The following is a 72,089-nucleotide window of genomic DNA, read 5'->3' on the forward strand; positions in this document are numbered from 1 at the left end:
CTTAAACCCTCCTCCTCTCTGCCGGACTGACATTCTGCCGTCAGACCTTTACGCTAGCTGTGAAGTTTGCCTCGGCCCCGTCCACAAAGGGCTAGCACCATAGACAGTATATAAACTGGACCAACAGATCCCGTTGCTCTGGACGGAGACCAGTGAAGGATATTAGAAGCACTTTTCCGGTGATGGCTGAGCGTTACTGCGCAGCCTCCAACTGAGAGAGACGACAGAAATGTGACGTGAGCAACCTGTCTGAAAGTTGGAAGTCTTCTGGTAGCTGTGCCAAGAGAAATCTCAATCATTCCCAATCTTGCAGAGATGGAGAGCGTAGGTATATGTAAGGAGATAACATAGGCGCAGGCTAATTACTGCTAACTAAAATGCTAGTTAACATTAGTAATTAAACTTAAAATAGCTAATGGAAGTCGAAACTGTCTGCGAGCTTCTCCTGTACTGTACGGTAATTTCTCTACTATGCGACAGTAAGCCACGTGGTTATGACATAATCGTTAGCCTATTTTTACAAAAACGTCTGCTACGGAGCCATAACGTGAGGTACAAGGTAATGGAGCCTTTTATACATTGTCGTGTTTCTTTAGAAATAAACAATGGACAAATAGAGGCTTTAAACGCTTCAGATGTAAAGTTATTCGCTGTCAAAGTGGCGCCAAAATGAATGGCAGTCAATGGAATGCTAACGGGAGGTGATGGCTTGGTAGCATCAAAGTGGCGCCATAGGAGATACGCGTTCCGGGGAGAGGCTTATCCACTTGGCTAGCACCAACTCTGCAGGCCGCCTGCCAGTTCTGTGCCAGGCTATCGACAGGGGAACTGTAGCGGCGGACAGACACCTTCTTGGGTCGAAGATGACTGCGATGGCAGCTGGGCAGACCGCTGAAGTACCCTCTTCCTAGTGGAACTTTATGCCGCGAAATATCACAAATAAAAGCTTCTAAACCAAATACTACACATCTGAGAAATTAACATCAGCCAAAAAGATTCAACGTGTCGCTCCATGTGACAGTGTATGCTATGTAATGTAAACACTGCACTGCACACCTTTTCCCACTTTTGTGGAGTCAAGACTATCTGGCTGTGCTGAGAAATAAAATGTGTGGTAAATAAGGTACAGGTGCCTTTAAAGGAATCATACAAATAACATCTTGACATTGTTTTTAATGGTGGGAGTTGAGCATTACAAAGCAAGAGCAGACATCATTCAGTCATTCACAGATAAAATCCCTGATGAAACAACAATGCATATTATGGCTTCTTACAGCATGCTTCGTGAGCACAGATGATTTAAAAAAAAAAAAAAATGTTTTCCATCATTTGTTTGGGGCAATTTTCTCTTGGGGTTATAGTAAAAGTAAGTCAATTCTTTATTGCTGCAAACGGAATAAAATACAGGGAACTATATTCTGTTGCAACCACAGGAACAGGACAAGTAAACAAAAAAAGTGTTTCAAATGCCATTATAAATATATATATATATATATATATATATATATATATATATAGAAACACTGTTTGCAATTGTGTTCCCAGCACTGCAGTGGTGGTATTTTTTCTGATAACTTCAATTTCTCCAGTGAACATGCAGGTTCAGTGTGCGTCAATCCCTTTAATTTTAAGAAACATTCCAAGTGAAAATGCTATAATACAACAGCTTTTCCACAGTAATAAGCTTTACGTAAATCGGTGTTGAACATGATTTTGTGACAAATGTGTTGAGTTCAAGGAACTCAAATGACAGGCTGTCAACCAATGATTGGGTCAGTTTGACAGATCTTCTCTGAGACCCTCCCACTCAATATGGTCATCAAAAGCTGAAAATACACATACAGATAACCAGTGCTGTATGCACATACTGTAATCCTGAAATGCTTGGGCTATCTGTGCCCATATGTAGTCACTGGCTTACTACTATATGTGGTCATATTGGGAAATCTGTCATAATAATGCACTTAGTGTAAGGGACATTGTTGTCTAAGAGCTTTCTGACTGTCCACAAAGCTCAGGCAGAGGTGTGCAGGTTTTTTCATGATCTTGAAAAGCTTGCAGATTGCTTGAAACTTAAAATACTTAAAATTCTCGTAAAATGATGTACCATAAATATCTACTGGAAAGTGTCACCAAGTCTCCTATAGAATGGTGTGTCTTGTTCTCAATGGACATGTTAGCACTAAATAGAAAAATAAATAAATGTATGGACAAAAAAAAGTTGGAAGGTTGACAGCCACATCACCATGCACTGGAGGGTTCAGTGTTTCAACTGCTGGGGGAGAAAGAGAGTGCTGACAAATAAATGAAAGAACTGCTGGCAAATGTAATACATTTCCATAAATCATACTAAATGTCTGTACAAAATGACTGTATCTCATCCAAACACAAAGTTGTTTCATAAAGTCACATAATACGCATACATCAGCATTCTGCTACTAGATTTATAAAATGGCTAACACAGCTTCAGGCTTGATTTGTGGGATTTGATTCGTGGTATTGGATAAAATCATTTCTCACTCTAGTTTTTGGTTTTGTAAACAGTAACATTCAAAGAAGCCCTCGCCGACAGCCTGGAGAATGTAAAGATATATAAGCATCAGTAAACTGCAGTGCTTCTTATCTTAACATGGTCAGTCATACAAAAGGCCTGTGTAGGAATGGAATCAAATACTGATTCACCGTGTATTTGAGTTTGTGTGCTTGTGTATGTGTGTAAAAGGCCCACTACTCCTCTATCTAAAGATATGCCTGTAAACATTTCCAAATATCTTCCTTCCTTGTCTTTACATTCCTTGTTTGCTCACTGTAGTCACCCATTAATTAAATAAATGAATAAATAAAGAAACACAATAGATAACTTAACATACATTCAAGTACATCAGTTCCTCAATACTGGAACGCAAGCAGGTTCTGCTTTTGCTGCTTGCACCACTCTACAGTCTGGCTGTGGGCTGATGGTTTGGTTTATGGGCTACAGTACGTACAGTACATGCACCTCGACCATCTCAATCATCATCGGATGTTGAGAGGTTTTGAGATAATTTGAGCTGTTATAGAGCTCAGTGACACCACTGTGTTTCTGAGGTAACTTCAACACCTCACACTGCCCATCCTAAAACATGACTGTCCCGGGTCACACTCTGCCCACCCCCCCGCAGCAGCTGTGGGCTCACTGGAGACCTCATGTGTTTGAGGTTACACACCACAGGTTGCTTGAAGGTTATTTCAAAACACTGTGTAAATGGTGGTGCACTCATAGTGCAGTGAGGGTGCGGAACAGCTGAGTCAGGCAGAAGACGGAGGCGGTGAGTGCGGTGCACTGTTTGGCTAGCAGCTTGGTGCTCAGGTCCTGGCAGCTGCGCTTGCTGTTGGCTCGCTCTGCTGCCAGACAGAAGTCCCTGAATGAGCGAGCCACGTCTGCCAGGCCCGCGACGGCCTCTGCGTTCCTCCGGTCACACCGTTCGCAACCAGAGAACCAGAGGCATATACCTGCCAACTCCACCAGGGTCCGGAAACTGTCAGCCAGGGAGTGAAGCATTGCCTCTGGGCTCTGTTCAATCCCCACCACCTTCTGGCAGCCTGACATCAGCCGCCGTGCCTCTATCTGGAGCACCCTCTTGTTCTCAGTAAAGTGGGCAGGGCAGGTGTCCCTGGGGTGGCGACCTCCATGGCCTGTCAAGGATCGGTCAGCGCCGCTACTTTCCAGAATGGAAAGGAGCTGGTCCACGTCTACGCGGAGTACTTGGAAACCGGTTGGGGGTTCTGGGAAGTGCTGCTGGCCCAGCCGACTGATGGTGTCCTTGTGCGTTTGAGACAGGAAACGGTCCGAGGCGTCAGACAATGGTGAGAGGAGAGGGCTGAGCTCAGAGGTAGAAGAGGAGAAAAGGATGGAGCGTGGGAAGGAGGGGGAGTCGGTGGAGAGAAAGGAGGGACCGGGTGGAGAGGTCACGAGAGGAAGACTTGTTCCAGAAGTCGGAGTCACACCGCTGCTCTCTGTGCGGCAGGAGAACTCGTAGACCGTCAGCTCCTCGTCAAAGCTGTCCCCGCTGCCGAAGCAGTTGGTGTAGACCGGTGGGCAACCACAAGCATCCAGCGGCACCTGCACCCCTTCCACAACTGACTCACATCCAGACGCTAGCACAGAAGTGCAGCCAAACTCAGACTTTAAGGGTGGAGTCGTCCCCACCTCGGCTGGGCCCTTTGTCTGGGATGGATCCTCACAGATGGTAAACACCCTGCAGTCTGAGGAAAGTGTTTTTGTTGAGTCTGAAGTCTGCCCTGTAGGGCTACAAAGACCCATCAAAGGTCTGTCGCTACTGGTCCTACTTACTGTCTGTGACTGACCATGAAAAGGGAGTCCTGGCCCATTTAGATTCTGCGTGGTCACCACTATCGGAGGGGGGATAGAACGTGACTGATTGTTCGTTTTATAACCTGGAATGTCTTCACCTGGACTTCTGACCCTCATCTTTGATTCTGGAGCATCTTTTATAGGCCCAGGAGTGTCCATCTTTAGGCCTGAAGTGTCTCTTTGGAGGCTGTTCGCTATGGAGGCCGGAGGCTCCGTTATTGGTCCTGGTGTGTTCTTGACAGGCCCAGTGTATAGAAGCTGATTTTGGTGTTGGGGTTTGGGCTCAGTTTGGACAGGCAATGGTGAGCTTGCTTCCTTCACCTCTAACCCAGAACGAAAACTCTTTGCTGAGTTTTTGTCAACAAAGAACTCCCCATCCCTCTCGGATCCTATGACCGTTGTATCCGAATCGTCTGACTCCACTGATTCTGCAGTTGTGTCCATTTCAAAGTCTATTGTTTGTGTGACGTTATCAACGCCTGTGACTTTAATGATGATTTCTCTGTCGTCCCTACTGTTGTCCTCAGCAGGACTCTGAGGTACATTCCCCTCCACAGCTTGGTTGAGGGTTTCCTGGGAGCGTGATAAATAAAGTGGCAAATTTTGAATCTTCCCCCTGAGTGTGGAGGCAGATAAGCTACCCATAAAGCTAGGGGAACATGTCTGGAAGAGGAAGCGAGTTGGAGAAGGAGGCGCTTTGGAGAGATTGTGGACTGTGGGTGTTTTAGCTTTCACTAAGCTAGAACTAGCTAAACTAGCTTTGGCTTCATCGCTTCGGAACTTGTCGACATTTTGATTCAAACATGAAGCGCTATCACGTGTAACCTTACTTTGCAATCTGGTACCTGAATTAAATGTAGGAGATGTGGCTTTAGTTGCAGCTCCAAGCTTTGCAGTGATAGAGTTTATAGCTCGAGTGTAATCAGAATTTACCAAATTAATCCTTGTATGAGCCTCAGTGTCGGTAAGTGACTTAACAGTCATTTGAGACTCGCCTTTACTTGATGTAGCCGAATTTGCACTGATGCTATGCTTTGTAGCTATAGCACAGCCGTCTTTCTTGTCATTGGAACTAGAATTTAAGGAATTACTCACCTCATCGTCTTCAAAAACACTGTCCGAATTGCTGCTGTGAGTAACTTCATCACTAGTAGTCATAGCAGAGCTAAAAACATGAATGGCGTCCTCATTAACACTGGTGGTGATGTCTAAATGTAATTGTGCTTTTTTAGTGTGACTTTGCTTTCCTATGGGCCTTTCCTCAGAATGAGATAAAGACATTTTGGTGGAGGTTCCCGTGTTTTCGCTGCCCCCTTCTTCCATCAAAAAACAGTCGCTTTGGGATTTGGGAAGTACTGGTATTGGAGGTAGAGGGGATGAGGGTGGAGGTGGGGGTGGTGAGTATGATGGAGGGTTTGACTTTTCACACACACCTTCAAGCTTAAGTTCCTCTACGTATGAGTTTTGCTCTAGGGCAATCAGATGTGCTCCCAAAAGGCCATTACTACTCTTTTTATTCACATCTATCAAACATGTAGGCAGTGTGTTGGCCTCCGGCTGCCTCTCGGCACCTATGAGGGGTCTGCTTGTACTGGGTGAGTACTCTCTCACAACCTCTTTCTTCTCTTTTCCCCCCTTACCTTCCTCCACACTGGTTTCTGGCAAAAACATATGATTAGTGAACGGCCCATTCCCCGACACACTGGCTGCCTCCTCCTCCTCTCCCTCCTCTTTTGCCTCACCCATCTCCCTCTGTTCCTCCCCTTCCTCCTTTCCGTCACCCCTCCGGTCAGCACTCTCCTTCCCATCTGGATCCACCCGGCAGCGGATAACGGTGATGGTAGGAGACGCTGCCTTCACCACATCTGTGACCGATTTGGATTCCATTGCATCGGGTTCCATCTCCATTTCTTGTTTCCTGGTCCTGGAGGGGGCCTGTGGGTCTCTAGTCTGCTCTTGAGACCCCAAACCACGGGGAGAGCCAGATCCATGTGAGCGGGGTTTGGACAGGATTGGCTTTGACTCGAGCTGAGCCGGCTCCCCTTCAGAGTGAGTCAAAGAGGAGACAGTAGGACTGGGATTCTGGGTTTGCTCTGAAGGTTCAGGATCTGAACTCAGCATCTGTGCATCATTGGCTTCTGCTAAAAAGTTCTTATGAAGCCTGCTTGAGACCACGTCCTGCTTGTCTGGATCTGGCTCTGGGTATGACACCCTAGAGGTGTAATCCGTTTCCATGAAGGAACGGCGCTTACGGGATCTTTTCCTGAGCTGGAACAATGTTTCTCTGCCTCCTCCTTCCTCGTCTCCTCCTTTTCTGTCTTCTTCCACTTTTCCATCTCGGTCTGTGTCTGTCACCGAGACTCTGATGTCACTGAGGCTGAGTGTGCTGAGGAAGTCCAGTTTCATCTCTGTGCGAATATCTGCAAGACAGAACAATCTCAATTAACTCAACACATTAACCTCCTGTAACACTTTGTTTTTCCTTGAAGATTTATGTCTGATTGTGATTTCATTCACTCATTTATTTATATAATAGGGAATGGACGTCACTATCTTTGGGTACTGGTGTGGTTTTTCACTGGGGATGGGGGAGACATTCTAGTCTTATTTTTGTCTCCCTCACTTTTACAGCTTCAGTTTGATTAGTCTATATCCTTCGCATTCCACTTACGGGATTGCAATCCGCCGGATGCATGTATTTTCCGTTTCCTTCCGCTTTCTTTTGTGTTGGAATTTTAAATTCGGTGGATTAATGAGGACTATTTTTGACTGCTCCTCAGCTCTCTGCAGGGTAAATCCAGACAGCTAGCTAGACTATCTGTCCAATCGGAGTTTTCTCTTGCACGACTATTTTGCAGTGGCTCTGTGAGGAGTTTAGCACCGCCCATGACGATTGTGATTGGTTTAAAGAAATGCCATTAAACCAGAGCACGTTTTCCTCCCATCCCCGAATGCTGTGTGGAGTAGCCAGACCCTCCTTCAGGGCGCTTTGGAGGAGGGTCTGGCAAAGCGAGACTACAGTTTGATTTACTCAACTATTACTAATGCAATCTCTCATAAAACTGTCAAAGTGCCAAAATCCATATAAGAGAGGAGATTATAAAAATCCTTCAATTATTATAACACTCTAGCAATTAAGCTTTACAAGCAGCAGCGACAGATTTAGAGACTTCCCCCCCCCGGGTTTCACCTGTCAAGCCACATAAGCTGGTGATCTTATTTGTGGGGGTTGTTGGGGCTGTATGCACAGTCTGCAGGCACCACTCGGTCAAAGAACAGTACTTATACAGTACTTACTACCTCTGCTTTTCCTTCGGGTTCATTTTTTTTTAAAGTATGTTTTTATTTACAGTTAATATCCTACAAAGGTGCTATGATTAAACACCAAGAATCAGCAGGAAATGACAATGTAGTGCACTTTGAAGTAATATTGGAAATACAATTGTCATGTCATTTGTCATGAAGTATCAGGTCTCTATCGAGGAAATTAAACATGGTTTTTAAGTAGGTTTGGTGCATTATTAATTCAGCAATTCAGCATAGACTTTTCTTTTCATGATTTCCATGGAAAGAACATTAACCAATTTCATCATAGTGTTGTTTGGTTTTGGTTAAAGAACTTTATTGTGTCCCCATTCACTTTTAAAAACCAAACATGTTTGATGGGTATAACTGTCTACTATTCTCGGGTTATGGATTGTTTGATCACCGTGGAGGCAAATAAATGTAGCACAATATACAGTATACCTTAGTGGAGTAGAAGTATAAAGTAGCACAAATTAGAAATACAAAAGTTAAAGTACTTTAAAACTGTACTTGAGCACAGTGCTTGAGTAAGTGTCCTTAATTACTTTCCACCACGTCCACTGGACTAATAATTATCTTTGGAGAGTTAAGTGTAACGGATGAAATTATGACTTTTCTGGTGGGAAAGCATGGTTGCACTGAGCTCTAAAGGCTCTATAGTCTGAATCTATATAATTAGTGGACCACATCCAGGTCTCTGGTACAGTAGGTGTGGTCAGAAGTGTGATTTACTACTTTCCTGGTAATTGTATTATGTTGCTGGATAATGCAAATGTTATGTCCCTTTTGTGGAGTAAAACCTTCAACCACTAGATGGCAGCAAATGTGTTTTCATCACTCCACAGGGCTTAAAAATGATAGAAGATAATTGCGATTAGCATCCCAATAAAAACCACATCACCTCTTGGCATGGCCCCCGAGCTTGGGTCTTCAGGTGAGGTGAAACGATCTCTGGCGTCAAAGAACTCTTCATCAGAGCTGCTGTCTCCGAAGCCAGGCGGTGGCTGAAGGATGGGGATAGGCTCCAGGTCAACCGCCTTACCCCGATCCTCCTCCATCTCCTCCCCATCTTCTCCCTCATTACGATGAAGGGTGTGGGGAAGGCTGCGAGCGCTGTCGGGGGTGATGTTGGAGCAGAGTTTGTAGTAGCAGCGAGCGTCGCTTTGGTCAAAGTTAAACACAAACTCCAAGTGGGAGGAGGAGGACGGGGAAGGGGATAGCAGATGTTCTCCATGACTTCCCTCCGCGCTTACGCTTCCTCTTTCATCTGCTCTGCTCAGCGACTCGCCCGTCTCTTTCAACATCTTCCGCCTCCTCCACCTCCGCCTCCTCAACTCCTCTTCTTCATCTTCATCATCCTCGCTGGCCTCCGGAGGGCTCGGCAGGAAGTCCACAAGGCGGGAGAGCTCAGCGAAACACAGGGAGCTGTCGTCGGAGCAGGGGTTAGCTGAACCCTTTTGGACGTGGCGAAGGCTCGGAGAGGAGGGGACTGGTGCGAAGAGTTGGGGGTCGGCGCCGTCGCCTGACCTCCTGCAGCCGCCGCCTCCGCTGTCGCGAGTTGTGAGGTGGATGAGGGGATGGGTGTGGGCTGGTGGAGGGGCGAGGAACTGGGGCTGATCGTGCCTGTGAGAGTAGTGTGGATGAAGCTGTAGGGGAGGGTGGCCATGGGCATGAGCGTGTGAGGGAGCGTTGGGGTGGAAGGAGGAAGAAGAACATGAAATCAAGTCATCTTCCTCCAAAGCATCGAGGGAGTCACTGGAGGGGCTGGTGACGACACGAGAGTCAGTATTACAAGAATCTGATGCTTCTGACAGTGACACAGATGGCTGCTCCTCTGCTGCTCGCACCTCTTCTCCACTTTCACCTCCACCTTCTTGTCCCACGTTTTCCCGCTGTTCCCCAGGATCGCTGTCCGTTACCTGGGTCTGCGTTTGCCGACCATCCTGCGCTCTCTCCGTCTCCTCCTCGTGCTCTGGATCTTCGTTCTTATTCTCTCGGTTTTTATCTAGGGGAGACTTCTCCTTTTCGTTGTCGGCATCCTTTTCTTCCTTCTGCTTCTTATCCTCCCACGGTTTATCTCCCTTTTCTCTGCCATCTTTGCTTCTCCTTCTGCTCCTGTCTTTTCTTTTTCTTCCGTCTGGGTCCGACGAGGACCTGACGCGAGGGCACGGCCTCTCGTCATGAGACACCTGGGTGACCAGCGCCTGCATGTCGAAGTCGGAGGAGGTGTCTGAGTCGCTGCCACAACGTGACACGTAACCTGTGAACACACACCAACATGGAAACAAGACAAGTTATTTATTATTTGGAACATCCTGGTGTGTGACTTTATGGACGTATGCATCGTTTTTTATGGCTGTACATTACTGGAAATGTGTACCCTCCTCAGCCGACACTCTGTGCTTCTTGGAGTCGTGTATCCAGGGAAAGACGTTGAGGCTGGGGTCAACAAACACTCGACAGTACCCTGCTATTAGGCAGGACATATCTTTGGCGGCGGCTGACTCCAATAGCAATGTGATGGGCTTTGTATGAGAAAGGAAAACAAGGAAAGAGAGGGAAGGGAAAGACAATATCAGCAGAGGAAAAAAACACTAAGCATACAGTAATCCTGTCGCATCCAAAAGGCTCATACTATTGATGAAAAAGCAGTTCTACCTCTTTTCATGCTGAAGTCTGCACATTGTTTACAGGAAAGGGCTAAAACAGAGAGCTCAACACACAGGGTGAAAAGAGGAGCTGCAGCAATGTGCAGTACAACAAAAATATGGTGTTTTCTGAAAATTAAACCACATAAACCTATTCTGGTACAACCTCTAAATACAATTATGAATCTGAAAATGAGCATAATATGAGCACTTTAACAAAAATAAATTACAACATTACGACTTTTTTTTTTTTCAGCTCCTACTACGTGAGCCGTCTTTGTGTAACCTCTGTTCCTCTGTGACGTGTAACTCTTAACAGCCAATCACACGCATTATTAGATCTTGGTAGAAGCATGCTGCATGCCTTTTGGCTCACTGACGGTGATGAGATTTGCTGGTTAGGTATTGAAATTTGGTATTGAATGACAAGGCACTTTTTGATACTCCAAACTAAGGAGGCCATTCGGTTGGTGCCTAAAAAGCATTGAATTCAGTACCCAGCCCTAGCAGTGCTTTGTCTCCCCCGTGTGTTGGGTGTGCGGGTATATTCCTGCTCTTACCTTGATGTCCTGCAGGTATATTTTCACCAGGCTGACCTTGTCGGATTCAGGCAGCAGCTCGATGCGCGTGATGCTGGTGAACTCTGTGAGGGGGGACAGGATGCCCAGTTTGTGGTTGACCACCTGACTCACCCCGTAGCGCGCCCCCACCAACAGGGTCACCATCGACTCTCTGTCCTGAAGCTGAAGAGGAGGGGGGGAGAAATTGTAGACAATGAGAAGACTGAAACTTCAATAAACTGCATCCCAACAAAAAAGTAAATATACATAGAAGCTGTGTCTTAAATCAGAAATTTACATTTACTGTCTGATCAAGTGTAATGCTGGATAGGTTAATGAATAATAATGAATGTGATATTTTGAATGTGATATTTTGGGAGTAAAATCTAAATCTGCAACGTAACTAGTAACATTTCTCTGTCAGGTAACTGTAGTAGTACAATGTTTTTGGTGAAAGCTGCAAGCAGCAATACAGGAGGCCAAGCAATCGACCCGTTACCAACAGGCACGTTTTGAACGGGCACTGCTCTAGTTTCATTTCATTTCGGAGGCTCCTTCCAAAAGGCAGCCAACAAATGCAGCCTCTTTTTACTAAATTTGGAGGACACAACTGATGTATCCTGGCCCAGGATTCCCAGCACTATTTCGGTATTCGAGGAGAAGAGTAAAGCAGCAGAGAAACAGAGGGGATAACGTGTTTTCCTTTTCTGTTCTCTTCCCTTCTCTCTGTGATAAGGAGCATTCTGGATATAATGGGCCTGCAGGACAAACTGACTCCCCCTGCAAAAAAATCACATATGGGACAATTCAAAAAATACATGTACAAGTGATTTTAAATTTGTTTTATTCATGCAATCCACCTGACTCCCTGTCCTAATTGCCTTCATCCCGGTGGACAGACTAGGGCCAAGTACAGCAGAGGGTGACCAGGAGGAGGAAGAGGAGAAAAGCCGGCCGGGGCAACAGAGAGAACGAGAGAGACGATAAGCTGCTTGAGCTTATAAAGGCAGACATGAGGTAGCAGAGGGAGGCAGAGGAGAGAATGGACAGGCTCTTCTCTCTACTAGAAAAATTAGGAAAGACATAGAAGAATGTCGCAAACAGGAAATCCTCTGTAGACCAGACTGTCTCATTTCGGAGACTGCTTGATTGGGCCTTAGCGGTTGTTGAAGGACGGTGCCGAGGTAGAGTCCAAGTCAAGTCTCCTGTCTCTCGTGGTTATATTGAGTGTTGTATCAACTGCTGCGTTTCATCCAGGCGGCTCAGAACACTGCATAGCTATATAGGAATTCCAAGCATTGCAGCCAGGGGGACGTAAATTATTACGTAAATCTACTACCACATGTTTGGCGAACAAACAAACGCTCATCTTTTCATAATATCTAGCGAACGACAGTCAGAGTTAACTCTCCATTTTTGTAGCTAAAGCACGAAGCAAGCTAACATTAGATGGCCAATGCTGAGCTAAACATGTTTGCTAACTTATCAGGGTGCGTTTTCAGGTGCCTGATAAAACTAGATAAAACTAGATGTGTGTGAGCCAGAATCCTTTATCTTGATTAGGGCTTTGACTTTTGCCCAAAAATCATATTCGAAGTTCGTTTGTTTATGAATATTAAAATTTGAATATATTCGAATATTTATTAATAATATTTTGACCATTAAATGCCTTCAGTAAGGCTTATATTGGTATCAAACTTCGTATATGTTCTGTCCACCAGAGAGCAGTGTATCAGTCAGTAGGCGTGCAATGATGTTGTTAGAAGAAAAACACACTGCCACCACTGTTTTTTTTTTAAAATTAAAAGTCAGACCCTGGATTAAACACAAACAATATGCTTTCAACAGGAAGGTCGGATATTTCACCGTAGCCTACGTAAGTGGTCTGATGTTCATACTTTTGCGCTGGTGTGTGCGTCGAGCCGCGTGTGTATGGGTGTGTGTGTGTGTCTGGGGAGTGTGTGTTGTGAGAGAGTGACGGTGATTACCGGTAGCTTCAGAGCGAGTAGCGACTTTATAGTCTTAGTGAGAGAAACAAAGTGTCTCCCCTGTTCTTTCTGACCACGGTGGGAAATCTGTAGCAGGAGAAGTTAACCCTCTCCTTGATTTTACGTTGTTTATGGAGAAAGAGAACCAGGAAATGAGTCGGGGGAAATGCAACGCTACCAAGCCACGGCCGAGCGACGTGCGTCGCCGCGACGTGTAGTTACATTTTGAAATGCGTGAAAAAGCCTCGGAATCTGAATTGAAAACAAGGTTTACAAGTAAACACATTTACAAAAAAATAATGCCCATAACAGGTTCGAAATTCGAATATTAAGGGCTGCCTAATATTCGTTCGAATATCAATATTTATTTTTAATATTCAAATTATATTCGAATATCGAAGTTCGGCGTCAAAGCCCTAATCTTGATACCACATATTTTGCATTCAGCTCTTCTTTTGTTTGGGCCTTGTTGTCTTAAGTTAAACCTAAGCTTCTGATGAATGGCACAGGAGCTGCCGGTGCGGTCAACATGTTTATTGTCCTCTCTCACGTGTAGCTGTGCGCAGCAGATATACGTTGTGTATTACCTGTTACGTAGGTAAGTTACAATCTTTATTTCCTACAAATAAAGATTGTTCAAGAGTCTCGCATCTCGAGTCCAAGTGGAGTCTGAATTCTTGTGAGAAGACTGAAGTCTAAAGTAACTGTGTGTGACTTAAGTCCGACTCGAGTAGGAGTCTCAAACTCGAGTCCCCATCTCTGAATTGGGACACAGCTATAGTAAACAGGTGGAAACCCTACCATCATGGTGGCACTGAAGGATTTCCCTCCAAATGACTTGAGTTCACTCAGCTCCTCCAGGTAGTTTAACCGTGTCTGATCGACTGACAGACCCTTCTGCTTGGGATCGTTCTGGGATTGGCTCTTCTTCATATGGTAGCTGATGGCCTTCCTCAGATCCTTCTCTCGCATGTTCCTCAACAAGGTGGATGACACAAAGTTCTCTATGCCCCACGTCTTCCTAGAGCAAACACAGAAACACAGGCTGAGGGGGGCTGTCTGTGTGTACAAGACTGTTAGAGAGCTGAAACTGCATTTAGGATGTATGAATTTAGATTAAATATGACTGGATTAGCATCTCCTTTGAATTTCAAATCGTGAAATGCATTCTTGATGCTCACCTAAAGGGCTGAGTGCTACAAAACTGCAGTTGAACTATGCCACTTGTGTAACTGTGTGACTGTTAGGGTAGGGCAGGGTGCTACTCAAAAGAACAAGTTCAATAAATAATTATTATTGTCCCTCCAAAAACGTAGGACCAGCATGGAACCCCACTTTGCTCTGCGCTCTTTACTAGGAGTAAAATCCAGTGTTAATATAGTTAAATTTATTGGATATAAAATGTGTGTGTGTCTCACGTGATCATCTTCAAGTTGGTCTTTGGTGACTGTCCACAGCTCGCCAATCTCTCTTGGATGTGCAGCGCAGCGAGTTGCAGGGCGGTGTTACACCTCATTTCGACTGCAAAGCGCTCCTGCAGCACATCATTCACCCCCTAACACACACAAACAATACACAGTACAGATGGTAAAACAATGAAATACAAAAGAATAAAAAATAAATAAAAAATAGAACCAATTCAGAAACAATCTTATGTTTTGTACACATTTCAGGACCAACAATGGTTTGTAAACTAGTGGTATGTCTCATTTGCAGCATTTACTTTAACAACAGGAGGTAACTGAGTTTAAAAATAGTAACAAGAACTTACTGTGGAAACAGGGAAGGAATAAAACTGTGGTGGGATTTGAATGAATGAAAAACTGCATATTTAAAAACAAGCTGACCTTTCAGTCTGCCGATATACATCACGGTGAAATGTGTCAACAGGAGCAATAATTGGACTTTTTGGAGACGTTTTAGGGTAAGTTAAGGGTATAATGGAAAACCTACAAATTATAACAAGTATCCAAACACATTAGCGATATGTAGAGTAAACTGCCGCAGCCTGGGGGTTACTGTATCTGTGGCTCAGACGTTCATCAATCTACCTGCAGGTAGAGGTACTCAAAGGCATTGGGATCCTGCTGCAGCAGCGTCTGGAGGGGTTTGGGCATGAAACAAACACGGAACAGACATCTGTAGGCATGGGCCTCTCTCTTCTGGACCACCTGAAGACACACACACACACACACACACAAAACATACACAGCAACAAATTGAATTCTTCGAATGCAGGTTAAAGCTTTCATACTGTCGCAGATTAAACCCAACTCCAAATGGAGCTGTAGCGTAGATGTAGATGTACATTTGAGGAGACATGTGAAACAATTGTTATTAGTGTGTGTGTGTGTGTGTGTGTGTGTGTTTACCTGCTGTATCTGCTCCTCCTCATGTAGCAGCAGTAGTATGGTAATGCTGTGCTGCTTCTCCAGCACCAGGGAGAAGTGTTCAATACGGCTCAGAGAAAGCTTTTCCTTCAGTGTCATCACAATGTCCTGATGCACAAAGAGCATTACATCTTGAGAGACAATATTTGATGACATCGGGAAACATAATTGCTGAGGCGGAGGTATGTAGGTCTCAATGAAGCAAGGGAAAGTCTGAGTAGTTGGCAAATCTAGGAAACGGATGTACAGTATATCTGATGCTAATAAAAACTGAGGGAGTGAGTATATCACATCACTTTGAGCTTTTAAATCCAGTGTGAATAATAATTAATAGGAATGGATATCAATATGGTAGACTGTAGCATTGCATAGTACTGTACCTTGACTGTGGTGCTGGAGTCAAATTTAAAGGCCTTGGTCTGCCCGTTCTCCAGATACACCTTCAGAACATTAGGCAGGAAGAGCAGCGAGTTGCCCTGCAAAGCAGACATGAGGTCAGGGGACGTGTCAGATGAAACTGTGAACGTCTTAAAACCTGCTGGTTCCAGACGATTAGAAGTAACAGCCTGACAGGGAGATATGAGATAGTTAGAAAATTAAAGCACTTTGTGTCTCTGTGCTTGAGACATTATGAGAGATTTAATTAGATGGTTTTTATTTGCCCGTCGGTCTGTTTGTCTTGAGTAATAATATAAACATAAAGTTTATGGATGTAGCACTTATCAAAACCTCAGATTACAAGGGAATTGCAAGGGAAAAAAGACAAAATAGATAAACATACACATACATGTTACATATGTATTCCATGCATACATAAACCAACCTGCATACAGACATGCAGACACATTTACCTAAATTGAATAAGGTTACAAAAGCCTTTCGATGTGAATACGTTTTTAGCTATTGCAATTGCAAAAAGATACTGATTTTGCAAAACTGGGTTCAGGTAGGTTGTTAAGAGTTACAGCAAAAGCTTGGTCCTCTTTAGTCTTTTCTCTTGGCATGGAAACAGCCAACAGGTTTGTGCCTGACGACATCAGACAGTAATTCAGAGATACAGTCTGGGGCCAGGCCATGAAGTGCTTTAAAAGTAATGGCCAAAAGAAACTGATAGCCAATTTATATACATTAATCACATTTAAGGTTAAGGGCTTAGTGTTTTTGGAAAAGGGACCAACTGAAGACTATTATTCTGTATGCCAATTTTAACCAGATTTCCAGAATATTGGCAAAAGAATTATTGGAGCTGGTGGGGCTAATTCTCCAGTCATGTGCCATTATACCCTTGCTTAAGGAGAAGGCGCAATGAGATGATATCATTAAAAAGCACCAGTCAAAGCCCAAATGGTGGAAAACCATGTGGAAAACATGATGGAAATATGACATTTCGGTTTTAAGGAACTTAACTGCTCAACGCTCCTCAGAGATCTGATCCTTTCGTCTGCCGCTATTTTTAGTCTCTTCAGTGAAGATTCAGTGGCCGTTAAGTCAGACGCCTACATCGTGCTTTATTTGCTTCCATTGAACACATTTTCAGGCTGTTCTCATTCACTGTTCATATACAGTATATACCTACGAAAAGTAATTAACTATGTAATTAGTAAATAACCCATGTAATCGTGAGCCAGGACGTGCAGGGCTGCCTCTATGAAGGAAGTCAGGCGGTGTAGTGTAAAGAGCATCAAAGTCTGTGTAAGGAGGAGGTCAGGGTGGATGGATGGGTCAACAAACACAGGACTTTCACCCAGGAGGTCGCTGTTTGCGTGAAAGCAAAATTCAATGTAGACTTATTTTAACTTAATTTTGTGACGCAACTTACATACTTAACTAATGCCACATACGCAAGTTACTTAACCACCCCTAACCCACCCTAACCCAACCCGCAATCTTTTCCTAAACCTAACCAAGTAGTTTTGGGCTTGCACAAGCGCACTTATAGCTCATGATGCTGGACATTTAAACGTAGGATAACGTCCAAAAATGTTGCATCATTTTTCGTAAGATATACAAACCGTTTGAGGATACATTGCACATTTTGCTTTTACTGATATAGCAACCTTTCCACCACAGCTTAAAAAATGTTTACGCGGGGCGGGTTCGACTCTGACCTGCGGCCCTTTGCTGTATGTCGTCCTCACTCTCTCCCCTCTTTCCTGTCAAATCTTCAGCTGTACTACTAAGTAAAGGCAAAAAAGCCCTGGGAATTATGTTAAAGACATTTCTTTTTGCATTTTTTTGCATTTTCTTGAGTTGTTTTGCAAATTTTCTGCATTACCACTTGGTGCAAATTGAAAATGCACATAAAAACAGCTGGATGGAAATGCAACTAATGACATGGATTTAAGTTTTATTGCAACTGAATTGAACAAATTTCACAAGCACTTCTGCTTTTACATTTTTGAAATTTGCCAAATTATCAAACTTAAATAGCTTTACATATGACAACATATTTACAAAAGGAAAGAGAGGGATTAGCCTAGTCTCATTTTCAGCTCTTCTCACAGAGCTTTTCTCCCCATAATGTGGCCTGTTTCTGTCTGCCTAGCTTGTTCACTGTGGTGAGTCACCATCCCTGTTCTCTTATCATTTTAGAACGTGTTTTTCTGTAATGACACTCTGATGTAATGCAACATTAATGTCTGTATGTTTCAAAGTTCAAATGGAGAGCTTTCACATTTTAGACAACCACTCCCATGTCAATCGCCCATCTTCCATATTTCTTGTTTCCTCTCCATTTTAATGATGGCTGTCTCTTCCTTATCTCCCGCTACCTCCCTCCCTAATCTGATGCTTATTGTCCTGTAATCACAGACATTAGGACTGGAGGATGAAGCAGATATCGATCCGTGTTTTCTCCGGGATTAGTAATGGGCACTCCAGCCTCTGTGGTTTTCCTCATCCAGCTAATTTCACATCCGCTGGTAGGATGGGAACTCTGACCAACCAGAGCCAGGCTTATAAGAGAAAAACTGCATCATATACTATGACCAATTATAAAACACTGCTCTTTATCATTATGCAAAGCTACAACTACAAATACAACTCTTGTAAACCAACAAAAATGATGTTTACATTCAGTGTTAAAATGCACTATGTATCCTTGAGGTCTGACAAATGTGTTGAGAGTATTTCCTTCTTCATAAAAACATTGTTTACATCCATGTTTACTAGCCTGCAGTCTCCTTCTTCCCTGCCTTGTGTTGGGAACCGAGCAGTGTGGTTAAACTAAATAAATAAATAAAATAAATACTCTGGTTACCCACTTCTCATTGTCATCCATTGCACGCAAAATCTGCTAAAGGGTGCTCTCCTCTGTGCTTTTTGATTGCAATCCCGTTGCTGAATGAAGGCACGCAGTCAAACGTTTGTACTCTAAATAGTTTCATTTTCCGGACGAGTGGACTATTTTTGGTGTTCTGGGAACACCTTGGATCCTGTGGAAACACGTGTTCAGTGTTTTTACCTCTGCAGAAGAGAAAACACAAGAAATCGGACAACAGGGACACCGCTTTTCTTATCAAGTCGACTTAACTGGTTCTTCACTGCTTTTGGAGAGAAACCAGCTTTTTCTGTGAATCACTGACGAGTGAGACGGATCCGTTTTGTTTACGGCCATTGACACCTGGTACTGTATTAACATGATCTGTATCTGGATATCCAATGTCGATAAGGAAAAGTTAATGCAAGTACATTGGCTGCATTGTAAAGAAGCATAAAGACCAGCAAAAAGGTACAGACTACCCTTAATAACAGGTCTAAATGTAAAGGCCCATGACTTGGTGTATTTATCCAGATAATGTATCCAGACAATCTTGTAAATGGGATTGGATATTAACACAGTGGACCCGAAGGAGCACAGTGCCCAAAAGTTTTGCTGCTAAGTTTGTTGATATTGACTGAAATTCATCTGCTAACACTGACAGCCAATCAAATTTGTACAAAAACTTAAAAAGGTGTTTTTACCAGTCCACAGCAAAATAAGATATGGTTTCAAGTTGTTAATGAATGTGTTGAATATAATCTGTCTCAAGGAAACACTGCCAAACAGATAATAATAAGCCAAGATTTAAGAGAGGAATGGGGGCTCTAAAGCTGATTTGTAAGTTATTAGCATTAAGGCTGCAGAATAACTGCACCCCATTGTTCTCCCACTCACCTGAGAGTGTCCATTGACTTCCACCTCCTCAGCAAAGTGAACTTTCACTGGGTTGGACCTGAGCTTTGCCCTCTTCTCTGGTGTGATGAATGATGACTTTGGGCCCTAGGAAGAATAGAAATCAATAAATCAGGTTGGCATAGTATTTTCTTTTTAAATAATTAAACTAGGACTGAATGTGGTACAAGTATCTTTTGAGTGAAGCACAGTGAAGTGGTACATATGAGCGAAAGATACACAGCCCGTTTTTTTTGCATGCATGCATACAGGAATGTATTATTTAATAGGTTGATCATATATACCCTGTTTTTCTTTGGTTGACTTCTACGGTAGGTTGCAGACTAACACTTGCAGTTAAAATCATTTTGCCAGCTTCAATACCATGAATGACATTAAAACTATTCAACTATTCAAAACTATTATGTCAAACCAAAATGTCCATGATTTCAAATCGGTTGAGATTATGCAAAATGCTGAGGATAAGCTTTGATTATTTAATTAAAACAAGTGGAAAATGTTTAAAAAAAAATCACAAGCACTGTCTGGGGAGGATGTGCACACTGGATACTGGACAACTTTAATATTGCAGAAATGTAGACAACAGGAAGAACAATGAGAGTAATTATGATATACAGATGGGTGCATCCATAAACATGCATTCATTTAGTCATTATAATACTACTTAACTTTGCAGTTCTATCAAGGGATTTACATTCAGGAGATATCAATTTTGCTTTTATATTAATCCTAATGTTACAATCCCCAAGATCTCCGTCTGTAATTATCGCTCTCTTTTCTTTGTTTGTTCGGCCTACCCTTTCTGGCAGACCAATCGCTGCTGGGTGATGGAAAATGCATCACTAACTGTGCGCCGCTTGTGACTTTTCTCAGTAATGTCGGCACAGACATGCAGTTCTAATACTGCGAATGCAGCGGCTATCATCAGCGGTCCATAGGCTCAATCAACACTGTGTAACCTCTTCCAGCGGCAGATAACTAGATAAATAACAGATATTTATTTAAAAATCAAAATATTTGAGATTATTACTGCAAGTACAGGTGCTCAGTAACAGCAATAAGTAGATAAGAGGATAAACGCATTGTTGCCTCAATTACTGCAAAACCAGTTAGTGGTGGATTGAAAGCACCAGAAGAAACTGCTCTCCTCCTGCTATTATACCCCTGTCTGATTATAATAAATACCCTTCATCACTTAGGCATGCCTTGGTTCGTGTTTTGTGACCATCAACAAGCACGGCAGAGATGAATATTATCTGGGAAATTATAATAATTCCTCAAAGTTCAATAATGATTTCTTGGAGGAGCTGTGAGCTATGAATCAGATGGTGAAGATGCTTCCATCAGCAGAGCCGCTGATGAGAATCACTGAGGAGCAGCCGTTTATTTACCGATCTACTTCACCTTCAAGCAAACATATACATCAGCTTCACAGATTGAGATCCATGACCCACACACACACACACACACACACACACACACACACAGACTGAGTGATCATAATAGCGTGTGTGTCTATCTGAGGCTGTGGGGGGAGGGTCCGAGGGCGTACCAGATGTCACTGTTAACACTGATGTACTGTGGTGGGAACTTGGTGACAGGGCGCCTGTTAGCGATGACGCTTGACCTCAAGCTGCACTGGCGTGCTGATTAATGAGTGTGTTTACAACAGCGATTTAAAATCCCATGTGTCTAGAGATACTGTACATCTCTAGTATGTAAGCATGTGTACACATACATGCCTGTGTACGTTTGTTCTTTACAAAAGGACATGTTCATCTAAAATGCTGCTGTAATTGGAAGAGTCCGCATCTAATTAAATGAATGTCTTGAGAATAGAATAGGTGTGTATTGCCATTTGTACGGTACATTGACATTTTTGTGCGTTGTCCTTAGAGTCAGCTCTACAAAAAATATAAGAAGAAATACAATAAAAAATACAATAAAAATATATATAACTATATAAATATAAAAAATATATATATATAAAGTAGAACAATATAAAAGAGAAAACAGCTGTAAAATCAATAAAGTTATAATTGCCGAAATGCAGCGGAAACATAGACTGTATAAAAACTACAGTATTGATATGATTGCACCTGTTTTTCTTTATGTGTAAATGTGGAGTGTGTGTGCATGGGCGTCATTTTGATTTGAAATGTGCTGGGGACAGAGACGCTTTCGGAAGTGCATTTTCAGAAGTGCTGGGTACAATGACGCATTCATTTTTTTTTTCTCTCTTTCGCACAGGTCATGTTTTCAAAGACGCTGTCCTGTAGCTTACTAATGTAAATGAATATAAATGTATACAAAAATGTGATGATGTCCGACACGTTTTATGAAGAAGAAAGCCTTTAGTTTTCAAAAAGCATTAGACATATGAATGATGTTCTGCTTCATGTATCCAACCATGTTGACAGTGTGACATGACGTGACATCAGATTCAGAGAGAGGAGCTGTGCAGGATTAAAAAAAAAAAAAAAAACACTTCTGGAGTACTTTTGGAACACTGAATAACTGTGGAAAGAGCTGCTTCTGGGGTTTCTGCAAACACAATCCTCTTGAATGGAGAGAATGATTCCTACAGATCAGGGGAAGTTTCAATTCAACTCCGAAAAAAAAAGCATTTCAAAACAGAATCTGACAATCCTTTGACAAAGACAAACCAAAAGTCCCTGGCTCCTTTGAGATGTGTAGGAAAAAAAAGTTTATCCGAAGGTAGAGCGCAAGTGAGCGGTGTTGAAGTGCGAGCAGGCGGCTGAGCCTACGCACCGTCCCGTGGAATACGCAGGCGCTTCAGTCATTTTGTGCAGCACAATATTTGGAGTTCTGCATCACAGAACGCCTGTGTCTGTGCCTGCCCTGTGGGGATAGAGATTTTTGTGGATTTGTTGGCATCTGTCGCTCAAGAATTATACGTGTTATGAACTTTAGTTTTTTTGTTAACTAAATTGAGCTCGAGGTTTTCAAAAAAAGTGGTGGGTACAAAATGACTCATGACGAAATCTGAGAGGTACGTGTACCCACCGCCCCCACCAAAATCGACGCGACGAGTGTGTGTGCATGTCGGTGTGTGGTTAGTTAGATACAGTAGGCTTACCAGCATCGTTCTGAGGACAGTCATTGTCAACGTATCTTGACACTCCCTGAAAAAACAGAGGGTGGCTGGAAAGGTTAGACATGATCTGCATAGTTTCATTTTAAACAGCATTTTGTGTTATATGTGTTGATGTGTGTGTGTGTGTGTGTGTGTGTGTGTATGTGTGCGAGTGTGTATGTGTGATGTGTGTGTGCATGTGTGTGCATGTATACGCATGTGTGATGTGTGTGTATGTGTGTGTGTGACATGTGTGTGATGTGTGTGATGTGTGATGTGTGTGTGTGTATGTGTGTGTGTGTGTGTGTGTGTGTGATGTGTGTGTGTGCATGTACACGCATGTGTGTGTGTGTGTGTGTGATGTGTGTGTGTGCATGTATACGCATGTGTGTGTGTGTGTGTGTGTGTGTGTGTGTGTATGTGTGTGTGTGTGTGGGGGGAGGGGTGTGTGTGAGCTATCAGTGTGGACCTGATTATCTCAGCAGCTTGCTCCGGGGTCAGGTCATCGACAGCGATGTTATTGATCTTCACAAGCTGGTCGCCAGGGACGAGCCGACCATCTGCAGGACCACCTGGACACACAAAATGTCCTTGCGTTGTCATGATTGAGGGTTTTCAATTTGGCCTGCTTTCATACTGCAACTGGGGTTGATGACAGGCAGCAGCTCGTATTCTAGTGCTCTCCTTTCATCTCACACTGATGCATAATTTTCCTCTCCAAACCTAACCATCCCAGCGTGGGGAGACCAGCAATCTAAGCACTGTAACCACCTTGCTCAACTCTATCCGTTAGCGTTTAACATAATGTTACCTTACATTTATTGTCCCGGGGTCAGCATCGAGCACTAAATATTGTTGTCACCACTACTGATAGCATTAGGGGCAAATCCTCTCTCTGAATTCACTCAAGTAGTCAATATACAAGTAAATGTGTTTTATATCACTGTATTAGTAGATGAATGGAAGGAATTGAACAAGAGCATATGAACAACAGGGTTGTGACCAGAAGTTACAGTGGATGTTTGCAATTGGAGATGATGATGATTGCTGTGACCCCATCGCAAGATGGTCTCTACTTTACATTTCGCACATGCACAGTACCTCGGTCAGCACTACTAGCCAGTCAGAAGCAGAGTATGAGGGCGTGCCATGCTAGCAGCTAGGCGAGCATTATAACGTGTTAAAGTGACACACGTTTGTTTCTGAAGTAAAGGCTGGACTACAATAGAGCTGTTTGGAGCAGTTTGTGAACAGTGTTTTCTGTTGGAGATGGTAAGTCCCTTTGGGGTGGACTTTGGGCTTTTTCACTTTGTAAACCTATAACGTGCACAAAAAAGATATATAACACAATAAAGGAAAGGAGAAAAGCCAAAAAGCATAATATGAGCACTTTAAAACAATAGTCAGGTGCCCATATAAGGATTGAAACCATTTTTTCTTGCTGTAATCATTCCTCCTGTTCATACTGGCAGTAGTTAGTGAAACCGATATTTGGAACCGATATGCATTTACTGTACAGTAAAAATGGAAATCTTTTAGTCAAAATTAACGATTTGGAATGTTACAAAGTCCAACACAAACGTTTGTTTAAATGCTTTAAGCAATCATTTAATACAACTTTATTTCTATATAAATTTAAACTTCATACACAGTCAAAAAAATGAATAAATAAAAACAAAAAAAGCTTCCTGAAGTCTAAACATGCTAACAGTTTATTGCAAGTGTTGCAGACGGCTTACAGAGCTTTAGCAGAGCCAAAATGGTGCACTTTTTAATGAATTAACTTCATTGGTTATCGGTCAAATAAAACACGGACACAGATCATCTGCAAATTGCTAAATATCAGCCCAGATAAAGGTCGATCCCTAATTAAAAGATCCCTTCTTAACGTTAATTACGTTCCCCATCACTTACATTGGGAGAGCCACACTAGGTAACTCCTGCCATTGCCCTTGATGTAGGCACTAGCATTACAACTGGAGCTGCTTCCCGGGCGCTGGACTATAGCTGCCCACGACTCCTAATTAGTTAGGATGGGTTAAATGCAAAGGATATATTACTTGTATGTGTAAAATGTACTTTGCAAATAAAGATATTATTAGAAGAAATTGATTAATGGTCAGTATGAACAGGAGGAATAATTGCAGCAAGCAAAACCTATTGCAACCTTCATCTTTTAACTGCTCTCTGGTCTAACTATTACAGAAAGTGCTGTTTCATTAGTGCATTAGTGAGCTGAGTTTAGATGGAGGCATGGCAAACAAGTGCAACATGCTGAATATTGCGACGATTTTAGTATTTTATCCTAGAGCCTACCAATAGCTCTAAATGTAGGTTGTTTATTTTATTTATGCAAAACGTAACAAAATACTTTCTAGGAGAAAGCGTGTAATTCTATTTTGGTGTACCATCACAAAGACATGACATTGGCCTGAGTTTCCACCATACAATTGCTGAATCTGAAAGAGGCAGCACAGCAAAACCGTGGTTGTGACTATAGACAGCATACATGAATTTATGTAGGCATGTGCACATAAGTACAGATGTACCACTCATCTCCCTATTACTATCATCAACAGCATGTTTTTGTCTTTGCAACATCAGGTAACCCTCCAATACTGAGTTATTTAATTGTGATACAAGTTATTACTTGATGTTAATGTCAATCTAAAATGAACATAGACAGGGCCAGGTGACATCGATAGCTCTGAAAATGCTTTCAAATAAAGAATTCATATTTCCTGTCAAAATGCTGCAGCACGTACCAGAGAGACAGAAAGAGAAGAAAAATTGAGCCAATGCTTAGTGGGGCCATTGGAGACATGAGCAACAGTGTGTGTGTGTGTGTGTGTGTGTGCGCGTGGGGGGGACAGGCAGAAGCAGATGGTGACAGAGCAGGCTTGAGCCAGACAGGCGAAAGCGAGGTAATGTGCCCCCAGACCTCAGGGGCATTAAGATCCTTGTGGCTCTGCAGCTCAGCTACAGTATATACATACACTGGAAATAATTGCTGTTAATTTACAGCAGGATTCTAACAGTATTAGCCTGTTATTGTTAAATACAGCACGTTACTGTTGATACAAAAGAGAATCTGTTAAATAACGCTCTATTGACAGTTTTTTTAACAGAACTATAATGTAGTCATAAAATACAGCTGTTCTGCTAATCAACTATCCAAAGTATTTGAGTTAACATTATCATGCAGTATTTTTTGCATTTTGATAAGAGCACCTGTGAAGCAGGATCTGTAATTTTCTTCATCCATCCCCAACTTACTAATTATTTGGTAAGTAGCTATTTCATTTAATTCATAAATAAGTGCAAAGTCTATCAGGGATGTTTCCAGTTTATTTGCATTTCTGAATACATATGTGCTTGTCATGATAGAAGGATTCAGCAGCTAGCTAGAATTTCGGAGATGATGGCCTAATAGGTCAACACAAGGAGGCCGTTTTAATTTCTAAATTTCTAAGTTAATGTGTGGACACATGTATTTTGCCAGTGAATTCATGAAGCATAATGATAGTCTTGACAATGTAAAACTTTTACAGTCTGGGGAAGTGTTATTTGTGTTCTGTTTCAGAAACTGTACAACTGTTTGGATGTTCCAGGCTAATTTGGATGGCTGAGGACTTAGTTTAGGGCTTGGGATATATTTTTTTGTATTTTTATGCTCCACATTGTGATAAGAGGAGATAAGGGGCATGCTCATTTTTTTTTATATGAGAAGCTGCAATGTATTTTGGAACTCAGGTGTCTTGTTCTTGCTGTGAAGTTTCCAACTTTATCAAAATAAAAAGTCAAGTGCACTAAAAAGCTCTTTTTTTGATCTCACACAACTATTCCCATGTGTATAATCTGCTAAATCAGTATTAATTTAGGTTAAAATAGGTTTATTAGGCTAAAAAAAATACAAATACGAGAAATCAGTCAACTGCAAGATAGTGTAAAAGACAGACACTGCCAGTGCAGTGTGATGAAACACTTCACGAGCTGGTGTTGGGGAGGATGAGAGGAACCAACCAGACATAGCTGGGCTCACCTAAACATGCAGTGTCAGCTATGAAATCAAACTCCCTCATACGGAGTAGTACTGGATTTCTTCAGATCCCCAGAACAGTAATCGAGAAAAACTATTATTTTGCACATTAGGTCTTGCAAGTAAACTCTTATGTCTTGTGTTCTGAATGGAAAAAAAAGTGAGAAAAGTATTAAGGGAAATTTCACAGTTCGAGGTGTTTTCACTGTTGATTCGTTTAACTGTTTTTTTCCATAATCGAGAAGCCCTAGTGCCACGTTGCTTTTAGGGACAAGGGTTACATGTCTGTGATGTGTATGTAGAAACAAAACAAGGTTTGTTCACTGGGGTGAAGAGACAGGTGAAGAGAGGGGCTTAGCTGTCAATAACTAATTCATATTTTGTCTAGTAGTAGTAGTTTAAGACCTTCTTGTAATGTTGCTTTGCTTTTCCCCTCTTATATGTTTCCATAAGTTTCATACGTAAGTCTTGTGGTACCTGGGGTGACCTCCTGCACCAGGATGGGGGTCTGGGTGGACAGAGTGAGGCCATGAGAGTTGAGGTTGGGGTCCCGTTGGATCTGAACGGTGAAGCGGAATGGGTAATTCCTCTGATCAGAGCCACTGCTCTCTGCTGACTTCCCATCCACTGCAATCCGTTCTCTGGAAAGGAACAGGTGGACATCAGTTAAAAAAACAAAAAGACATATTCTTTTTTTTGTGTGTGTGACATTTTAGGCCTTTATTTGATAGGACAGCTTAGATATGAAAAGCGAGAGAGAGCGGGAATGAAATGCAGGTTGGAACCGAACCCGCGGCCGCAGTGGTGAGGACTGAGCCTCTGAATATGGGTGCACGCTCTACCAGGTGAGCTGCCCAGGCGCCCACAATTCAGAATCTCACTTTGCGTATTATGTAAATGCATTTCTGCTCAGGCACTTTGATCGGTTTATTAGAAGAAAATGGAGAGAACCAATACATACAACAAACAGTAGCAAAATACAGAATCAACTCTTTGTTTATTGGACGGACAAAGCTAATGCAAATTACTTGATGGGTCACTAATGTGAATTTCCCATGATCTCCTACTACATTAACTAATGAATTGAAGTAAGACAAAGAGGGTTTACCTGCTCAGAGAGTGAGACCTGCTGCCTAGGTCTCGGGAGCGTCTCAGCCATCGTCCCACCACCTGCTCCACCCGGCTGGTTCTACGGGAAGGGGAGCGGCTCCTGTCCTGCGCCTCCATTTACCTACAGGTGGGCAAAGGTCAAAGGAGTTATACATTCATACAGCATAATTGGATAAATGGCTTAAAATTACCGACAAAGTGCCAGTGCAGTGTGATAAAACACTTCACGGGTAAATCAAACAGGAGGAAGACAGCTCAGGTGTTAAAACCCTTATCAAAGCCAGATTTCCTGAATGGTGAAAAGCAAGCTCAAGCGTTTTCTGTCCATTTAAAAAACAGAAATATTATAAGAGAAAGTCAAATGTTTGTTAATCAGTCTTTTCAAATCCAACTCCATAAAAGCTTTGCAATCAGAATAAAAGAAAGAGGCAAATTAATCCCAGGAGTAGGGCTTTTACAATTCCAGCTCCTAATGATCACAAAAACAGAATAATCAAGAAAAAGTTTTTTTTTTGCACATTACATTTTGCAAGTAAACTCTTACTTTGTCTTGTTCAAAAACAATGTTCAAACGGGAAAAGTATTAATGGAAATTTACCAGTTTAAGGTGTTTTTCACTGTTGATTTGTGAATTTTTTCACTGTTTTTTAAGTTCAACAACTGCAACATCTTTCCAAAAGTCAACGCATAATCGTGTTAAATAATCGGGATTATGATTTTTTCCATAATCGAGCGGCCCTACCCAGGAGTGAAAATATCTTGCAAAATGCAGTGCTTCAGAGACACAGCAGACACACATTTGGCTTGGCACTGGGACCTCTGAGGCCAACAATGATGTCATGTGTGACTTCATGCAGCCTAATAGGCTTTTAGCCTGAGTTATGGGCCAATTGCCTGTTGCATTCAAGCCTCAGCAAACATCAATATCAATAATTCCTAATTATCAATAAGGATGGTGTATCCTTTAGATGGGTCCCTGTTGTGTTTGCTGTGAGGCAGGTGGTTGGCATAAATGATTGTCGACAGGCCGTGGTGGTTGGTGAGCTGCTGGTAATGGACGTGGGTCGCCTCTGGAGTCTGTGGGGTTTAGTCAGGCTAATACATGGAGCTGGACTTGGGAGTTAATGGGTCTTTGCGGAACCTTGCAATATTCTAGGTAATGCTATATCAGCTTACACACACACACACACACACACACACACACACACACACACACACACACACACACACACACACACACACACACACACAGGGCTGTAACTAAAATATTATTTTCATTATCACAGAGTTTTAAATAAAAAAAGGTAAAACGATTGCTAAAACAGAGGCAATATTGCGAACACTAAGTCAGGTGTTTGATACAGCACAGTATAATGTACGCTCCTCTTTTGTTTATTCTTATTTGTTATTTTAGTAAATGTCTTTACTTCTTATCCTTTGTTACATAATTCTGCCTGTCTGCGTTTTGTTTTATGTATTCATGTGACTTTAATAGTCAGCTTTTAACCACCTAGGTTGCTGTATCGTTCGTCTTTATGCATGTACTGTGTATGTGGCTGCTGGTCCACGTTTGCTTTACTGTTAGTTGTTATGCATCTGTGGCTGCCTGTTTGTCTGCTTCCATTGTTAGTTTGTATGTCTATTTTATAGGGTTTTACCATGTGTCATTTCTAAGAGCCTAACCAGGGACAAGAACTGCAAATTAGCCTACAGCTCCAAGTCCCATATAGATTTTAACAAAGCCTATATGTATTGTCCCTAACAAATAAACTGATAAAATAAAAAAAATAATCAGACATTATTTTCTTGATTAATTGATGGATCATATATTGATATATAAAATGTTGGTGAATAGTAATAAAAGCTCATTATAAAAAAGATATACAATACAGAGCCAATGGTGACCTATTCAAAGAAAAATTATATTATGGCAAAGAAAAACTCACTCTCATATTTGAGAAGCTGAAACCAACAGATTTAGCCTTTTTGCATAAAAAATGACTTCACAACCATTCAGGTTTGATTAGATGTCCATAAATAAAATACAAATTCCGTGAACAGCTTTTAACAACCAAAATTAGGGATGAACGATATGGGAAAATAATCTAATTGCAATTTTGTAGACTAATATTGCGATTACGATTTACAGTAGTATGCAATTTATTCTTTAAGTCCCTCTCTTTCTCTATATTCTTCCTTATCTGTATTATTATTCTTGTTATTGAATGTTGTTATTGTTACATTTACTACCACTTGACAACTTTATCACTAATTTGTTCTCTGCTCTAAATGCAGACAACTATCTGCTCTGTTCCACGGTCTCTCTTTTGCACGCTCAATCACACACACGCTATTAGGGGTGCAAGATATAGCGACTCAATATCGTTATCGCAATATATCGAAATTGTCGCAATAAGTATGCAGTATTTAGTTTATTTTGTGGAGCGCTGCGTCCCGTCCGTTGGCTGTGTGGCTTAGTTGTGTTTGATTTAGAGCCCGCTTGAAACGCTGTAATGATCATCATTTCATTGGCCAGTTACCGTGACACTAGCACGTTAGTGCACGTCAGCGCACGGGTCCACTACGTGACAAACCCTATGGAGCGTACCACGTGTGTGCATATTTCAGAGTGACAGTGTAAGTGAAGAAATAGATAGAGACAAGAAAACGGAACAAATCAGAGAAGCGAAAGAAAAGTTGTGTCCTGTTCTCTGTATTTATTTATTTATTTATTGTTTTTATACTGTCCAACCAGTAAAACAGGTCCCGTTTTGTAGACATGGTCCTTATTTATTTATTTATTCATGTTGTACCAGTCCAATATGATTGTCAGTTGAAATAAACCTTATGTTGTATTTGTTGTGTATGAATCTATTTTGATGTGTTTTCCCGTAACTTTTGTAATTTTACATATGTTTAAAAATATCGAAATTAATATTGATATCGCAATATTGATAATCGATATCGCAATATCACATTTTGTCAATATCGTGCAACCCTACCCACTATGCACACATTACACTACTCTTATACAGTACCAATGGAATATGTAAACATGTGGATTGTATTTAAACCCATCCTTGGCCAATTTCACACAGTACAGTAGTACTGCGAGCCTCAAAGCTTGCGCGTTGCATTTTATAAGTTATTTTCTTCATCTACTCTCATTCGCATATGTCACATGGAATGAGGGCAGTGTGAGTGCACATACAGCCTACAGGGCCAGGTGTTTCAGACCCTCTTTTTTAGAGGCGCCCAAATACTTTTATGTGAAGGGCCAAAAAAAATTCTGGATGGAAGCCCACAGGCCAAAAATAAATGTTGATGTTATATGAAATTACATTCAATTGGATTATATTTCATAGAACATTAACATTCTGAATCTAAAATAACATTTTGAAATAATAACAGCTCTTTAGTCTGCCTTAGAGTAATTGTATAAATTTGCAGAGATGATCCATATGCTTCTTTTTGGGAGCAAAAACATATTTAAAAAGGAAAGACATCTTTCTGACTGAAAAATTAGGTTGAAACAGCTGCATTGGCCACCTTTGTATTTACGAGTGGAAGTTTACCAGCACGGTGCTTTATATTGCTGTAAATCTCAGGTTAAGTCATTATTAGTTTTATTTGATTACGGTTAGGATTTTACAGCACTTTTAAAATAAGAGGAGAATAAGCATGAGCATGTCACATGCCATGGTGGGCCAAAACAAACTTGGCCAGTCCGGGCCCCAAATTGGGCGGCCTTTCTCTATTTGGTTAGATTGTGTAGCAAAAAAACCATAGGTTTTGCGATTTAAAAAGTGTTTTCTAATATATAGCAATATCAATTGGATTTTGATTAATCGTTTAGCCCAACTATACTTGTACTTGAAATTTTTCTTTAGTGATAAGGATCACTCACACAAAATATGTTGTTTGCTCTTCAGTAAGTGGTTTACTGTTGATCTGCTTTTATTGTTTTGTTGAGAATACTCACACAGGCTTGTTAAAGTGTCCAAACATTAGCCAGGAATACAAGTATTTCTCTTAGAGACACACACACACACACACACACACACACACACACACACACACACAAAATCGCACGCACGTGCCTTGGTCATTAGCTGTTACCTAATACCCCCTTCACATCATCAAAGGCTGAACCTACTTGACTGTGACTGGGGAATAGATACTCATGTACTTGTGAGCATTCGTAGAATCACCTTAATCTGAATGGCAGGAAAAGCATATAAGCAGTAAATGAACAAGTGAACAGATGAGTGAATGAATCATTTACAGTAATAAAGCAATCAATGGTCAAAAAGGTGGATAGATGAGTCCAAAAACAATGAATGAGTGAATGGATGGGTGGATGATAGATGGAGGCAGATAACTGAATGGATTAATAGATGGATGGAATGAATGATCTCAGCGGGTCGGTTGTGTCCCTCAGTGAGGAAGGAATCTCCCCCAGACGGACGCTGCTGATGATGGGCATTAGCACGATCCATTAGAGGGCAGGGAGGGAGAGGAGAGGAGAGGAGAGGGGGAGTTAGATCATCATATTGTACCTGATGCATCATCAGGTACAGTATGATGACCTAACTGAATGAAGAAAACTGAATGAAAGGAGGATAGAAAACATAGACAGTGATAGAAGGTGAGAGAGGAGGAGGGCTTAGTGGTGCCCTTAGTGGTGAGTGACACACCCAGACAGCAATGTCTCCTGGGGATCCTGAGTCATAAGCACATTATCCATCCATCTGTCTGCGAACACCCCTCTCCTGCTTCTCTCTCTCTCCCCCTTTATATCTCTTCCATAGCTCACTCTTCCTGTTTGCTTCACTCTCACAGTATCTCACTTCTCAGGTTACAGAGACACAATGGAGAAGTGTACTTAGGTTCGTTGGGGTCAGAATAACCCAACTAGCTCACCAGCGTGGTGATCTCACCAGTGAAATGGATACATACGCAAATAAAAAGAAACGTAAAGACCTCCTGAATCGTGGATTTCCAGAGGAGTTACATCATTCTAAAAGCGGATGATCATCAGGGATGGATTGCAGCCAAATGTCTGAGCATTTAAACTGTCAAACACTGGGACAAAGCCTTCATACACCTCTAATCCCCTTTAATCCCATAAACATGTTTCCCTTCTCAAGTGACTTTAATTGACTATACTGATGAACAGAGATGGGAAGTAACGAAGTGCAAATACTTCGTTACTGTACTCAAGTAGATTTTTCAGATATTTTTACTTTACTATATTTTTTTGTGGCGACTTTTTACTTTTACTCCTTACATTTTAACATGAATATCGGTACTTTCTACTCCTTAAGAACTGTAAGTCGTATAACTTATGTTGTCAGTTCATTTAAGCCTGTTGTTGTATTGGTCTATAGCTCTTGCAAATTTAAAGTAAGTTAGCTAGTGATTTTGTTGTTTGTGTTCTTCACCTGTTACCTAGGTTGCACGTTGCTTAATAAAGCATCAAAAGAGAGAAGTTGTCTCCGGCCGTGTTTTAACAGACACATCTGGGGCGAAGTTGGAAACCAGAATCAGCTTTAAATACAGTCCAAATTTAGTCCTTACTAACAACTTTCAAATAATTTCACTGGAGTTACCGTTATTTTCGCGTCATCAATACCACATTCAATCTAATTGGATGGGAATATACTGTACGTTGCACTTGACACACCACTACAAGACTCTACAGATTCAGCGGCATTCTGCATTCATTCGCGGTAAATCATTGCGGCTTGATGGTGGTAACGTTAGCACATAGTAGGATGGCGACATGATTGAAAATGAAGAAATCAGCAGACAAGCAGCAAGACATCCTTGGCCTTATCTGAGAGAGATGTTTGAGATAGTAGGCATCAAGAATGACTCCTGGCCAATGTGCTGCGCAACTCTTAAAGTATGGGGAACTTCTTAATTAATGTCTGTTTAGTAATTCATATTTTATCCTTTATTTTCTTTCCAGAAGCCATATTTGAGCACACACACATACATGTAGATTCCTTTAAATGTTAAGGGGAAGATTAAAAAAGAGAAGAAAAAAGAGGAACTGGATCTGTGAATTCTCACAGAATAACAACTGAATTCATAAATAGCTACTCAGTCAGAATCTTATTAACCTGGAGTCCCAGTCTCTGTCACAATAATCATATATGTGATGTTTTAGGCATATTGGCAGACATCCATTTTAAAATGTAGGCAATGACATATAAAGAGCCTTTTCTCCATGTCCACTGAAGTTTCTCAGCTTGCACTCTAGTAACATTTGTGTGGTCCAGGTAGCTTTGCATAAAAAATGGTTGTCATTCGCAAAGCTACTTTTACTTTTATACTTTAAGTAAATTTCCAAGCCTGTACTTTGTTACTTTTACTTGAGTAAATAAGTTAAATCAGTACTTCTACTTTTACCAGAGTATTTTTTAACACAAGTATCTGTACTTCTACTTGAGTACGGGAAGTGAGTACTTTTGCCATCTCTGCTGATGAAGTACAAGCCCTGTTGTCAGAGCCGACCAGCCATGCTGTATAAGCAAACTAAGCGGCTGCTTAGGGCCCCGTGGCTACCAGAGGGCCCCCAAAAGCATAGAAAACGAGTCACCCGGTTAAATGACAACGGCAGTCAAGGATCCAGCCAAGTTTGGCGAAAGGATACCACAGCTCCCGACAACCTGCTAGAAACCGACGCAGCACGGAGGCCACCCAGCTCACCGTCCAACGCCTGCACACTAGCCAGCAGGATACCCAGCAGGGAAGTAGCAGCCGGTGTTCAATTCCTCCACACTTGGCCCAGTGGCCCCCCTGACGTAGAAGAGGCTGCTTACTTTTTCTTTAAAGAATTTTTCTTTGTGCCATTTTAGGCTTTTATTAGTGACAGCTTAGACATGAAAGAGAGGCAGAAAGACATGCCGGAAAGTGCCGCAGGTAGGAATCAAACCCGCAACCTCTGCGTCGATGACTGAGCCTCTATATAGCAGCGCTTGCTCTACCACTACGCCACCCAGGTACCCAAAAGGCTGCTTTCTTAAATAAATACCTTTATTAGAGAATATTTAACAATATTATACATTATACTGTACATACAATGTATAATATTGTTGAACAATTCTATAAATGATAACTGCATTATATTCTGTAAAAAAGGTTTTCATATCGACGCATATCGGACAACATATACACCGATACAGAGCGATATGTCTGTGATGGGCCAATATCGACCCATAATATCGGCCAACCAATATCAGTCTAGCTTTATTTTTAAATACACAAGTCGATTCAGTGCCAAGTGAAGTGGCAATGCATTACAATGTGAAGGCCCCCACACCAAATCTTGCTTAGGGCCCCCCAAAGTCTAGGGCTGCCAGTGATCCAGTGATCCAATCCACTGTGGTAAAATTGTGTTGAGATGGCACAGCAATTCCTGTTTTGCAACCACAGCGTTTAAGCTAAAAGATCAAGACAGGAAATGTCTGCAGTTTAAAAAAAAAAAAAAAAAAAGGTGTAACATTAGAGGCTGCTGGGAATGTTATACTGTACTTCCCTCTTATATCAACCACAAGACACATTGCATTTCTCGGTCTTACACTTTTCACAAATACTCGTGTTGCATCCATTGCTGACTGTTGCAGTTACTATTGGTTTCTCATGAGGAAATAATGAATTTTAAGCATTTTCTACTCTTGTAGTCATCATTGTTTATTCATTTTGGATAACAGATTGATGAGCCATGAGATAGATTTTTGGAAAGGTCGACTTCTGACTGCAAGGTTTCTAGGTTGAACACTGGGACTGACAATAAGTTACTTCCACACCTAAAGTTCAGTTCAGTCACCAGACCAAAGAACTAATTAGTTCTAATTTGTTTAGTATCTACACTGACCTATAACAAACAAACTAAGTTACAAACAACAGACTGACAAGTGATGCTGTACTGAACTGCACTTATGCATCGGTTTATCTTCTCTGGTGGTCACAAAGAGCCAACAAAGAAATAGGCGGTTTTGAGTGTAATTAGTCTGTAACTACAACCGGAACTCATATGTGATGAATTATTAAAGACAGCTAGAAAGAAGACGAAAACAAGACATCTTGTTCCGTAATAGTGGGAGGGAGGCAGTTGCTTTGTGATAACACAACACCCCTCTGATTTAACACCTTTTCACTTTCTGATGTATCAGGGGAAATCTATAGTTTGCTTATTGCTTACAAGATTATTACCCAGACAGCTCCCACAATCAACACATGAATCATGTAAATTGACTAGCGTTTAGCTTTTGAATTCATTCACAAACTATCGCACAATCTTGTGATTGGTCCGGTTGCATTGCAACCAGAAATAAACCACAACAGAATTCACAGATTGAGACCCTCAAGTTCGAACCAACCTAAACGAACCAGACAAAATAGGAAAACGTACCAGAGTTCAACACATAACAGTTTAGGTGTGAAAGCACCCTTAGCTCCAAACTAATGCCGCTGTGCAACACTACCATCGTTCAACTACTACACAGTTATACTGTGTGTTGGTTTGACTCTGAAAATGTTAAAATTGACAAACCGGTCCAGTGGATCTTGAAGGAAGAATCCGATATTTGGGGGAATACACTTGTTTGTCCTTTTGCCAAGAGTTGGACGAGAAAATCAATAATCTGTGTGTGTCCAGTATAGAGATAGGTACACGTTTAGCTCAGGAGTAAAAAGGCTGTGTATCACACCGCCTACTTGCACACTTCAAACACTTAGTTTTAAGTATATAGTGTAGATACTTCAAAAAGTCAGTGCACTGAAAGTACCCAGATGAACCCCTAAAAACGGTCAAAAAGTTCACTGTGGAACGATGGACCCTACTCGCACTAAACAGGCGCTATCTTGACTACAAATCGGAAGGGGAGGGACCAGGACCCTTGATCGGCAGCTGATTGGACGAACGCGTCACGTGGGTCTGGCTTATTTGGAATACGATCTCATATTTTACGAAAATAGTTCACCGAAATGTGTGTCTGAAAACATTTTAAGCAAGAAATAGGCCATACAGTTGCTGAATCTGTCTGTTTTTTTGATCGACAAAGGTCAGTTTAAAAGATTTTCGTCAGATTTTGAGAGGCGGCGAGCCGAGCGACTGCTACTCATTTGCAACCAGGAAAGCCCGTATGTTGGGCGGGCTGGAAAATTGCGTTCACATGTGTTGCGTTCGTCACGCTCATCCCGCTCGTCATTTCCGGTAAGTGTTTTAACAAGTCTTCCTAATGGGACAATACTAACCATCGAAAGTGGGCACTACGGCAGTAAGTGGTCAGTGCACATTAGCAGTGTACTGACGGAAGTATGAGGAATGGACACAGCCAAAGTAAAAAAAAAAGGGTAGCCAATGTGTGTTGCACTTTATTCTTTATTATTATGTGGCATAATTATAAAACAGACCATGTGGTTTCATGCAGTAGTTCCCACCTTTTTTGGCTGACCAAAGGTTGACCACCTTGCAGGTATGAAAGCAGAAGGATGATCAATGATTAATTTAGCCTATAGTGAATTTATAGTGATTCAATATATTTTGTGTGTAGTGCTTCACAATAAAACGACCATTAACAGGGAAATAATGCTCAAATGTAAATACAAAGAATGATGAAAGCCATTACTCATAAATCATTTAAAACTAAGTTTATAAACTCGCCTTTGATTGACATTACACAGAATGCTGTGTAGCCTACAAAAATAACTCATCCAAGGCCAACTTCGATGAGTTCCAACTCATCCTGATATCCTTCTTCTTCTTCGAGTCCGTTGCAATTTCAGATGTCGTTCTGCCAATATCTGGCGCAGGTCACAGCTGATGGGGTCGGTTCAGCCAGGTCCTGGGGGCTGCACTAGGGGGGTGTTTTCACATTCCAGTAGGTGGGACATTGTCTGTACTGCTCCACAGCTGCATGTGCTGCATTCTGTCTGGTGGTTCCAGGCTTTCATAAGTGCTTTGCACCTCCCCTGTTCCACTCGTAGTCTGTTGAGGGTCTTCCAGGTTAGCCATGTGACTGAGTAAACATCTGAGACAAATATTGGTAATTTGTAAATATAAATACATTATTTTGTGATACCACTGTAGATTATACTTTGAATAAAAATAAAATCAACCCCAACCCTTAAGTTAAAATGTATTTTTTCCCGTAGACTTAAATCATTGTTTTATTATTATTATTTATATTATGGCCTTGCTGTCTTGGCATTTGGCCTTTGTGCCCTAAAAATAATTGACAACACCAAAGGCCAAGTGGCCTTGCCCCTAAAATGGTGAAATTCCAGGCATTTAATCATCGGCCCAAACACTTAAAGTCTGTACAGCTAGAGCATGTGCTGCCAGGTACTTGCACTCCCTAGTGATGTTGTTGTTGTTGTTGTTGCTGGCAGTGTTACAACACAGCACCAATCTGGCAACCCCACTGTGGGGACAGGTGTAAGAGATAACTTCAGGTCTACTGAATCAGCTCTACAAATTCAATCTACATTTATCTATTTAAGTTTGGCATCATTTATACACACTGTGTCATTAAGAGATAAGCTAGCTGCGTCTCTCTACTTCCAGTATTTGTTTTGTTAGAGATGGAGTTTATAGTATTGTCTTCATCTTATATAAAGACAGCAAACAACTAAATAGTGGCCTGTTTATGTAACTGGGCAATGAAATGTCTCCTGTATATCTGTTACTGTGGCATGTTGCTCAATACTCCCTGGTAAAAGAAAAGAAAATCCTTCCTTGGATTTCATCTAGATTAACATCTGTTGTCTCTTCTTTTCGCATGAATGTTTTGCTGCAATCACCATGCCCTCCCTCGCTTGTGTGTCCCCCTCCCTCTCTTTGAGGTTATTAGATTATTGTTTAACGGTAGGAGGAATCAGATTTCTGTTCTGTTTTGTTTCTCGGCACCTCTAACACAACGGCAAACATGGAGCTTAAGAAAAACTCCACTCTCAGAGAATTACACATCACATCTAATATTTCATACCGCGTATAATATTATTTGTGTACACTGTCTTTGATTTTCAACATTATACATAATTCATTTCGTAATGAAAGGCTGACATTCTATTCTATGTTCACGGGTGTGTTATTGTTTCCACACCCATACAGTAGGGACAGATCGACAGTGCTGCCAAGCGAAGATCAAGTCAATTTGAAGTTGAATTCACTATTTCTGACAAACTAAAAACAAACTTATTTTGCAATCACAAAGATTCACACTATAACCACAATTTTAGTGTTTACGTTTAGTGTTTTGAAGGATATATTTTCATTATTTCTTCTGTAGTGATGATAAAGGTTATAATTAAATGTAGCTGCATTGAATGTAATATTTTAATATTGCCAAACCGTTTAACTGTCGTGTGCTGCTGGAATGTCAATAACACCTACAAGGAGTTACCGAACTACCAAACGTGCAGGTGAAGAAAACCTTTCAAATTGCTTAATTGTGATTTTAAAATTCCATTGTAGCTACTCTGGACATCAATCAACATGATGTCATGTCTAGACTTTCCCCAGGAAATGCTTAGCAGAGGTGGTAAGCTCTCCCATCCAGACAAGAGAGGTCAAACTGAGGCTGATTAATAACAACTCTCTGGTCAGGAAGGAAGGCCAAATTGTGGGCCGAAACATTGTGTGCCTTATTTGCACTATTAAAGTATTTTTTTTCGGAGCATTTAACTGTTGTGCGGACTTTACCTTCTTTGAACATTCACGCAATTAACACAGACATATTGAAAAAGCATGAGCGTACTATGAGTAAACTAACTTGATTCAGACCGGATTGGATAAAACGTGTGTCCATCTGAGGATTATCTACCTAAATAACTTTGACTGGCAGACCAGAGGCCTGTACTACGAATCAAGATCAACATGCCCTGGATTTATTTCAGTTACCGGGCTTCACCTAAAATAGCCGACGCTGTAAATGCGTAAATCATAACGCTTATCAATATCACTTCCCCATCAGTCAGGCACAAGATCTGACCATAATTACACTTTTGCTTTCCATAAAGTGCCATTGCTTTAGCCTATTATATTATCAGTTGCAACCCTGGCAGTGGTAAGCGATCGTGAGAGCAAATAAAAAAATATGAAAACATAATTCAAACCGATGTGCGCATTGGCAAGAAGCTAACAAAGATACTCAATTCCCTCCGCTGAAAATCTTTCATAAAGTCGGTCGGTCGGTCGCTCTCTCTCTCTGATCTTCTAAGAACGGTGACGCTGTTATCAATAGAGTATTGATTGGTCAGTAGGCGGCGCTTTAACACCGGTTGATCTCTAATCTCCAACATAACCTGCTCCTGACCAGGTTAGGTGTTCAGCATAAGTTACCACGGTGATTTAACCCGGTAACAAGTGATCCACTGTCGTGATACACAAAACCCTGGATTGAACCTGAAGTTACCTCGTTAACGCCAAATCTCGCTTCGTAGTACAGGCCTCTGAACTCTCATCTGAACTTTTACTTTTACTGAACATAATGACAGCAGGAAGCCCTAATGTTACTCTTTAATGCTGAAGCTGGGGATGGACAGGGTAAGCACTGCTGCAGGAGGAACACACATTCGCAAGCTGAGTGATGGGGCTGCAGCAGCATTTACTGTATAGATTATCCCCCACTGCCCACACTTAAGCTCTCTCTTGAAGATTCATTAATTTACTTTACATTATCAACTTTCATGTCCCACTATCCATATTGCTCTATGCGTCTTTGCATTTCACATGTACTGCACACAAGATTTTGTGTCACACATAAAATATACACACAAAAAGGAATTGTGGAGCATTTTTACGTTCATTTTGTGTGGTATATACCCTTATCCTTACCTAACAGTTAACTCCTTTCAGTGTGTTCATGCTAAATAATACAAAAAAGAATGAGCTGTATAGGTGGTTCCTGGAGCCATATCAGCTACTGATACTATCAATCTCATCACATACTAACAGAACTTTATCTGAGTTATCTAAAGTTTCAGCCAAACAGAACTCGGAGGGAGAAACACTCAGTCTTTCATTAAAGATACAGTAACATGTATCCTATCCTTTCTTACAGTAGGTAGCTTATTTAACCAACAACAGCAGCAACCCAACGCCAAAATGTTTCTATTAAAAGTACTGTTTCTGTTCACTGTCAACAAATGCATATTGTTTTTCTGCAATATACACTTACAACAACTGACACATGATGACCATTTGTATGGTAATCTTTTGACACTTTTTTAGGATTTGGATAAGATCATGGATTTGGTGAAATACTGAAAAGGCCAACACTGACTTAAAACATGAATGCCATAACTGATTTGCATGAATGCCTAACTAAGTATTTTATTAGCCTAAATCTAGCCTTGTATTCCCAGACCTCTCCACAGCGCTGTTTCAGCAGTGCAACATAGTCTGGCTCCACCACCTATCTATTCTGGGATAGGGAAAAAATGCTCTGGCTTGTTTGTATTTCTGTAAACCAATCACAACTGTCCTGGGCAGCGCTAAGCCCCGGTAGCGGACATAGCGAGAGGGGAGGGACATGAATGGATGTCAGGCTTTATCGCAGCAATGTACATCCGTGGAGCCAGAATAGCCTAAACCTAATGTCACCAATCACGGTGTCAAAGTCTTGCCTTGCACTTTATACAACCATACATCCACGCAGACATGCTCCCTATGACTTCTCTGTAGCTGTGTCATTAATTTGAATAAACATTGCCAGTGAACATACTCCAAGCGGTAAGTACATTTCCTCAAAATTGCGTTTGACAAAACAACCTAGTAGTACATAAACATATTCTGTAGGAAGTATGTTTGAGTGTAGCATACTGTATGCTGGAACATGCATTACTCACAACTTGAAACCAAACTTTTGCATAATGCTCTGAACACACACACACACACGGCAAATGGGATTACAGAGTATGTCTGCAGGCTGTGACAGGGAGTTTGTGCGTCACTCCCGCTGAGCCAGATTAGACTGAGCTTCACCTCAACCTCACAGGTCTGTTGAGGGTAAACTGCAAGTGACTGGCTAAAACTGTAACACAGACACTGTCTGTCTGTGGCTCACTACTCACTTCCCTCTCTGTCTGTCTGTCTGTCTGTCTGTCTGTCTCACACTCTCTTAATCCTTTAATCTTGTCATCTTTCTTTTTGTGTACACAAACAAAATCTGTCACATTTGTATTTACAGACTCTGAAAGACTGACCCGCACACACCTGCTCTCTGCCCTGTGTATCAGGGCTCCATGAAGGCGCCAGTTACAGTCCCGCTCTGCTTTCTCTCCGTCCATCGTTCTGCTGAGGAGGACCCAGTGTCTTCATCTCCTGAGGGCAAACACAGCGTCAGAATTAAGAGTTAGGGAACGCTGTGGGGTACTTCAGATTGATGAGATTGTTGACAGACAGACAGACGCAGGAATATCAATGTATTAATGTACTATAGTACTATCAATGACTGCTTCATGCACCACACATGATTTTCAACTAAAAGGAACGCAAGGCTAAAAGAGGAGACAGAGAAACAATGGAGGGGAGCTTCCCTATTCATTCACATGTGCTAATTGAACAACTCGGTTATCATCACAGGAAGGGAGAGGAGGAAAGGAGGGTGTGAGGAAGCAAAGAGAGGGAAAGGAGAAGTGATGAGAGGAGAAAGCACAGAGGATGAACAGAGGGAGAAGAGAGAACATTAGTAGAGGGAAAAAACAAGACCAGACAGGCCAAGCAGAGAAAAAAGACGCACTTTGTCATCAGAGTGGTTGATAGACGTATGGATGACGGCAGAGAGAAAGGTCTGAAAAGAGGAAATAAATGAATGGAGGAAAAGGGGAACAACAGTTAAGTGAACCAAGGGAGGAAGATGGAGAGACAGACGAGGCGAAAAAGACAGCAGGGCTCCATCGCAGCGGGATGGGCCTGCCTGGGATGCTTGTGCTGTTTGTGGAGTCCCACTTGCCCCTGCTCTGCTCCAAACACCATCCATATTTAATGAGGCCCTTACAAAGCCCTGAAAAAAAAATGATGGGAACTCTTCTGTCCCTCCTCCCTCCCTCCGCCTTCCCCGCCACTCAAAATCTCACCCCTCAGTAATTTTCTCTTTCATAATTCTCCCTTCTCTCACTCGTTTCTGTTTCTGTCTTTCCCTGCTTTTCTGAATCTATATTTGTTGATTACTTTTAAAGATTGATTGTTTCCTGCAGCTCCTCTGTGTCTTCAACTCCTTCCAAAGTACTGCAGGGAGTTAAGCAGGCACACAACGCTAACCTATCAGCTCAGCATGTTGCCAATGCCAATGGAGGGTTAATTTTAGTCCTGTGCATTTCAAACAGAATGTCTCCTCTTAAAAACAGAGCTGGGCAGAAACAGCTGTGTTCTTTCAGCCATGAAGTAACAAAGTTTTCTCTCTTGTACCCACTCGCATTCAAAAACAAATTGAGGCACATCTTTGTGATTGTGTACTGTATGTGTGTGTGTCTGTCTATGTGCAGCGATGTGTTTGATTTTATGAGTGTATGTATGTTTTTATTATGTGAGTGAGTGGTTGGAGTTTGTGTATGTGTGCATGTGTGTGTGCGTGTGCTTTAGTCAGAGTGCTGCGTGCATCAATAATGTATCTAGATAATGCAGCCGCTTCACTCTACCAGGAACAACTAACAGGCATACCGACGCACAGGGAAAGACAGAGAATGAGGGGGCAAGACAGCGAGAAAGAGAGAGAGACATAGAGGCAGAAAGAGAAAGAGAGAGAGAGAGAGAGAGAAAACCCATGAGGTAGCAAAGAGGAAAGATGAGAAAGGGAAATATGAGTGATATAAACACGGAGCCAGAAGGTGAGGGTATGATGGGTAGGGGAAGCTAACGAACATTGAAGAACATATGTGGTAGAGCTGTGTGTCAAATACTATTCGGGATCAACCCTCAGTGTTTCAACCCACTTAGAGCGGGTGGGTGGGGTTTATGCATGAAGCGAATTTAGGTATTGTCAGTAACATTCTGGCAGACATTGTCATTGTATTGTTTGTACTATGTTAGATTATGTAGAAATCCAATTTAGAGCTAGTATACATTATTTAAAAAATATAATTTGGGGTGTAACACTCATATTACAGTAGCCTGAATTACCCAATATATTGCGGGGGAATCTGTGCGTCTTATTGGAAAATAGCAATTTGCAAAGACTTCACTTTAGTTTACAGCAATCTGGTATGATTTACAGGATAGATTATCTCTGTCTATTTAGGGTTAGGTAGCGAAAGGTTCCTAAACGACCGATATCTACTGGACCGAATTGCAAAGTGGATTTTGGTGCCTCACTTCGGTGCCACTCAAACGCCAGCTCTGCCTTTCTGGTGCTCCGAAACGGACGTTAGAGAAAACAAAAGCATTGCCGCGCATGACACTAGTTAACACTACACTTGGCAGCAGCTAACGTATTAGCTAACGTAGCTATTAGCCATCTCAAACACGGTTAAAATACTGACAGCTTAACAGTTCTAACGTGTCGGCTGTATTTCACTGGAAAAGATTCCAACACCGGGACGTACAACAGTCTAAAGACACAGAATAGACTAGCTGCACTTCGAGACACCGTGGCCGCTGCCACTGTCGGAGAAACAACACAGACGGTACTTAATGGTGCGTTCAATTGCAACTCGTAAGATTATGGTGCATTCAAAGTTTTTACAAAATTGTAAAATACCCTTCTGCCATCTAGAGTTTCTTCTTTTGTCGTTTAACAGCAATGACCACTGAAAAAGTTACTTTTATAAGTTATTGTTATTAAAATGGGATGAGAATCAACTAAAAGCGATCTGCTCTGCTTAACATGAAAAACAATGAGCAGAATAAGGCACTGCACACCCACACAGGTAGGGCTGGGCATTAGATTGATATTATATTGATATTGATATTTGAGACTAGAAATCATAATATCGTGATATGGCAAAAGTGTTGTCTTTTCCTGGTTTTAAAGGCTACATTACAATAAAGTGATGTAACTTTCTGAACTTACCAGACTTTCTATCTGAAATCTAATTGTAAAAATATTTTCTGAAGGCACCAATTGTCAACCCTACAATATTGTCGTAATATCGATATCAATGTATTTGGTCAAGAATATTGTGATATATTTTCTCCATATCGCCCAGCTCTACACACAGGTATTTTCCATTAACCTGGCTGATTAGACAATTGGAAGTTGTGTGGAGCTGTGAAGGGGCTTTAAGGCTGTACTAAGAAGCTCCAGATAAAAACAAGAAGAAACTTTAAAATGATATCTACATTGCCCAGAGCTAATCATCTGTGAAGTGACCACACCACTGTTATGTTTACCAACTCAGCTTTTTGTAAGTGCTTCATGATATAATCTTCCCCTGGTCAACACCAAGGTCTAGAGAGGGAAGACATTGTTTCCACTCATAATTCCCAGTTGAACGTCAGCACTCTCAATAAAACTCAACACATAAACACAGGAGTCTGCTAGATAATTGAATAATATCAAAAGGTTAGGTAATGGTTGATGTTTTAAGCTGCTTTTTCAGAAATCATGTTTGGTATGCATGGAATAACACAGTACCCACAAGCCGTAGCGGCTGTTGGTAAGAAGAAGAGGCCAGTTGAGCCACTAAGTCACAAGTCTTGTAATCAGGTATAAAACACAGTATAGCTAGCCCGACTCCGCCCTCCTACGTACTTCCGCTCAATTTTCATTTTCCTTCAGTACTCCGTCTGGGTTTGCGGTATAGTCTTGGGTTTTCTCCAGCCAAATATTTGGTGGTCCAATCAGTGAACAGAGGGAGTGACTGAGGACGTTGAGGTTGTGACGTGCGCTAGTTTGAGTTATAGTACCGTAATGGCGGCGGAGAAAGATGCGGTCCGTTGTGGCAACGCTGCCGAATATCCAGAAGTTAAAGCCAGAGAAAGAACAATCTTTGCTGAGTTGTGTTGGAGGCCATGATGTTGTGGCCCTCCTCCCCACGGGGTTCGGGAACAGTTTGATTTTCCAGCTCGCTCCGTTAGTGGTGAAGGAGTTGGCTAAGGCTAACGCTAGCGATACTAAGCCGATAGTTGTTGTTGTTGTCTCCCCTTTTGTTAGCCTGGTCCTACCAGACAGTACGTAGGAGGGCGGAGCCAGGCTACCAGAGTGGCTCTGGGCAGATCCAATAGTTTTAAACTTCAACAGAGTACCCGCCTTCAAGGAAGTTAACACTTGTCAATGGAGAGTGACCAGACTCTCTGTACAAATGAAATGTACCAGAGTCTGGTAGGACCAGGCTAGAGTATAGCATCTGTTGGGATGAAACGCACCAGTCAGGAGACACATTCCACTGATTGGGTTGGGCAGGCCATGTCTGCTCAGTGTAAGGGAATTTGGGCTTCCTTATCTACTATTACGTATTATCTATGATGTAGATGCTCACTTGAAAATAAAACTAGAAGTAAAACAAAGATAGCAGTAGTCTTAGGTATTATTCTTTTAACCTGGGGACTTTTGTGTCTGGCTGAATAATAGCCATTGCACATAAGCCCTTTACATGCAACTTATTGTTTTCTCTGATTTCGGTTTCACTTTATTTACATTTCTTAACACATAAGAGTCTAACAAACCTTTGCTGCTGCCAGAAATGCAAAATACAATTTTTCCTGGGAAAGACCTTTGATTTTAAAGTGTTTACATTTGACAGCAAATGTAAAGTTGTATTGAAACTGTCACAGAATACTGATTTAAAATAAGTTATGAATGCCAACAGGTCAATTACTGTACATGATATCTAGTTACAAGTTATTTCACAAAAAAAGTTTGAAGAGATTTGATTTCTCAAGAATTGTGGTTCTATTTGTGGTGCCAGACAGAGTGAAGGTTTAGAGGATATGTTTAACTTCTCTCATTAGTTGATTCATTCTTTGCAGTTTATAATGTGTGGCGTTTAATCTCGGGGAGCAGACGTTTGGCTTTGATTCAGAGAACACATTTATCTTCCATCTCCACTCAGTCAATAAAGCAAATGGGTGTTTTTTGGGGCAAATATGAAGAAAGGATACAAGCTAACCGGTGCTATTATATTTATCCATGTTTTGCCAATGTTGCAATTCCAGTTGCTATTTAATCAATTCACAAATGCTTTTGTGAACTGATTACAGACAGCAGTTTTAGATCATGAATCTCCAGTTAGTTCCATCTTGTTAGTGAGATATCCGCCGACTAATACTGAGCGAGACGGAAGAGAGGAAGAGAGATCATCATCAAGTGTTTGTCTCAATGAGACACAGATACACAGCCACTGGCTTTACTGTTTAGTTGAGTAATTAATCCACTCACATTGGCATGATTGGGTCTGCTAACTCAAGACCATTAATGAGGGCAATGTTATTTTACATTGGCTTAGTTACAGCTGTTTGTCTTCTGCCAAATACAGAGCCCTAGCTGGCAATTTGAAATATAGTTCCCATGAGTCATTTGGGTGCTTTGCCAAGTGAAGAACAGAGATGAGTTTGCTAGCACTGGTTAGCGCTCATGTCCACTGGATGTAGCATTCAGATTCCACTGTTCAAATGTCCACTGAAAGGGTTTCAGAAGCGGAGTGTCTTTTTTTTTGTTGACAAGCATATTGAATTGAACGATTAAAGTTCGGTCACGTTTGATGTGGTAACAGATACTTGGAGGCTGTACTTCATTTATTTGAATAACTGAACTACATCATATCACCTTGCCATTTTGTATCTGTATTTCCTAGCGCGTATTCGCAGAAAGGGAAATTGTAGCATTCCTTCTCTTGCCTCACACTAGATCAGAGAAGTGACATAAACAAACAATAATTTGATGCCGATTGCCTACTAATATGAGGGTTTATAAAAATTGCAAGTGAATTTCACCCTTCAGAGAAGTGATCTGGTTCAGCAAAAACAGACCCAGCATATAAAAGGAAGTGGAGCGGAGAAAAGAGCCATGTGTGAGCTGCAAGTGAGCCACTTGATTTAGACATCCGGTGGATGTAAATACTGTTGATGCTCTGAGCATAAGAGGCGTACAGAAAGACAACTGGATGCAAACAAATACACTTTACAGTACATGTCAGGGTTTTTCCTGCATAGAAGAATTTTTGGCGCCCCCCCACCCCCAAAAGAGGTTTTAGCCAGCGCCAAAGGAAAATCACCACACCAAAATGATAACTGAGAATAAAAATAGCAATTTCAAATCCTTTCCGAATATGTTGAATAGCAATTTACCAAATAACCGTTGAACAAGTAGAACATAAACTTGAATATGAGCACTAATCTCAGCTTTATCGTCGAGAGTCAGGCTGTACCGGACTCTCCTGATGATTTTAGCGGTAGTATTTAAATATTAATATTATTTTTGTAACCAGTTTTGTTAATTGGGTTTTCATTTGCACAAGCATAATTAACATTTTGTTTATCAAATTGTCAGAAATAGCTTTCTGTTCAATTAGGCAACACAGGCGCATTTCCTTTTAATGTACGTGGACCGATCATGCTTACTGTCGTGAGTAATCACCTCCAAAGGCCCATTCTGAGCCAGGGAAAGGCCTGCATGTAACTGGTCCCAGTTGTCTTTACACATATCCAGGGGCAGAGCCATAGTGGGGAAAGGGAACCAGTTTACCATGGCCCTGGACAAGAAGGAGTCCCACAGACAGACAAAATGATGTGGTTCAGTGTGGGGGTACCCACAATTAAGAAAAGGAGGGGAGGAAAGCTGCACACTTTAAACTTTTATTTCAAGTTCTTCAAGAACCTGAGCAAGCTAAAACATTGATCTTTAGAGATTAATTTTAAAAACCATAGCATCTGAGTTATGAGGGTTCAACTTTCCCCTTCTGTGTATTGATGTCTGACTGTAAGCCAGCAATTCATTAGAATAAAAACCTGTTTTTCTTCAGTTCTTCATGTTGTAGGTAGCCCAGAACACCCCGGCACATGCATCGGAACTTATGGAGGTAAAATGTGAAGTAAAAGAAGGGTTACTGAATCAGCAGCCAGGTATCAGTTTATCATCTGTCTCTGTCCAATAAGAACTGATGGATAGCCTCTGATGGGCCTACTGCACTAAAAGCGCTTAAAGAACTATTTCTGATGTTGTCGGAAAACCCTTTAATCAGGAGTTTGAAGCCAAACTGGCTGAAAGTGCTGTATATATGGCAGAGAAGATTAGGGATGACCTAAAACCTTTTTAGACCTCATTAGAGCAGTTCCTCCTAACCGCTTTAGTTTCTAATTCACCAATATGCCGTAATAAGTCATGGAAAGCTGATTTTCTTTGTGGCAGTACCAGGTTTTTTAAAGACTCCTTTGTCTCCAACATTTTCACATGTTTTGCGAAGACTTTTGAAAGGAATTCACCACTTACAATGTTCAGTTTTTCAAAAGTAGCATGAGTATAGCACAATTTGAAGTGTGACGTAGAGTTGTGGGGTTGAAAGTTCAATCTGTAATTTGTTTGGTTTGGGGAGCTAACAAAACTTGACTATGCTTCTTATTTCACCATTGTGTGTTTTAGCTTCGGGGAACGGTGATGAGAGGTTACATCAGTAAGCTAAAGTTCAACAGTGCGCACTTTTCACGTTTCAAAAAGCGCTATTCCAATTAACTTTACTGTCATTATTAATAATGCAAAGGGTCTTACAAGAAGTATCTCCACAAATCATTTGTGTGTGTGTGTGTGTGTGTGTGTGTGTGTGTGTGTGTGTGTAGTTCCGTACAAACAGGTTGACAGACACACCCAGAGTTTTCGCTCAGTATTAAACTTGACAAATATGAAGCATCAAAAATGTAGCCGAGCCTAAAAATAACATCATAAATTAGTAAAGCCTGGGAGGGCCTTCAGAACGCAGCCGGCCTCATGTTCTTCTTTTTCTGTTTCAATTCTGCACTAAGTGTCAGGGCTCGCTTTGTATTCATGTCTCTACCTGAAAAACAGATGTATACACTGTACACCCCGACGGATATGGCCACATACACTTGACATGCAGATGGAGTCAGGCCACACACACACAGAAGCAGACTGTGCCACTCATTAGCATGTCACGATAGCATCAACACAGTGTGCTGTGTTTCAGGAGGCTGAAGCATGATGCAGCAAAATATCTGGAGCAACATCACACTGTAAAATGCATGTAGTAGTCATGTATTTGAGTGTGTCTGTTTGCACATATTGAGTGATTTGTGTGTGTGTGTGTGTGTGTGTGTGTGTGTGTGTGTGTGTGTGTGTGTGTGTGTGTGTGTGTATGCTCCTGGATGCAGTGATGAATTAGTAAAACACATTTCGATTTGACACAGACTAGGTACTGTTATTGTATTCATCAATTCTTTAGCAGTAGTTGAATATAGAAAATGACTGAGTCATTTGCTTTGAAAGGAGCCAGGGAATGCCTCAGTCTGTTTGGATCTAAACTGACTGAAGTGACACATCTAGAGCATTAGGACCACATCCCTATTACCTTCAAGTCCTTCCTACACAATCCAGTTTCCAGCTTAATCCCTTTTATCAACCTGCCTTCTCCCCTCATGTGCACCCCTCTTTCATCATCATTATGACTTAGGTGGATTTAAACAGGTAAAGTTATGAATGGGTGGTAACTTTCAGAGTGAGTATTAGGCTATAGATTTGTCCACCGACGGTATAGGTTGTGTAGCCTATTGCAAGTATTGCCAAGGTTTTAATGATGTATGTTGAGATTACTTTTCTCATTAAGGGCATACATTTGGGAAGCTACACCTGCCAAGCTTGTTTTCATTTTCAGTTCGTTAAACTATAAACCGGACTTTTGAGCATTCTTACTTGGCTTTTTCTTGTTTTTGACAACACATGTCTGGCGTTTGTCGAGCCAAAGCATCGTCGTTTGCTTTGCTAGCTTGCAGCGAGGCACTGAAGGTAAACACATACAATTTCTATTGACAGAAATCTACTCTGGGCACTTTACGTCTGGTTGTTATTCAGTCTAGTTGGCTGTAGGCTATAATAATTAGGTGCTAAACCTTACCGTGTAGCGGGTATCTCCTCTCTAATCCCCTCCTGAGCGCAGGGCGAGCTGTCTCGACCGTCCTGGATGTGGAACAACTTCGAAAAGCGCCGCAAAAAAAAGCTGCACCTTCCTCAGACAGTGAGAAGTCAGTTAATCCATATTACCTGGCGTTTAGGGCGCACGAGGAGCACGGCTCGAGATGCCTGTTAGGAAGGTGCGTTTCATAACTTAGCCTACCAGTGCAGGTGAGCGCGCGAGATGCGGACGCGGCTTAAGCGAGGGTAATTCTCTCTCTCTCTCTCTCTCTCTCTCTCTCTCTCTCTCTCTCTCTCTCTCTCTCTCTCTCTCTCTCTCTCTCTCTCACACGCACGCACGCGCACACACTGTTACTGTGACGGGGCTCTCGCTTCATAAAGTGAGAAAACAAACAGTGGAGACACAGACATTCACTGTTGTTGACACACCTGCAAGCATCTCTCGCGCTCTGCTTCTGTCTCCCTAGAATTGTAATGCGCGTGCTTGCTTGAATGTGACGACCGCAAGAGTCGTGTCAGTGCTACCGCACGAATATAGACCTAATGCTGACATACAGTAGCATATTGCCTCGCTTCAGAAATTGTATAAGGGAGAAATACAAATACAGCAAACTTTAATTTACTATAGTATCTTATTTTACTAGGAACTGTAATACCATACATGGTCAGCCCACAAACATCTTAAATGAAGTAGGCTAGCACAGACATGGAGTTACTATTATTATTATAATAGCTAGATTAGGTAGGTAGGGTAGGTAGGTAGGTAGAAAGCAGCTAGGTAGGTAGGTAGGCCTAGGTAGTAAGTTAGGTAGGTAGGTAGGCCTAGGTAGTAAGTTAGGTAGGTAGGTAGGTAGGCCTAGGTAGTAAGTTAGGTAGGCCTAGGTAGTTAGGTAGGTAGGCCTAGGTAGGTAGGCCTAGGTAGTAAGTTAGGTAGGCCTAGGTAGTAGGTTAGGTAGGTAGGTAGGCCTAGGTAGTAAGTTAGGTAGGTAGGTAGGTAGGCCTAGGTAGTAGGTTAGGTAGGCCTAGGTAGTAGGTTAGGTAGGTAGGTAGGCCTAGGTAGGTAGGTAGATATGTAGATAGGTAGGTGTCATGGTCAGAGTAATCAGGGAGTCTGACCTGTTTTCTTTTGTAGTTTGTGATTGTCATGGCATTTGTCAGAGTTCTATCTTCAAAATCGGTTTTGAATCAAAACAAAAGAGCAAAACAGACAGAGTAGGCTACTGAGCTAGAATAATATGTTTAACTTTGATTTGATTTGATTTATTTCTGGATCTAGACGATAAAACAGTAATCCAAAGGATGACATGCTAAAGTAAAATACTTATTTCCAGCATGGTCCTTGACCGTTTAGTCCTCATTATTAGCTAGCTGATGTGAGTTTTTGCCTATTTTTAGCTAACTCGGCTGCATGACCATGGAGAACGACGTTACTGAGGAGGAAATCACTTCTGGCACCAGAAGCTGGAGGGATTTCATCAATACATGCTGGCCTTACGTTTCTGTTTTCAAATCAAGCAGTTGTTATCCTGGGTAAGTGATAACTACATAGGCATACTTGAGTTTGATAGCAACCGTTGCCAAAAATTGTGCCTGCAAAGTATTAAGAAAATAAATTCCTGGTAGATACACAGAGGCTCTCAGAATGTTGGGACATAGGCAGCCTGTTAACGTTATAGGCTACAGGCTACTCTGGTCTCAGCAGGTTAAACAGCTTCATCTAGTGGACAATTTAAATCATTACAGTTTTATTTTAGAGTGGCCACAATAATAACCCACTGTAAATGGTTTATTATTGTAACATTAATTTCTATGACGAATGATCATTGATTGTGTGTATCTACAGACATGAGACACATGATGCAGACAGGACAGTTAAGCTTCATCCTGAATCTTTTCAGAGCTGGGGAGTCAACTGCTGATCTCTTTTGCCACTTGTTTTACTGACGTTCTAGTAAATGCATTCTGCCTGACTGTAACGTTATAAACTCTGTTTATGCTGAGTCAAAGTTTACTTTGACTTTATCTGTTTTCCCTACTTGTGCTACTTTTACACTGTGTCATAGCATTAGTATTACCCCAAAATTGTTACTTGGGGCAACATCAGCAGCTGTTCAATAAAAGTTGTAATAGTCTTGCAATAAATAATAAATGAAACAGGTATGTTACTTTAACACACTTAAAGCGTAAAAGAGCCTATAAGTCAGCAAAGTGACTGAAAGTCAGTCAGTCAGCAATATCTAGCTAAAGTTTGCTAACATTAGCAACAAAGAGCTACTGGTCATATGACCAAATACGACTGTAACAGTGAAACCCCTGGGTGTAATGAAGGGAGGGTGCACTTTGCTGCTTATGAATTCAACTTTCTGTTTTGTGTCATTTCTTTCTTTCTTGGTTTATGTCTCCTTCCTAGCAGCCGCATTGTGACTGCAAACTCTTGCTGTTGTTAGTAATTGTATTTAATGAATCAGTACTGATTGTGCACTCATTTTGTGTTTCAGGCTTGTAATCCAAGGAGCAATAGTTTTACCACTGTTCTATTTTGTCTTTACGAGACGTAGCCCCTTTGCTGTTATCAGGTTTTTTTTTTCCTGCCTTAATGACTGCACTGGTCATCTTGTCCAGGTAAGATGATGTAACACAGTAGTATCCAGTGCTGTAGTACTCGAGTCCGAGACTCAATGTTTTTCTATTGTCTCAGACTGTCTTGGACTCTCCTGGTATATGCCGCAGGGCGCACATGCGGAGGCATTAATCATTTTCATTTTGGCCACAGATGGCGAGCACTTTCTACACTATGGAATCAGTGTTTCCCCCAGAAAAGTCGTTTAGCCCGGTGGCAAAAGTGGTTTCTTTGGACGAGGGCCCGGCGAAATCGAGAAATTAAGAATTTATAAAAGCTATAAAACTGATTATTTAAGGAATTTTAAGGTATGTTAAAGGTATGATGAGTTTGTGTTCTTTGAGTTTGTGTTCTTCATATGTAAGTGTTGAGTTATTGTATTTAAAAAAGGGACCATCTAGGAATATGCATTGCAAATTAGCTTAGGCTATAAATGCTGTGGGTTGTGGCATAGGTCTATGCTACATATTCTCCCTATACAAATAAACATTAAATACATTACATTGGGCCCTACATTAAGTCAGTGCTAAAAGCTAACTTAATATCTAAGTTTCCAATCGAGCCGCCCCACTGTAACTGTAGTTTAAAAAAACGTCTGAAAAAAGGTCGGCCACCAGGCTTGCAATATCCTGGGGGAAACCCTGGGATTCTTCAGGACAAGACATAAGTTCAACAATGGGAACATGTCAATTTTTAGTGACACATGTGTTGCTTGCAATTTGTTACATTTTCCATTGGCAGTCCAGAATGTTATTTTGACACCATAAGAAAAAGACTCAACATCTAAAGCTCAGCTTTATGTGACTTAAGTGAAATTGGTCCACTTAAAGTAAATAATATGGCCTAATTTGATCCACTTTTGATCATTACAAATAATAATGCAAAATGATCATCTTAAAATAGAAGATATACTGTCTCTTGCATCACATGAATTATAAACAGGTAAGTAAGTGGTCTTGAAGAGGATTCTTCTTGTTCTGTCTTGTCTTGACTGGCTCTCATTTGCAAACCTTTTTGGACTCGTATTTGACTTGACTCAAACTTCTTTGGTCTCGGTCTCGACCAGTCCTGGTCTTGGACTTGTCTTGGACTTGACCAAGGGGGTCTTGACTACAGCACTGGTAGTATCACAGAGGGCTGTGACTTCATCCTCTCTGTTATTAGTTAATTAATCAGTAACATTTTTGAGAGATTTACATTTGTAATAATAGTGCACTAACAGAGGATGCATTGTGTTTCTCCAAGCTCTGCCACACTGCCAGTCACTTTCGAATGTTGAGGACCGACTGAAGATCGACCATTACAATCGAATTACTCGCTTCATACTGCCCATTGGGACCAGCCTCAACTTGAACGGATCTGCCATTTATGAAGTGGTCGCAGCAGTTTTCATTGCCCAACTCAACAAAATTCAACTGGACTTCGCCCACTTACTTACCGTTGCGTAAGCCACTTTCTTTTCTTAAAGAAATAATAGCATCATCTTCATAGCAAGTGTTATTAATATTGGTTAAAAGTATACGAGAGGCCTTTAAGAAAGGGAGTGACTTGCATGACTTACTAAAAATGCATGGTACAGTTTAATGAGTACAGTATCTGTGTTTGATCTGCAGTTTGACGGCAGCAGTGGCCAGCATAGGAGCAGCAGGGCTCCCAGCTACAGGAGCAGTGACCACTCTTTTTGTGTTGGCGGCAGCTGGTTTACCTGCAAAGGAAGCCTCCACTCTAGTGGTTGTAGAATGGCTCCTGTAAGTTTAATCAGCAGTTAAGAAATGGATACAAAATGTAAAGAATTGATTACTACAGCTGCCTTTTCTGCTCCTGGATTAGATTGCACCATGCTATTCCTAGATCCATTACTACATTTGTTCAGCTATTGTGCGATTGTGCGACCGAAGAATAGATACAGGCAACGCAATTTTCTGTTCACGTTAACGCCGCATGTTAAAATCCGGTGCTAATATGGCACCGGTGCCCGGTATCTACCGGACGGAAGATACCGGGATACCGTCAGCATTTCAATAATTGTTTTTGAAATGTAATTTTAAATCTTCACAGTTGAAATCATTACTAAACAGCATTTTGATCATGTGTCAGATTTGTCAACCAGTTCTTATCACCTCCTTTATTCTTCATGCTAAATGGGTCATATTTTAGCAAGCTAACATATGTTTTGTCTGTTTGTTCAGTCAGCTATGCAACATTTTAGAAGTCCAAAGAGAGAAAGAAACAAACAGAATCCATGTAAAGCAGCATATATCCTCTGCTTTCATAGTCTGATGTTGTTTCTGCCTTTCAGAGACCGCTGCAACACTGCTGTCAATGTCATGGGAAACTGCTATGGCGCAGCACTCATTTACAGTGAGTGTCGACACAAGAACTGGAACACATGACAAGGTACAGGTCTACATGGTCTTAGTGTTTTTGGTGTTGTTTTTTAACCCAGTACATTTGCAGAAAAATGTCAGTACATTTTTCAATCTGATACAAATGATTAATATGAGGCTAGTAGCAGAGTGGAGGATCAGAAATCTGCTCCCTAAATCAAATCTATTATGCTGATCTTCTCACACCATTGATGGCCGTGTTGTGCTTTTTTTTTGGCTAGGAGGGATGCCGCGAATCTTGAAAATATTCAGGTCAACGTCAGCAGCCAGGCCTCTGATGAGGACATTTTCCACAGTGATGCGTCCCAGAGCGAGGACATTGGTCTCCAGATCCTGTGCACCCCACCAGAATATCTGTCATGGACTATATGTCAGTCCATGACAGCGATGACCAGAATGTGTAGTGTCAACTCAGAATGAATTGCATTGATGCAACAGATGTGCTGTAGTTATTGAATTGATGTAATAAATGTAGTTATTGAATTCATGTTATAGATGTAGTATTGAATTGAACTACATTGATGTAATGGATGTAGTTATGGAACTGTAATTGAATTGAACAGGATTCAATTCAGTATTTATTGTTAAATAAATGATTAGATTTTCTTTCAGGTATTTCAGGATTCCTAGTTTCTGTAGTTTAACGTTAGCTGGACTCCGATCTATTTAAACAACAAGGGACACAGCACTGCGGCATGTTGAAAAGACGAGTCTCAACGCAGTAGTTTCGGACCTTGGACCCAGAAACAGCATTATCAGAACGTTGAAACGTCACATCTTAGCAAGCAGATATGTGTATTGGTTGTTTTGACATAATTGAGTAGCTTGATGCGCATAAACATTGAGAGACAGACTCTTGCTATGATTCTAGCTTGCCTCTAATGACATCTAACATGTTAGGTAGCCTAGTATCCTATTGATGTTCAAAATCTGTTAAACAAAAAGTGACAAATAAACATATTTGAAATGTGAAATCATTGTTTGTCAAAATAATACAAACCATTATTCTAAACCAAAACTATGAAATGGCATACCTTTATTCTATAAAACACATTGGTTATAATAGGTTCTTTCTTGCATCTAAGGGTTAACAAATTGAGTGATCTGCAAAATTCATGTCCATGTCATTAGATGCACCTGCAAGACAGACTGCAGCAGACTAAGGCAGGGGTCTTCAACGTTTTTTAAACCAAGGACCCCTTAACTGAAAAAGAGATAGATCAGGGAGCCCCTACTACATATATTGTATAAAATTGAAGTTGCATATTAAACTGGGCCTACAATAAAGTGCATAGAATACTAAGCTATTAAAATAATAATGGTGGGCATGATTTTATAAATCATCTTTAAATGTTGCACATATGTACATGTGGCACAGTGAATCCTTAGGATATACTGTATCTGTGGATAATATGTTGGATACGTGTTAAGACATTTTATTCTGGAAAAAAAAACTTAAAAAATGAACAATAATTTGGTGGCCCCTCTAGAGGTCACGGACCCCCTGTTGAAGATCTCTGGCCTAAGGTGCACATGCAAGAGGCATGACATTGAGTGCTCTGTAGCAACTGCAGGATAGGGGTTCGCAAATTCATCTCATGACGATGATGAAGATGAGTCAGAAAACTTACACTGATGATTACCAGCAATGTTAAAGTTTTACTTAAAAGTTAACATGGTAGGTTTATGTTTCCAGGAGTTGATGAAACATTGATGTTGATTAGTGCCAATGCAGCAGTGACACATTTTTAAAAAGTCTTAATTGATATTTAAAAAAAAAAAAAATGTTTTAAATTCATGTAAATCAATGCCAACCTTTAATATGGCTTAGTGACCATTTCTGTTGCCTTATATAGGCTACTATACAGTGATTTTGCTTTAATGGGTAATTTAAGAATGATGTGGTATCAGTTCTCAAACACATTTACTGTATACTGCAAGGGTATAAGACTACATTTTACAGCTGTGGAATATAGAGCATGCAGAGACAGACAGGGACAAGAGCCTGCCAGTGCAAGAGGAAGGGGCATTAGATAGGGGGCGGTATGGTGAGGGGGAGAGGGAGAGGGAGAGGGGGGCACAGAGGACAAGGAAGAGCCGGAGAAAGGCAAAGGTACAGAGAAATATCAAATGAGATACGGACAACAATTATAGACCATGTAATCAACCATGGTATGTAAGCGTCACAGAGGCTGGTCGGAGAGTGCAGCCTATTTTCTTTTTTCTTGCACATATTGTACAGTAGTTCCTGATAATTTTGCTATTGTATATCTTTTTTCTGTACAAGCTTTCTTGTACGTTGTGTTGTCATATTTCTATGTATTTGCGGGTTGGCTGGTGTGTACATACAATGAGAAATTAATGTTTTGTTGAAAGAATAGTGTTTGCCATGGCTGACATCAATACTATTCAGCTGCCTACATATACAATGTGACAATATTACATAGGGTAACTATCACCCTTTCAGAGTACACTGTCATTTGACAATCATCTTGGTCCAAGCAATGATAAAGGAACCTTTTGTTTTGATGACAAAGATTTATTCATTGATGGATTTATATAAAATCGATACAGCATAGTATCGCGATATTTCCCGTGGCAATACTGCATCGATACACAGGCGCCAAGTATCAATCTATTATTATATATGTGTTGGTCAGTGTGTATGCTTGACAATCCCATTTTGCAGCAATAAAATTAAAGTGAGATGAACAGACAGAGAAATTTATCGTTTTAGATAAAAGATGTTGACAAAGTTTCCTTTTTGGGACATCATTTTAAATTGGGAAAAATTTGAAGTTGGAAAAAAGTTAATAAATTGCAACATATCGCAGAATATTGCAATATGTTAGCCTGGGAAAACCCTGAAGAACTAACGGCAAATTTGAGATTTGCTCTGCAAGTCCGTCTGGCCAAGAACCCATTTAAGCCCATTTCCAATTTTTCCAAATCAATGCACCAATCACAACCGTTGAGGCGGTCTTTACACGATGACGATAGCGCAACGACGGCAAGCAGCTTTTTGTTTACATTCAACATCACAGCCACCGAAGCGCAGCAACCCGTTGATGCCGCTGTCGCTGCTACGTCACCCGCATCATTGGTCTGATTGGTTGAAGGACTATCCAATTGCGCCCAGAGGCATTTGAGCGGCGTCCGTTGGTGAAGCCCCTTTGGAAATGGGCTGTGAATGAACATTCCCCAGACCCACTCTCAGTTACAACTGAGAAGGGTCTGGTGTCAACCATAGACTGTATACTATTAATGGACAACGCATCCGGTTCGGCGAAGTGCTGCAAATGTGGAAGTGCCTTAAACCTGCATTCTATCTGAATTCCAGCAGGGGGCGACACGTGCGGTTGCAAAAGGAGGTCGGTTTCTGTAGAAGTCTATGAGAAAGTGACCCACTTCTCACTTGATTTATTACCTCAGTAAACATTTTCAAAATGAGTTTATGGTCTCAATCGCTAGTTTTAAGTCTTCTGCAACACAGAATGATGTTCATTTTTTGAATTATGGTCTCGTTGAATTTAAAATCGGCGATAAAGCAGGGGGTGTTTTAGGGCGTGGCTATGATGTGACTGCCAGTGAAAGTATGTAACAGTCTATGGCTCCTCCCTCTCGTCTAAAATTGTCACATCCGCAACCAGGATGGCTGCGTCCGTAACGGCAAACTTGACGACTCATAGCATATGATCTCCACAAACCAATTGGTGACGTCACACATGCTCTGTCCATTAATATTAACAGTCTATGGTGTCAACCAGGCTAGTAATATGTTTAAAATCGCAAAATAATATGGTATCTTGAAGTATTGTGATAATATCGTATCGTAAGGCCTCTGATGATTCCCACCCCTAATAGAGTGATGTGCCTGATGCAAGTGTCTTTGCTAGTTTAAGACCGATGCAGTTGTCAATTTCCCGTGGTAACATGTCTCAAACCGGCCGGGAGGCTCTCAGGAGGTGACGTAGTAATTACAGCTCAGCAAGTCCGAAAGAAAAAATACATACGTAATATGGATGTATTTGTCAGATGTTTTATGTGAGGATTTATACATTAAAAATAGCAATAATAAAAAATATACTATGTGACTGTGTTTTTGTATTTGTATTAGGCCTATGTACTGTATATGACTCAGATTGCTCAGTCGACCCGCGGCAATTTGAAATAGAATGAAGCCAATCCACGGCAGACACCGCAGAGTCGAACCCTGGTCCACCCTGGTCCACCCACCCGGAAGAACTACAAGTATACCGGCTTTGTAACATCTTCTGTGGTGCGTCTCTAGTGGGAGTTGTAGTTTTAAAATACATTGGTATATTTCTTATAAGTAGAAATTGGCAGTGTAGACTTTTTACCGCCTGGGTTTTTTTTTTGGGATGGTGAACACATTGGTGTTATCAGATTTTAAAAATCTAATCGTTAAAAAGGTGAAAATAGCTTATTCCCATATTTGACATATTTGACTATGGCAATTTAATTTGATTTGACTTTACTAATGATGGGCTTATGATATTGATGCAGCCACAACAGCAAAAAAAAAAGAAAAAGAAAGAAAAGATTATTTAGTTTTTTTCCTCCAGAGGGGCACCTCAGTCAATTAGGGCAACATTAGCCTGTACCTGTGCATATTTATAATTTTGGCATCACTGTTATAAAGTGTTGCAATTTGTTAAGTATATAATTTGCTGGATTAGCCAAAAACACATTACTGTCTCACACACATGATAGATTTTTCAGATTTTCACAATTTAGCTACTATTTTGTTATCATAATACAGTGTAAAAGTATAAATACCATAATAGAGGACTTTATGCACATCGGATGCCCCTGCCTGTGATAATTAGATGAGAATCTGCGGCTGCAGTAAAAGGATTGTGTCAAGATTGTCAAGATTGTGCATAATAATTATAATTTGACTATGATAACATATTATTTAGTTAGTATTTATGGTTGTGCGGTGACTTGTGTTGATTGTGGTGTTCATTAGTTGTCTCAGCAGTCCTCTCAGGAAAATAAAAATGTAACAGGAGTCAATTGCCTTCTGTTTATGGTCCAATTTGAGATTAATAGCTCAGTTTACACATCTGGCCACAAGATGTCAGTGTTATCCAACTCTATGATTGCTTCTTCTCGCACACACACACACACACACACACACACACACACACACACACACACACACACACACACACACACACACACACACACTCACACCAGTGTCACATGCAGCTTTAGCACATCTCCGCCCCTTAATACTGCATTTATTAATAATATCATAACCACACAGTACACTTCCAGTCACTACTCAAGCCCTTTTATCCTGTCCAGGAAGCCCACGCCACCACGCACGCCTACTCCAATTTATCAGGATTAGGAGAGGAAACCCTTTTGTTACTCTTGTTTTGACGCCCCTACTTGTGGTCGGTTTGATCCCTGTCCTTGGCCGTCAGCTGGTGAACAGAACTATTTCAGGGTGGGCGCAAGGGGGATTTTTGGGCCTGTTGATTGTACTGAGTCATAAGAATTGGTTCTACTTTTCAACTAAAAGAGGGAGACGGGCTGCAGTGGCAACACAGTCTGGCAGTGGGGGTAGAAGCATATTCTAGTACTTAATCAGGGAAACGATAGTATTCTATCCACATGGATAGAAGAAAGAAAGGGGAAATAAAAACTAAACAAATTCAACAGATGTGAAGTGAAACTACCACAAGAGATGTGTGAAGACTAGTTTGCGCTACAATATATACAGAAGAAAAGACAGGAGGCAAGTGTCAAAGGTTGATGTTCCTCTTGTGCCCGGCTTTATGAAAGCATGTTGTTTTCCTTTCCCATTTCTTGCAACATTAATTGAACACACCATCAAGACCACACCATCGTAAACCAGAAATACTTCTTTCCTCTTGACCGAATGTTCCAAACTTTCAAAGCAAAGTCATGTAACTATTGTATTGACTACTGTACAGAACTGAGCGTATACACATTCTCATTGCTTCCTTTCCCTTTTCCTCTCTATATGGAGATAAAAAAGATCTTTCATGTTGTTTCCTCTTGTTGCATTATTTATTGCTGTGTGGCGCTTTATTAGCTGGTTTCATCTCAGATTTCGCGGGCTGTTTTTGGGAAAGCCTTTGAAATGTGTTTCTCACTCCAAACAATCCTTATCCCGCTTTCTCTCACTTGCTCCAGTCGCCTCCTCTCTCATGATAAAAAAAACCCCTTAGATTTTCAAAGCGAATTGAGCTACCCTCTGAAGCCAAAACCTATTCAATACTGTCCTAAGGAAGGGAGATGTTGTTCTTGTTTCATGGCTTACATGAAAGGAGAACAGAGGATCCTCTTTGTCATTAGCCTTATTAACATCATTAGCGCAGTATGGATAAACTTCAAATAATTGGCTTGGAGTTATTTGTGTTACCATAAAAGCAACATGAGAACTATGTTATGTTCTGTGTTGGAGACTATTGCATTGCATTGAGGTGGGTGCGTTTTGAAGAAAGCTGGTATGTTTCAGATGTAACCACTAGATGGTGGAGCTGCTCGTGATTGAAAACGAGACTGACTGGAAGTTGAGAGAGGAGAGTTAGAATTACTGGAAGATATGAGAGATTTGGGGCTATTTTCAACCACATAATCACAGCTTAAAACAGATCTGTTTCATTCCAATATTAAAAACATTTTCCAAGCTATGCACACCCTCTGAAATCTTTTAATACTTCAACATATTACATATTTATCTGTCACCTTATTGTCAGTGCCCTTCGGTAAAAGCTCAGGTATTTTTCAGAGTGAAACAAAGAAAGAGGACAAAGACAGAACCATCCAATTCAGCAGTACAGTAAACATTACTTTAACAGGCCTGCTATAGGTCCCTGTTACAAACCTGAAATGACTTGAACGGGCACAGCTAACCACTGATGAATGGTTGTTTGATTTGGAACATCTCAACTGGCTGCCACAGAACATTTGAAAATGTTGTCATGATATCATTGGTTCGTTGCAGGACACTAATAATGTTAGGCGAGGTAAGCATGTTGCTTGAAGGGGCTATGAATGTGAAGGTGTTCATCCCAACTTAACTTTTTTAGTCCATGTGGTGTTACTCCCCTTCCATCTTAAGGACCACAATGGAAACAAGCCTTTGGGCTTTATTGCGTTTTTATCCTTTTGAACACCTCTTGTTGATTGTTGTTCAATAAAGTTTTTCAATTCAATTCAATTCAACTTACATCAGGAGGTTTCACTGATTGGCACGGCTTCAACTACAAAGGAGAAGATAATGAGTGAAGTTAGTAGAAAGAATACAAAAAAACCATCATGTGTCAATCCGCTCTGATTTAGTTCAACAGTCTTAACATGTTTGTGTGTACCTCGTCTATCTTGAATTGTGCAAAAAAAAAGGCATTACGTAGAAAGGTACCCCACCCTACATGCTCATTGTGCCCAATGGTGGTGCTATCCAACATTAGTAGAATATACTGTAGATTTCACATAATAAAACATACATTTTTGAGTACATTTTCTTCATAAACCAAGATGAAAAGGGTTCCAGATGAAGATGTTATTGAAACCAAAAGAAACTGTCAGTAGTGTGTCTAATGAATAAATGGATTAGACCGTTTTCTCTCATCAGGGAATGAATATATGCAGAGACATATCTTACTGTAAATTACAATGAGGACAGAAAAATCTCTTTTGGCTGGTTAAGAGCTTAAAGCACCAGCATGACTCTAGAATCAAAGCGACCATCACATGGGGTGAGAGATGAGATGAAGGTAAAAGAAGAAAAAGGGTGAGCAGATTTTGGATAGCATGCGAGCAGTTGGCAGTGGGGGTTGAAACCTATGTAAACTTCTTGGTTCAACGGTTTTTTTTTTCTCCTTCTTCTTCTCAATGTGATTCCTTGCATCTTTATCAGGAAGCTCCAACTACTCTGCAGTGGATGGTGGATAAGCCCAGCAGGCCTGATTTGGTTTGAACTCGTCTTTTATTCATTCCATCTCCACCAGTGCCCACACCTCCACCATGGATGCTCTCTACTGGCAGGCCTTAATCTATCTCCCTAATCGGCTGCAGACGTGAGGCTTTGCCATTCCTCACAGGACCTTACATGAGATATGGCTGAGTTTTCAGAGTGAGTGAGGAGGTACTTGGTGCAACGTTGGCAGAAGCGTCATCACTTTCAGGTTTAGAGAACTCAGTGTGCCACCTTGCCTTTAGCCTTTGTTAGTTTCCAAATCTGCTGAGAAGAGGAGACGGAGCACATGCTACCGAAGAGATGCGGAGGTCATGCTACATCATACCTAACTGTCAGCAGATTTAATGAACCCAGAGTAACCAGCTGATCCCAGTCTTTGAGACAACTTGGGTCCAGCATCAAACACACACCAGCACTTTGATTCTCTGAGGGCGTCTTCCTTAAGGTTCCCATTGCGAACCCAAGCCATAATAAACATACATAAACAGCGCCGTCTTCCATGTCAGCCTCATAAAAAAGGAATAAATAAGTACAATCCACTTCAGCGAGGGCCTTTGTGGAGAGGAAGCAGCTGGAGATGGCACTGGGCCCTGGTATTGTTTGCCAGTAGCTCCTAATCAGACCATTGTGCCTTGCTGGCGTCTCCTGGAGAAGTGGGCAGGACACGTCACCCACATGAAAGAGACAGTTTTGAGTCTTAAAGTTCTGAGATGGTCACTATGGGTCACTTTGTTGCCAGAGGTCTTTCCAGTAAGAGCGTGCGCCTCATGTAGGATGAGTCCTTTGCAGCGGCCCGGGTTCGAGTCCGGCCTGTGGCCCTTTGCTGCGTGTCATCCCCCATCTCTCACCCACCTTTCCCAAAAAGAGTTATTTCCACATTGGATGAATGCCTCTTCACTTATTGGTCATTATTGCTCATGTGAGTGATGGATCTCTTCATGAGACTAAAAGCAATCAATTACCTTAAATAATTGCTTCAGAGTAACAGAGAACAAGCAAAACGTCTTGGTAAGTGAGGATGGAAATTGTCCATGGCTCCAAGGTTTACTTTGGACTAAGCCCTGTCGAAAAAGTACTTCCATAACCTCTTGTATGGGACTTGCAGTAGAGGATTTCTGGGCCTGAATATTGAACAATATGGTATTTTTCTCTCTTCCTTTCTTTGCTTGGAGTTGGTGTTTTCTTGCTAATTCCGTCCCTCCCTTAGATGTGGTTCAAGCTATTTACAAATCCAACTCTTGGAATGAGTGTCCAACTCCCTTTCGTCTGGGATTAGATAGAAAGAGAGAGGGATGAGGGATGAGGGCTAGGGAGGGAGCAAGAGACGGATCATAACACATACAGAGCCTCTGAGGACAAACTTGAAAGGATTAAGGGAAAAAATACAAAATGTCTAGCAAGTAATAAAAGTGCATGTTATTTGTTGTCGGCTACAAAGTGAGATCAAAGAACATCTGATTAGTGCTGTGAAGTCACCAGATATACTGTCAGCGAAAAGTGTGGCCAAAGAGCTGTATGGAACATTTACCGATACACAGAGCACGGCTTGGGTTCCCAGCCAGCTGGCAACAGATACTGAGAAGTAGACAGAGAATGTGTAGAGTCGAGAAGGCCAGCAACGACGATACAGCTAAAACAAAGGGAGAGGTATGTTTTATGTTAAAGTATATAAATAAGGTGCTCATTAGTGCAGAAAATGCATGTGGATATAGAGTTCAGATATATTATTATTACCTAATCATTGTCATCATTCATTTTTGATTAAAAAAAAAATCCCTTTTTGCTTGCCCTCCTCCAGAGATTTCTGTGCGTCGACACGGCACAGAAATCAGTGTCACGTCGGTGACAGTGTCACTGAAGCTTGAGGGAGTTCAGTGTCTTCTTCAAGAACCCTTAAAGGACAATTCCAGCACAAAACGACCCTAGGGGTTATTAACAGATGTGTACCCACTCTGTCGCTCTCTGGGACATATTTTCATGCTAATCGAATGTGTTTGTAGCTTGAAAGACGCTAGCGCGGACCGCTGATTAGCTTAAAACGCTAGTATTCAGGGCACAGGGAAAGTAAAAACAAATTGCTATTTATACCACTAAAAAGGCTCAAAATATCACCAAACTTCAACGGTAGCATAATGAGGGTCCCTAAATGTTAACCGAAGCATTGAGAACATTGTAAGTGTAAGGACAGTTTATTGAACGAAGAGCTGCGGGAGCTACGTGAAAGGGCTACGAGAGAGAGAGCTACCGGTAGTCAATGCCGCAACACAGCCTCGTACTTCGGGAAACTGGTGGTGTACCTGCGGACATTGTGAAGCTATGGCCACCGAACAGGAGTGTCTGGGTTGCACGGAGTGGGACCTGTTGCGTCGCGACACCCAAGAGACGCAGTGTTTTGTACAGTCTGAAGATTTCCCCTCTCTGATAAACAGGGCTGTACTTGAAACTTTTTTTCATGTCCCAAAAATAAATTGGAGACGGCGACCCAGACCGGAGGGACCAGATGGACAGTTATCCACTGAGGAAGTACACTAGACAAGTTGTGCAGAGTGCGATTATTTCAGATATATTAAGCAAACTGCTTTTGATTTTAGTTTGCATCGCCAGCTGTAAGTCACGACGGCGGCGGCATGTAAACATGAACGGCAGTATCTTTATAATCTATCTTTTCAATAAACTGTCTGTACACTTACAAAGTTCTCAATGCTTCGGTTAACATGTAGGGACCCTCATTATGCTACCGTTGAAGTGTGGTGATATTTTGAGCCTTTTTAGTGGTATAAATAGTGATTTGTTTTTACTTTCCCTGTGCCCCGAATACTAGCGTTGTAAGCTAATCAGCTGTCCGCGCTAGCGTCTTTCAAGCTACAAACACATTCGATTAGCATGAAAACATCCCACCAGAGTGGGTACACATCTGTTAATAACCCCTAGGTTCGTTTTGCGCCGGAATTGTCCTTTAAAGCAACACTGTGTAACTTTTCCCTCTTCGGTCCCCCTACAGGTTGTCTCATTGGAATTACAGCTGCAGCTAAAAGTTACATAGTGTTGCTTTAAGGCCGGAGAGTGCTTGAAACAAACCAGTTCTTACGAAGTGTTGTCTGACCATGTCTGAAGGCAAAAAAATGTATACGTGTTCTCAATAGCCACCACTGACGGTGGGGCAAAAAGCTTGCCATTGCAATGAATCGTTTAAATCGGATAATGGCACACACTCTTGGACAATCTCTCCTATACGGAATTGGACTTTACACTTGGTTGTACAAACACAGAGTAACAGACATATTTGTGTAAAGCATGCAAAAAGTGAGCTTGAATGAGTTAAAATACTGGTAACTTTTTCACCTCTGCACATCTGGCCAGTCATTGAAGTGGGCATGGTTGTCGGATTAAACGTTTCGGAAAGGCGGGGGTTTCAAACACTGTTCGATGATCTGACAAGCACTTTGTTTGAAACCTACCATCACCTTCTACTCTCCTCTCACACCAAATGTGCAAGTGAGCAATGGAGAGTGGGGCTGTCAAAGAGTGATTCACTTGAGTCATAGTGGCATGCACTGACCTGATTTTCTGCCAGATTTTGCAGCAAACTAAATTGAGCTTTGACCCCAAATATGCTGACCCCCACAAGCACATCCAATGGCATTCCCGCACTGACAGAAGGCACCAATTTCACTGTAGAGGTCCTGGTAGAATCCAAGTTATGTAACTGTATTGTCCTTTACTACCAGGACTTGGATAAAAACATCAAGCAGGGAAGAACATATCTTGCAAGAACGGAAGGAAGAACATATAAAATGTACATTATTGTTGTTATAATTGGACTGTATTGGACTGGTACGGTAGCTGGAAAGGTGGCATTGAACCCCCAACTGCTTGGAGCACTGACTATGTGGCATCCCCATCACTCTGGTATCTCTCCAGTACATGTGTGTGTATTTGCTGTGTGTGTTTAATAAAGATAAATAGCACTGAACTTCTTTTTCTTTTACGTTCCAATGGCATCTGTAGCATTTTAGTTTGCTGCTGTGCAGGATGAGAGATGCTGTAGTTTATCCTAGCCTCCACCCCTTGCCAACTACGCACACTTGGTGAGAAAGATGGGGGTTAGGATGGGGTTTACCCTGCACTACCTTGTACCCCTATATTTTAAGCAGACAAAGTGAGTGGCGTTGAAAGACTGATGATGTGGCGGAGCTGCATACTAGCAAGGCTCTAGTTGGACACAAAGCAGTCTATATGTGCAGCATGGCAACACATGCTGGCCTTATGTTTAGGAAACTGTCTTCAATGCACATTGTTAGACCCTTTCTCTCTCACACACAGGGAAATGAGAGAGACAGACATTTTCCTTTCCATCTGGTCAAGATCTAGCTAGTGTGCAGATGGATACAGTAAACCAGAGACATGAAACAAACTGGAGAAGCCCATGAGCACCTGATTACCTGGTTGTCACCTGAATTCTCTCCATGGGACTTTTAATTATCTGGTAAACATTTGCCATTTTGAGGATGATCACAGGCAACATGGGTGGCCTCAGTAAGAATTGAGCTCCTTCACTGTGACAGTGTTTGTACCATGTACTGTATGAGAGCATGCCTATTATGTGGAAAATTGTGTTGGCCTTCGGCAAAACCTCAACATGTGCACAAGATTATGTTACATAGAAGCATTTGCATCAAAGAGTTCATTTGTTCATTTATATCTGATTTATTAACAAGCTGAGTAACAAAACAAATGTGCTTAACTGCTGTTCTGTTGAAATGAGTGCCACACAACACCATGCGAATGCATTAGTCATCAACAGGAAGCTAATGATGATAGCAAGCTGTGGTTTGCAAGGACACATGTCGTGACAATTAACCAGGGGCTGGAGGAAGCAGGTTACTGGCAACACAATGCCCCAGACTGGCCTGATATATGCCTGTCTGATAAACACTTTGGTCGGAGGAAAACCAAGTGTCAGCCGGATATTCTTTTGAAGTCGGTTTGTATTGTTTTTTTTTTTGCAGATAAAAGAGACAGGTGCCTTTGTTGACGGAGGTTGGAGGAATGTAAAAAAAAGAGGCTGCCATTTTGTGTCATTATATCCTCTTTCATTTTGGTTCCCATTGAAAAAGACACGTACAGTGTTTACAGGAAAGGCAAAGCTCCATTACCTGCAAGTTTAATGTTACCTTGAGGTAGTGGAGGTTAAAAAGACTGCTGGCCTTTGATGAATTAGAGCAACACTTAAGCCCCAGAAACCAAGGGTCTTTGATCACTTAACCTGATCTTCTTATATTTAATAGCAAGACCTGAGGAACAAGCATGGGAACAGGGCTGCACCTCCTTTGATGATCTGAACCGGGCTCACATGTGCACCTCCAGTTGAGAAAACATCACAATGTAATAGTATAAATCACGCAGCCAAGACAGGACTGTGAGACGACTGTGTGTGACTAGGTGCACCCAAATACATATGCAGAACTCCACTTCAGATATTGCTCCTTTAACAATACATTTTCTTTGTATTGAGTGGTAAAAAAGCTTTTCTTAAAGCTGATCTAATCACATTTTATATTGATATTTTGAATGTAACATGTAATGTGAAAGAGGTCGCTGACAAACACACAGAGAAGTATCGCCCAAACTGTTTTCAACCAGTTCTCACTCCCAACTAGTAAGATACTGACGCTTGGTCAGTGGTTCTCAGCTTCGAATACCGACGCAAAAATCACCCTTTAGCGTCTGTATGGAACGCACCGGGCATTAAGAGCGACAATAGTAGGGAGTAGGTAGGGAGAAGGGAGTAGTATGAAAGACAGAAAATCCACGTTGATTGGGGGGGTGGATGGGTCAAACAACACAGGACTTTCACCCAAGAGACGGGGTTTGTGTCTTGTTCTTGTCCCGCCTGTCACTAATGGCGTTTTTCCATTACATGGTACCTGCTCGACTCGCCTCGACTCTGCTCGCCTCACTGTACGTCCGTTTTCCATTGCAGATTTTAGTACCGCCTCAGCGTGGCTGGTCGTCATAACGGCGCCGCAGTAAACTGTCGTGACCTAACGCGACACACACACACACACATACACACAGAACGTCGAAGGTGTGTTGTTGTTGCTACAGCCAGAAGACACATTTTGTTTCAAAAAAACACAGCTGGCTAAACTATTCAAAAATGGCGGGTTTGTTCAGGACACCCCCCTCTGTCGCTTTCACGTCAGCTTTTGGTATTGGTTCAGCTCGCTTGGAACCTCGACTGAGGTGGTACTAAAAAATTTACCTGTTAGCAGGTACCAGGTACTTTTTTCGTAATAATTTCGGAAAACCAAAAAAGGCGAGTAGAGTCGAGGCGAGTCGAGCAGGTACCATGTAATGGAAAAGCGCCATAAAACCCCACCCACGATCTTTTCCTAAACCTAACTGTCCCGTTCTTGTGCCACGTCAGTTAAACGTACAGTATGTAGTGACGCCATGAGTCCCGACCAAGATCCTCTAAATATAATACTAAAAGATACTTTTTGTGTCAATAACAAACGCCAAAGGCACCTGGTCACCACAATCAGGTGTACACATACATGACTCCAAGAATCAGAAAACTTTTTATGGTTTGTAGTGGAACTATTCTGTCTGGTTTCGAAATATTAAAACATTTAGCTAATTCTTAAAGCGGCCATATTATGCTCATTTTCAGGTTCATAATTGTATTTTTAGGTTGTACCAGAATAGGTTTACATGGTTTAATTTTCAAAAAACACCATATTTTTGTTGTACTGCACTGCTCTCTCTCACTGCTGCAGATCCTCTTTTCAGCTGGTCTCTGTTTTAGCTACAGAGTGAGACCTCTTTTCTTCTTCTTCTTCTGTACTATCTTTGATTGCACTCGCACATGCCCAGTAGCTCAGATGTAGATCATGTCAGCTAGCTAGCTCCATAGACAGTAAAAGAAAGGCTGTTTCTACAACTTGGGTCAGTTACAAGGCAGGATTAGCTGGGAGACTTCTAAATGAGGGCGCACATGTAAGTAGTTCTTTTGTAGATTATGGTGAACTTGTGTGTGTTGTAGCAGTGCTTTGCTATTGAGAACGAGGTAGCATGCTAACGCTAACGCTACGAGCTAATGGTTGTGGTTAGCCAGCTCGTTTCGGCTTGTGACGTCACAAGCCGTGCCGATTTTGAACAGCTCACCCAGAGACTGAAGGCAGGACACATTCAGAAACCGTATCTCACTCTAAACAGCATGGATGGATTTTTTTCAAAGTTTGTATGAGTGTGGAAGCACCAGAGACACAAAAGAACACCCCAAATCCCAGAAAAAGTGTTTTTTTCATAATATGGGCACTTTAAAACTGCATTGGGAACGAGTCTTACCACTTTTGATGGAACCTTTGGCTATTTTTATGGCACGTACACATCTAACACATATCTGAGGCTATCATGCTAGCAAATTCAATTCTGATTTGTCTGATTGAAATGAAACAAAATAGTCTGCAACATCACTTCTCACTTGAACAAAGTAACTTTCTTTCACACATTATTTGTTGCAGATAGAATATATTTCCAAAGCAAACGAGAAAAAGTAATGAGAATCTGTTAATAATAATATTTGATCCAAGACTACAGTTTGTTCTGAGCACACCCAAGTGTTTTGATCTCACAATGAAATGCCGTAAAGATGCTCAGTGGACTTAAACAAACTGTCACATTCATACTACAGTATTTAACAAATATCTATCATTAAATCATTTCTGAGAGTTTTCGTGAGTAATGTCTCCTCAGGCATGTGCCAAAATATCCAGATGGCCAGTCTGGGTCTGGCTGCAGCTCTGCATTTTTTCTCCTGATATATGTTACATCGGATTCACTGACACTGACCTCCATGGCAGTGGGAGAAATGGAGGATAGATAAGCCTTTATTTCTTTATCCAAAGCAGAGAAAAAAAACTCCCTGTGGCCAAGTTTAATGATGATGACAGTTTGTCTTTTATTTGGGCAGAAAAAAACAACCCGTTGTTTAAAGTGGCCTTTGATGTAACTCAGCCTTTCTGACTTGTACCATCAAATTTAACACTTGGCATAAAACTCTTTTTCCTGTTAGCACTGTGCTGTGTTCAGTTTGATAAACTTCCATCAAAGGGCATATGCTGACCCATCTGACATCTTATATAATCTACGCTGCTCGTTATTACTGTAATTTACTTGTACTGGAGAGATCCAACCTGATCTCACAGAATTCCGTGAAATGAACACGGATCGCCGAACATTCCGTGATGGGCTCACGGAAGAATTCCGTGAAATGAACACGGCCCTTTAAGTTAAGGAAAAGGTTGTGGGTGGGCTTACGTTTCCATGACACGTGGGACAACAATGGGACGGTTGGATACAGGAAAAGAAGAACTGGACAGTTGGGTTTAGGAAAAGAA

The 72,089-nt window shown here is 41.4% G+C and overlaps 2 protein-coding genes across 3 annotated transcripts; one reads left to right on the forward strand and one right to left on the reverse strand.

Moving 5' to 3' along the window:
- Positions 1-1,155: 1,155 nt before the first annotated feature.
- Positions 1,156-50,944, reverse strand: LOC116039592 (FERM and PDZ domain-containing protein 1). Of its 2 annotated transcripts, none has more exons than XM_031284492.2 (16): positions 50,680-50,944; positions 41,897-42,004; positions 27,665-27,787; positions 27,034-27,197; positions 22,987-23,089; positions 22,521-22,566; positions 19,403-19,507; positions 15,627-15,722; positions 15,229-15,354; positions 14,908-15,027; positions 14,275-14,411; positions 13,658-13,877; positions 10,869-11,051; positions 10,041-10,185; positions 8,562-9,920; positions 1,156-6,774 (listed from the first exon to the last, which is right to left on the reverse strand). In XM_031284492.2, the coding sequence occupies exons 3-16, from the start codon at positions 27,781-27,783 to the stop codon at positions 3,257-3,259; spliced, it is 6,441 nt and encodes a 2,146-aa protein (XP_031140352.1). In that variant the 5' UTR covers positions 27,784-27,787; positions 41,897-42,004; positions 50,680-50,944; the 3' UTR covers positions 1,156-3,256. The 2 variants fall into 2 exon arrangements, with proteins under 2 accessions (XP_031140352.1, XP_031140353.1); XM_031284493.2 differs by having other exon boundaries at positions 41,887-42,004.
- A 1,164-nt stretch (positions 50,945-52,108) lies between these two features.
- LOC116039566 (excitatory amino acid transporter-like) lies at positions 52,109-56,264 on the forward strand (the record flags this gene model as incomplete). The annotated part of the gene is made up of 5 exons (XM_031284449.2): positions 52,109-52,226; positions 54,562-54,760; positions 54,930-55,064; positions 55,616-55,713; positions 55,925-56,264. Coding segments are annotated over 4 exons (546 nt in total), but the record flags the coding sequence as incomplete, so codon positions are not given.
- Between the last annotated feature and the right edge of the window lie 15,825 nt (positions 56,265-72,089).

The sequence above is a fragment of the Sander lucioperca genome, chromosome 4 (assembly GCF_008315115.2).
Source record: "Sander lucioperca isolate FBNREF2018 chromosome 4, SLUC_FBN_1.2, whole genome shotgun sequence".
Lineage (NCBI taxonomy): Eukaryota > Metazoa > Chordata > Actinopteri > Perciformes > Percidae > Sander > Sander lucioperca.

Excerpts from the sequence above, each read along its gene's own strand:
- LOC116039592 (XM_031284492.2), bottom strand. The coding sequence starts at position 27,783 with ATGGAGGCGCAGGACAGGAGCCGCTCCCCTTCCCGTAGAACCAGCCGG. Across the intron at positions 23,090-27,033 it reads GGTGCAGGAGGTCACCCCAG|GTGGTCCTGCAGATGGTCGG; the intron begins GTACCACAAGAC and ends TTGTGTGTCCAG. Across the intron at positions 13,878-14,274 it reads ACCAACTTGAAGATGATCAC|GAAGACGTGGGGCATAGAGA; the intron begins GTGAGACACACA and ends TGTTTGCTCTAG.